This window comes from Helianthus annuus, chromosome 9, assembly GCF_002127325.2.
Source record: "Helianthus annuus cultivar XRQ/B chromosome 9, HanXRQr2.0-SUNRISE, whole genome shotgun sequence".
Taxonomy (NCBI): domain Eukaryota; kingdom Viridiplantae; phylum Streptophyta; class Magnoliopsida; order Asterales; family Asteraceae; genus Helianthus; species Helianthus annuus.
In genome coordinates, this window is record NC_035441.2 from 119,796,944 (window position 1) to 119,869,032 (window position 72,089).

A 72,089-nucleotide genomic window follows, 5' to 3' on the forward strand; every position below is an offset into this window, starting at 1 on the left:
GAACATTCAGCAGAATTGAGAATGAAGACTCTACTTCAACAATCTATCAGAGAGGATATTTTTTCACTGCTTCAGTATGGTGAAACATCTAAGTCAATTTGGGAAGCGTTAAAATTGAAAGCTGAAGGAGGGAAAGATATCAAGAAAAACAAAATATCTTTGTTGAAAAAGGAGTTTGATATGTTTAGCGGCATGAAGAATGAAACAGTTCGTCAAATGATAGAACGTTTTTGTCATCTGAAGATTGAGTTGGAAAGATTTGACATTAGGAAAGAGAGAGAAGAAATGGTGGATAAACTTGTTGAAGCCTTACCACATGAAGATGATTGGAAAACATATGTGATTGTGTTGAAAAATGATGCTAACTTTGATAGTATGACATTAGATCAATTGATTGAAAAAATAGAGGGACATGATCTGTTGATTCAAAAACAAAACAAGATGTCAAACTCTAACTATCAACAAAATGTTGGTTTGTACTACCGAAGAGGGTTGATACAAAACAATGAATCTCCAAGGATCAAAACTGGTTTTACAGCAGAAAAGACAAATGAGTCACCAAAGAATACATCTTCAAGTTATGATCCAGGTTATCATGCATCGTCTGCAACTGAATCGTCAAATTTAAACTCCAACCTTGATTGGAAGAATTCTCCATTGCTGAATAATGAATTTGCTCAACAGCACATGAGCTTTCTAGCTTCCATTCTGGTATCTTACGAAGGTCTAATTGCAGGAAAGATCGGAAATCCTAACTTGACAAAAGAGGATTACGATCAGGTGGATCCAGAAGAAATGGAACTAATGGATATTCGTTGGTGCATGGCGAGTGTCATTCGAAGAGCTCAACGATTCATGGAGATCACTGGCAGAAAATGTTTGGATGGGCCTGGAACGAAGATGGGTTTTGACAAAAATAAAGTTACTTGTTTCAAGTGTAAGGAAAACGGTCACTTCAGGATGGAATGTCCAAACAATAGAATTGATGATAGTGTAAATCCGTTTCGTGATGATTACTACAAAAAAGCTATCTATCACAAGAGCAATGAACAGCCAACCAGAAAGCAAATTGATGGAGGATCATCCAAAGAAAAGAAAGCTGCTTTGTCTTCCTGTAGTCAAACTGTGGCTAGTATAGAAAATGATTATGAATCTATGGTTCAAAATTTGGATTTGAAAGATGCAGAAGCACCAGGTTCCATAATCTATGAGGATGAGGGTTATGATTGGAGTCAACATGATGATGAGGTTATCAAAGTGGGGGCTAAAGCAATGGTGGCTGAAGTAACACTGACTCGAGAAGAAAGACATGCTCGTATGAGATTAGATGATGTGTATAATGCTTACAGAGAAGCAACATGGGCAGGTAGGTGGAGCAAAGATAAAGGATGCTATGTTGATCCTCAAGGAAACCCAACTGTTGATCCAAAGACAGTTGACCTTGATGCACTAGTTGCTGCTATTCCTACTGTGGATGTTTGGTGCAAAGGCATTAGGGAGAATCCAAGGTACAAACAGCAGGTTGAAGAAGGCATTCAGAAAGTAATTTTTGCTAGTCTGGAGAAGAAAAAGAAGAAGACAGTCGAAGAGATTATGACTGAAAGTGAGAAGATGGTGAATGAAGTGAAGAAGGTTGAAAAGAAAGCCGAGGAAGGTGTTGAAGACAAAGTGCAAGTCGATGAAGAAGATCAGATTCAGAAGACTGAGGAAACCAAAGTGCCAGTCATTGAGGTAATTATTCAAACTGATACTTCTGATAAAATTGATAATGAAGTTGAACAGCAATGCAAGAAATGCATGGAAACGTGCAGTGCTTGTATTGAGAAAGATGAAAAACTCAACAACAGAGACATTGAATTTACTAAAATAAATAAAATTTTCAAAGAAAAATGTCATGAGATGAGTGAAATTGAAAAGTTTTTGAAACAAGAAAATGAAAAATTGAAACAAAAAATGATGATCTTGAAATAGAAAACAAGGTTTTAAAAGAAAAGTGTTCAGCTGTTTGCAACGAATGTGTTCCAAAAGACATCAAAATTCAAGAGTTGCAAAAAGAATATGATGTAATGAAACTGTCATATGAAACTGTAAAAGAAGCGTATGAAACTTTAAAGAGTAAAGTCAAAAGTCTAGATGATAGATTGTGTGCTTGTCAAAGAAACACTAAATTTCTTGAAGCTAGATTTGAAGATAAACAAAGAGTGGTAAACCAATATATTGATGATGTTGCTAAGCTTAAACAAGAATTGGCAGACAAAGAAAAGTTGGTCAATAAATTGCAAAGCTATCATTCATCTTCATATATTCTGGAACGTATTTTCAATATCACACCCGATGAGAAAGAGTCTGAAAAGAACAAAAAGGGAATAGGGTCTGAATACCAACAAGTTCCACCACCGTTGGAGAATAATTATACATTCTATGATGACGAAAAAGTGGAAAAAGTAATCAACATGGTTGATCAGTTACCCGACAACATCGATGTGATTTATACCAAATCTGATGATATCAATGATTCAGGGGTGGTTGATAAAGTTGTTGAAAGTGTTTCCAAAGAAGAGTCAGTTGATGCAGGTAAAACTGAATCACAAGTTGAAAATGAAGGAAATTTTCATGATGAATATCTGAAAGATACAACATCCGAGAAAAATTTGAATGATGATTCAAAGGGATTGGTTTATACCATGATTGGATCAGACAAATTATTCTTAGACGTTGTTTTCCCGATTCAGAATGTGATTTTAGAGAAAATTGACAAAGTTTTCAAGATGGTTGAAATTCAGAAATCTGAAATGTCGAAGTTTGCTGGTAAAGGTTACAGAGGTTCTTATAACAAATCGGGTTCTAAAAAGAAAAACATGAAAGCTGGTTTGGGTTATAAAAAGGAACAAAACCGGAATAGAAGTAACAGGCAAAATTTCCAGACAAAAACGAATTTTGTTCAAGGAAAAAGTTTTACAGAAGAAGAAAAACTCAAAATTGGACAACAGTCTAATGCAGAGTTTGAGGCTATGAAAAGGAAACAACATCAGGCTAAGGATGTTTCAAAGACAGTTTGTTTTAAATGGGATCAAATTGGACATGTTGCACAAAAGTGTCCAAATCCACAGCCCGTTGATGTTGAAAAACAGAAATCTGAGAGTGTGAAACCCAGGTCAACCAGATTTGATTTGAAACAAACTTGGGGATATAACACCAACAAGTTTGCTCTGAATCAAAATTGGAAATCAAACTCAAACAAGTTCAATTCAAAACAGACCTGGAATTCTCACACACCCAGATTTCGAACAACACAGAGTTGGAAAACATCAGTTGATAAGACAAAGCCTCAAGAGTTTTGGAAACCACGTGTTGCTCAGAAACAAAAGATTGAAAAACAGACAAATTTTTACAAAAGAGGTACTCTGGAAGGTCAAGTATGGTCGGTTAAGAAACGTGTTGATTTGATAAAAGATGAGAAACAGAAACAAATTTGGAAACCAAAAACTGAAACAATAAGTTCAACTTCTGAGGTGAAAATGTCTGAGGATTCAGTTTTGATTGCCTATGATGCAAATTTTCCACCGCTCAAGGCTGAAAACTTTAAAATTCAGGTTGCTAGAATCAAGGTTACACCTAAGGCTGCTGAGGCCTGGGTGGACACCATGTTTGATTAAGCGTTTGGAATTGCCAGAGCTTCCTTTATCGCGAAGCATGAATCGGCATCTTTATTGATTGAAATTTTGTTTGTGTCAAATTGTTTGCGTATTTGATAAAGTTTGAATGTGCAGGTACTCAATGGTGCAGAAGATTGTCAGAATGCAAATACGAGTAGCCTAGCACTAGAGTAGGACAAAGATGAACTCTGGTATGGTCAGACAGGGAGTTTGTGTGTTGTTTAGTGAAAATTTGAACAATATGTGATGTTTGTTGTTTGTTTGTTTGTTGTTTGTTTGTTTGTTGTTTGTTCGTTTGGTTGGTGTTTGTGATGGTTGTGGTTAATTTTGTTAGTATAAGTGTTGATGGACTACGCCGAAACCCTCACGGCTGAACAATCATGATTACTGTCACAGATTGAAGCACGATTTTCTAACGGGCAAAATCAATGGGTTGTAAATCATGGGGGTACTTGATAATAGTTTTTCTGCAAATCAGAGCACTCTAAGCAGAAAATGGATGGCGAGACAAAGCTATCAGTATCGGTTTGTCAAATTTCTTTAATGGTTTTGCATTTTAGGGGGAGAAAAATTGTCAGAAAATACAAAAACATTAGAAATTTTGAAAAATACTAAAACATGATAAAATTCAAAAAAAAATTTAACAAATTGAGTTTTGTGTAAAAAGAGGAAATGATAGTACATCAGTAGACAGTTACGGTACGCTAAAGATTTGTACAGTATAAAGTATTAAACAGTTTTACTGATGATGTGTTGATAGATTGTTACACATTTAGTAGATTTATTCGGGATATAAACTTAAAATTTCAAATTTGCGAAATTCGTGGGGAACACTACTTGGATATATAGGTAACCCCTGAAATCTCGTTTGAAAGGTCTCATATTCTGATATACTAGATTTTTCTACTAGATGATGTCTGTGGTATTATTCCGGGACTTCTGCTGAACGGAAGTTCTGACCTAGTCCTTGGATAATGCTTTGCCTCAAATGCTTGAAACATAGCATTATAGCCCTCAGATTGATTAGACAATAAAATTGATAATCATCTGTTGTAGCAAAAAGATCCTCTAAAGGGGACATACCTAAAAGTCGAAACTGATATCTCTCTGCGCATACGGAAGTATCGACCTGAGATCCCTCAGTTTTCGCATATCCTAAATTATGTACAGACATCATTTTAGTACAATCACCTGTGTATCTTAATATTGAGATTCTGGATACGGGAGTATATTCAAGAGGTGGGACACATGAATGAGCTAAGTTCATAAATCATCTAATTCGTATCCTGAATAGTTTGAAAATTGTGTGAGAATTTAGAAACAGTCTATGTAAATTGTTTAATACTGAGTATGATTTAAAGCTTAATGGTACTTGTGACTTGTCAAAATCTGATATGATCCTCTGACGCATACTCATACAAAAATATTGTTTGTAAATATGTGTGTACATATTTCTTTACTGCTTTATATTTTCAGAAAATACAAAAAGATTTTGATTTCTGCTTTATTTTCGATAAACCGATGTCTGAGTTGCTGAGTTTCAAAATCTAAGTAAGCTGATTGTGTTTCTGAAAATAAAACAAGTTCATTAATTTGAAATTTGAAATTTCTAGAAAACTTCAAAATTTGTTTGAGAATTGCAGATGTTATACCAGACTATGATTCCGAGAGCAGAGTTTAAGGGGGAGTCTGAAGACTGAAGAGCTTGTAGCTGAAAAGCAAGGTGTTGATCCCTAAAAGCACGGAAGCTTGACGAGAGGGGGAGCCTACAGATGATAAAGATTGTTAAGATGATCAAAGAGAAAGATTGAAGGATACTTATATTGTTATAATCTGAACAAGTTTGCAAAGATGATCAAGACTGAAGAGGTGGCATAACAGAGAATGCTCACTGAAGACTTCGTCAATATCCGAGGGGGAGTCTGTTGGTGCACTACGTCTATTGACTTCGTCTTGTATCATGTAATAGATTAGGATAGGTTAGAATATTCTGTGCACGAGGTTCGAGAAACGAAATGTGGTGAATTAGCATTGAGGTCCGCTTATATGGACACTGTCCATATAAGCGAACCACACACATCACACAGGTCCGCTTTTAGGACAGACCATATAAGCGAACCAGATCTATTATAAATAGGTGCATGTCTGTTTCATTTGGCACGGATCTGATTCTGTAACGAAGTGCTGCCAAATTGCTTCCAGGTTGTAAACATTGTCAAAATCAATAAAGTGAAGCATTATATTTAGTTTGAGCGTCTAATTCACTGATTCCGCCTTTGAATTGGATAAACGACTTTTCTGACTCATTTAGGGTCAACGACGATCCAACACAATACAATGTACGACTCGATACAAGACGAAATCGACAGATGTAGTGCACCAACAGACTCCCCCTCAGATATTGACGAGTCGACTATCGAGTCACGACAAAGCTGTGTCTTCACATCTTCAGTCTTGATCTGTCTTTGGGCTATTCTTTCTTTTTCTAAGACTCGAACTAAGATGTAGTCGATAGACAACTGCACTAACAGAGAGTCTTCAACATGACAGCTCTTCAATCTTGATCGGTCTTCTTCAGGAACCTTTCCTGGAGTCATGTACCCGGATCTTTCTCTGGCTCTAACTTTCATCAGACTCCCCCTTGCACCAAGCTGGGATCGCTGTCTGGAATTTGTTGTTGCCTTTGAAATCAAATCCTGGCTTGTTCAGTTTAAGCTCTTCTCAGGTTCTGAATTGCATCCTGGCCTTCCGAAGCAACAGGATCAGAAACCTACACAACTCAAACACACAATTATAACAAATAATATGGTGATTCAACCTAATGAATCAACTAAACATTTGAGATTAACACTTTTCAAAATTTAAACAATTCAAATTCTGATTCAAATTAATGAATCATCTAAAACATTTCAATTCAATTAACCAACCCATCTGTTCATCATGTTTAGCCTTTGAGATTTTGAATGTCAGCTTTTCAACATCAGTTGTCGAAAATCTTTTTAAATTTTTATAATATGAAATATAAATGCAATAACAGAAATTAAATGCAGAAATATGTACAAACATATTTTTGTGAGTTTGTGAAAGAGGATCATATCAGTTCTTAGACACATCACAGGCACTATTAAGCTTTTAATCGTTTTAAGTTCTAAACGATTCACGTAGATTGACGATATTGTTGTCCTCTTAAACTTAATCTAAAAACTTTCGAAATGCTTACCGATACGTTAAGGTATATTAAATTTGCACTAAATTCTTATGGACCCTACGGTCTCAGCATATCTCCTCATCATGCAATACACTAACTCAAGTAATGCCTTTAAACTTTCATCAACTGTGATATGTGCGAAAATAAAGCAGAATGTTTAAACATTAACAATCAGGTCGATACTTCCGTATACGCAGAGAAAGTCCAATGTTTAAACAAAATAAGAAAATAAAACAAGTTGAAGTTGTTTAGGCTTTAACCACCAGGTCGATACTTCCGTATACGCAGAGGAGGTCCAAAGCTTAAACGAAACACCAAAGAAAATAAAGCAGAACGTTTAGGCAATAACATCCAGGTCGATACTCACGTATACGCAGAGGATGTCCAATGCTTAAACAAAATAAAGAAATAAAACAAGTTTAAATCTTTGCAAAATGAAATGCACAATCACAGCGACTTTTCAGTAAAATTGTGAAAGTTCACAAACTTAACCCGTTTTATGCTTTTTGGCATTCAGCGATTACTAAGTAGGCACACAGTCAAGAAGGACAAAACTAAGTACTACGCGTTCGACCATGTTTCCCACTAGAACTAGGCTTTTTCATTTATGTTTGTATCGTTATCACAAATCTACTAGTCTAGCTGAGCCTATCGTCACATCATTAGTAAGATCGTTTATTACATTTTACATTTCATTTCTTTAGCATGCTGTGATAGTCCACTGATTTACTATCATTTCCTCTTGTCTCAACAAAACTCATTTTTGATTTTCCAATGTTTTTGACTTTTTCAAATTTTCTAATTTTAAAAAAATTTTCTCCCCCTAAAATCAAAATATGTTTCAATTTTGATTTTCCGGGAAAATTTGAAAACAAACTGTACAAGGAAAGTGACAAACTGATATCAAATCGCTTCAATTCGCCATCCTCTTGGCTTAAACAATCAGAACTCCCCCTATCAACAAACTATTTTCCCATTGTGATCTCAAAACACTTAAGTTTGTTTTAATCAAAATGGTTTTTCTGGAAAAATTAGTTTGTTTACCCATTATTTGTAGGTACAGGGTCACTTCATCACCTTGTTTTCCACACACTCATGACAGATTTTACAATTTCAGTTTTAAATTTCAAACATGACTTGTAGAAAATCAAGTACAACTTAATGTCCCTGATTTACCACATGTAAGACGAAAAATCACCAGAGTGAAATTTCTCAAGAAATGTGCCGATTCATGTTCCACGCTTACCAACCTCGGAACTCCGGCAAGTCAGGTTTTTCAATGTTGTTTTGACTAAAAACATTTCTCCCATCTTCAAGAATTTTTATTTGATTTTGAAAATCTTTTTCAATTCTTGATTTATCAATTTCAAAACTTTTAATCTTTTCTTCCAAAACTTTTGCATTTACTTTCAACTTCTGATTTTCCAATGTCAAACTGTTAAAATTACTTAACAGTTTGTCATTTTCAACTTTCAGTCTATCACAATTTCCTTTCAAAATAAGAATTTGCTTATCATCAGCTTGCTTCTCATCGTTCAACTTCTTGATCTTCAATACCAAACTTTCCGCATCTTTCACAAGTTTGTCATTGTCAGACTTAAAGCTGTCACATTTAGAGCACACAGATTCAGAACTTGAGGATCCAAACTTTACAGATCCTTCAACTTTTGAAATTTCTTCTTTCTTTGCCTCTGTCTTGTATGTTCCTGCACAAACAATTTTAACAAAATCAAGAGGATTTAAATTTGCATCAATGTAACATCCCCTTTTAAAGTCATATTTGTAACAACTGCCACTAAAATCAATAATTAGGACAATAATTAGTCAATAAGAAAACCCTAATTGAGACACCCAAGTAATTCTGCACTAGTCCTAAAATTTTCAGAACAATCAGAATCAGGATCAGGGCCCCTAAAACTCGAGGGGGGCAAACCCTAGTCTAATATTTATCTAAAATGAACGTTGCATAATTCTGATTTGTTGAAAAGTTGAGTCACCCAAGCTACAACCGAGTCTAGGCAGCCTATGAATTAGACTGCTTAGCTTACGGACCGTAAAGGTTCGGGCTTACGGTCCGTAAGGGAGCCTCAAAACTTGCTATAAATAGCCGACATTGGCACTCACCTGTAGAAGTTAAAACGACGTAAATTTGCTGTCTGTACGTCGAATTATAGCCATTATACCACAATAAACACACACACGATCACGAGGTGCTGCCGCAATCAGGGTAATAACTCGATCGCTATTACGATTCAACGTCCGATCGATTATAACTATCCAACGATTGTCCGAGTGCTGCTCAAATTGAGCTTGTACTTTGTTATTCATTGTGATTTCAACTTGAATGTTTGAGTGCTGTTCGAATTCGGACTATGCTCTGTCATTCGTTGTGAATTCATTGAATTGTTAAGTATCGCACTTGATAATAGTTGTGAGGGTTTAATCTCGTGAATTGACGTAACTGCTGAATTAGTTACTAATCCCGTTTGTGTGTGCATTGTTATTTAAATTAGGTTAACAGGCTAATCAGTAAAGCTTATACTCTGCTCGTAAATCTGCAAAGTGAGTCATTCTCTTTTTATCAACTGTTTTACAAAACTCCAAATTATTTTTCCAAAGTTATAATTACAGGGATTAAGTCTATGTAATCACCAAATTACAGCCGGTATGTGGGGTTTTGTATACATTACTTATTTCCCGTCACACTTGGACAAACGGGTGGCCAAGGGGTGATCTGACCACAGTCACAGACACCATTGGACAAATGGGCTAGCCAATGGATGGTCGAGTGACAAGTACTGTGGGTAGTTGGTTTGATATCAGAAACATTGTAATTCCCCTTAATACTGTAGATTATAACAAATGTGTCGTTTTCAGTAAACTGAATGATTCACTCAGTATTTCCCCGCTGACAAAACCTTTTTCAAACATGTTTCAGGTGATCTGGTATGAGCAAAGAAAAGTTTTGTGGAGCACTCCCAGCTTAGAAAAGTGGCTCAATGTAAATAAATAAATGAACATGTTTTGAAAATAAAGATTTCCCTGAGAAATCACATTATTGTAAATTTCGGGAATTTATCCCTAAATTATGAAACGGGCAGTTTAAATTATTGAAAGATCCTGTTTTAAAAAGACTTCCGCTGTCGCCTAAATTAAATACCACGGGGTTCCTGTCCCGCGGCTCCTGAAACGGGTCAAACCGGGTCGGGGGCCGTGACAGGAAAAGGTGGTATCAGAGCCACTGTTTTAAGCTTACTGATTAAGCTCATTGTTTTACTTAATTTAAGTTTATTGAAAGTTTTATTTGTCATTCTGTGAATATATGCTTATTAACTGATTAATTGTTAAAATTACAGTATGGGTAAACAAAAGATTTCTGCTATCTATCGCAAATTAGATAGTACACCTAAAGAACAGGGAACCTCTTCCTCCAAATCTCCCACCAATTTAGAAGAGGGAATCTTTGTTCGTAAGGCCAAATATGAAAACCCACTTACACCGGAGAAAAGGAATTCAATCCTTAGAAAAGGTCAAGAGAAAAAGAAACCCCGAACCAAGAGAGTGAGGTTTAACCCAGAAATTCAGGAAATTAATAATAATCCACCAGGGGAAAATAACTTAGATGAAAAATGGGCAAATCTGTATCTGCTCGCTACTGTAGCAGAAAGTGCAAACCTTTAAGCTTTAAACCTAGAAATATTTACTTCCCAGTAAATAAATAAATAGATCTGAGTGTGTTCTGTTTGCTGTTATGTTGTACAAACTGGTGTGCAATAAAAATGTTTATTTGTTAAGCTTTGTTCCAAAGTTTTAACTTAGCATTTTTGTGTATTTTGCATATATGCCGTACAGCATGAATGAGATGTCGGAAGCATTTCAGAACCTCAACCTCTATCCTGTGCCAATTGAAGTCTCCCACAACTTCACTGGTTACATTGCTGACATAGAGGAACCGCTAGAATTCCAAGCTCCACCGCTGGAAAAAGCAAAACCTAAAAAGAAGAGAAGATATGTAGGGTGGCGAAAGGTGCGCCGAAGGAAACCTAGGAGAATCCCTAAAATAGAAAACCCTGTGAGTGTGAGCAAGAGAAAAGAAATAGAAATTGGAGAAAGTTCCAAGCCAGCAGAAATAGGGATAGACCTAAAGCAAAAGGGAATAGAGATCGGAGAAAGCTCTAAACAGTCTGAGGAAATCACATTCCAGGACGAAATAGACCGCCTACTGGATAATTGTGATATTTTAGAGCCTATCAACGATAATCTCTTCTCTTATCCTGCTACAGCCCAATTCCCAATAAACCTAGGACCAGCTATTCCAGACCCACTAGTTCACACCCGACCATTAGGCCAAATGGAGGAATGGTGGACCAATGACTGGCAATTCCAAAATATAGTTAATAGTCCCTATAGTTTTCTCCCACAGTTTGATCCAGAACCTATCCCTAATCCGCCAATGAGCTATGAAAATTTAGCTGAACTACGTCAGTTTGGTGAAGAACTGATAGGCACCGGGAATAGGATCCGGGAAATGGGGGAGCAAATCTCTTGGAAGTACGACGAGAGGGAGCGTCGTTACTGAAACTACCAGTGAACCAAAAGATAGGAGAGGTTTGGAGAAGTTGTTTGTATTATAACTAATATAGTAAAACTGATTCTGTAAAATGGGCAATAAAACACTATAAGATAAAAATCGTGTATTGAAGCAGGTATAATATATGAAACAAAACAGAAGTCGAGGCATCGACAATTTTGGCTATGCTTGCATGTTATGCTGATCTATGTGTTTATCTGTGTATTTATCTGTGATTTTGGTATTAATAATTAGACACTAATAATTTTTATTAATACTAATTAGCAGATGGAAAACGCTAATAGTGAACCAGTTAATGAAGTAAATCAGTCTGAGCAAAATCAGGAAGATCAATATATAACTAGACAAGATATTGAACACTTTATTGCTCAAGGGATAGCTAATGCTATTCCAGAAATTGTGGCTGCTGTTCAGAAACCTGCCAACCCACAATTAATTCCTAGTAAACGTATTCCGGAAGATAACGGCAGTAACAGCTGATGTGTGTCGGTGTGTATATATTTTAGATATATATTTTAAGCCCCTTTTTACACTTTAAACCAAGTTTTAAATTTATAAAACACGATATTCACTAACACTAAACACACATATGGGCAAGTGCACCCATCGTGGACGTAGTATAGTGTTGGTAAGATACCGAGGTCGTCCAAGGACACAAGAGCTTTTAGTACCGGTTTATCCTCAACGTCTAATCAAATCAAAAAGTGAGTAAAATGTTTTAAACTAAGAAAAATAAAAACTAACTAAATGCTGAAAAATAAAAATAAAATAAAAACAGATAGACAAGATGAATCACTTGGATCCGACATGTGTATTAGTATAACCTTTGATTATTTTCGCACTTTTGCACTTGTTTAAGAGATTATCTTAGTTATTGTAGTAGGCCCCTCTTTTGAAGGCGACGTTACCCTCAACCCAGTAGTTTGAGTCAGCAAGGATACAATCCTAAAGGGTCGGATTATTGAAAGATAATGAATTAAGTTATTAATGCAAATTATGGTAGGCCCCGCTTTTGGCGGTGACGTTACCCTCGGCTAAGTAGTCTGAGTCAGCAGGGATACAGTCCTAAATAGCCGGGTTATAGTATTAATAGTAGTTAACTTATGAGGGGGTCAAAGAGTTTGGATCCCCGCCATCCAATACCTATGGGCATTGAAGGAGATCCTACTAAATTTGACCCAGGTCCCAAGCAGGACCTCTAAACGCTGAACAAGGGCAAGACCCTTACCAAACCGTTCCCTTAACCCCCGACCAGGTAGCCAACATACCTCCATATAGACCGTGAAGATATGAATGGTGAAAATCTTTTATTTTATATAGACAGTAAAATAATGCCAAGACACCACGGACAAACGATAAGGAAAGATCACCTTCAACATAAGTAACTAGTTATTAAAGTCATTAATACAAAACCAAATAAAAAGTGCAAAAGATTAAAAATAAAAAGTATTATACTAAACACTTGTCTTCACCAAGTGATGTAAGAGACTTAGGCAAACATGGCCTTGATTGTCAAGAACTCTTACGATCAATCTTGGATCCCGAGATGACTCACACACTCTACGATGGACAATGGATGATGGTGGTGGATGATGGTGTTATGGTGGTGGTGGGTGGTGGATGGAGTGTGAGAGAGGTGGTGTGCCAAGGGATGAGAGAGAATGAAACCAAGCTCCTCTATTTATAGGCTGAACAGAAGGCTGGACACGGCCCCGTGTCCGCTGGACACGGCCCCGTGCCCGTCTGACATTCTCTCTCTTCATTAATTGTAATTCGCAATTACAAATTAATGCGCCTGCTGTACTTTCACCACGCCCCCGTGCCCGCTGGACACGGCCCCGTGGTGGGCAATGGAAGCTTCTACTGGTTTGTCTTTTCTGCTGCTTCCTGGGCACGCCCCCGTGTTCACTGGACACGGGGCGTGTTCAGACTCTGTTTCTTCTCCTTTGCCTTGGGAGGTGCCGTTGAGGGTCCGGGAAGTCTACTTTTGTTCCTTTTCTTGTATTTATGGTAGAATTAGTTGTCTTTTTGCTTCTTTTGTGATTTTGAGCTCATTTCATCCTGAAAATATAAAAGGAAGACAAAAACACTCTTTTTCCAACATTAGTACTTAAAAAGGGTTAGTTTTATGCCTTAATTGATGTGATTTATATGTTGCATTTTACACACATCAACAGCATAAATGGAGGCGGCAATCATGACGATCATGATCCGCAACAGGCCCCACTCCCTAAGAGAATGAAAGCTGCAACGCCTGGTTGCACTTACAAAGAATTTCTTGCCTGTAAACCCGTAGAATTTGCAGGTAATGAAGGGGCAACTGCAACACTGCGTTGGTTAGAGAAAACCGAGGCAGTAATTGCAATAAATAAATGTGCTGAAGAAGATCAAGTGATGTATGCATCAAACTTGTTCAAAGAAGGGGCGCTAGAATGGTGGAACACGGTGCTACAAGCAAAAGGAAGAAGGGTGGCCTATGCAATGAATTGGGAAGAATTTAAGAGTCTTGTAGAAAGAAAATTCTGTCCCGAATACGAGAAGGAACAAATGGCAAACAAGTTCCTGAGTCATCGTATGTTAGGTGTAGACTGTCGAGGATATACTTCGACATTCTTCGAATATGCGAGAGTGGTACCTTCCCTGGCTTCGCCAGAACCGGTACTTATTTCCCGTTATATTTGGGGATTAATTGGAGAAATCCGTAACATCGTTAAAGCTGCGAGACCACGCACGATTGACGATGCTGTGGAATTAGCTAATACCTTAACCGATGAACTAGTCCGCACCAGAGAAGAAGATCGCAAGGTCCGCACCAGAGAAGAAGATCGCAAGAAGGAATTGGCTCAGAAGATTACCCAAGGATTTCGCGTGGGTAATAATAGCAATAAGTTCAAAAAGAGGGGAACAGGGCAATCCTCGTCACCTCCTTTCTGCAGAAATTGCAAAAAGAAACACTATGGACAGTGCAATATATTTTGCAACTTCTGCAAGGCGAAAGGACATCGGGAAGAAGACTGCAGAAGGAAAACAAAAGTTTGTTATAACTGCAGAGAAACAGGACACTTCCAGTCTGAATGTCCTAAGTTAGCTAAACCAGCAGACAGTAGAGCTAAAACGACAGAAGGAACTACTAAGAAAAATGCTCGCGCATTCCAACTGACCACTCAAGAAGCCGAACTCATTCCAGACGCGATAGCGGGTACATTCTTAGTGCCTAACGTCTATGCAAAAGTATTATTTGATTCTGGTGCAAACCAAAGTTTCATTAATACTGTATTCTGTCAAGCTCTTAACTTACCTCTAAATACCCTTAGGCAGATCTTTACTGGTGAAACGGCAGATGAAAATTCTGTCAACATAGACAAGGTTTTACAAGAAGTAAAGATAGAATTGTTAGGTCATAAGTTTTCTGCAAACCTGTTACCTATGAATTTAGCTGGATTCGATGTAGTGTTAGCAATGGATTGGTTAATAGCCAACCATGCTCGAATCCTGTGTGATAAGAATTCCGTAGAAATCCGTACTCCCACAGGAGAAGTAATTCTAATTACAGGAGATAGACCTCGGAAGCCACTGAAATTCATTTCAGTAATGAAATTAGCTAGTTATTCAAGGAAACAAGAAATGGTGTATATGATTTCTGTAATCATTAACACTAAAAGTAAGGAACTCCAGGACATCCCTATAGTTTCAGAATACCCAGATGTTTTTCCGGAAGAATTACCTGGTTTACCACCTGATAGGGAAGTAGAGTTTAGAATTCATTTGATTCCAGGTACTATACCAATAGCTAAGACACCTTATCGATTAGCACCTACTGAAATGCTAGAATTGAAACAACAATTAGATGAATTACTAAGCAAAGGATTCATACAACCTAGTTCATCCCCTTGGGGTGCACCAGTGTTGTTTGTGAAAAAGAAAGATGGATCAATGAGGATGTGTATCGATTATAGGGAATTGAATAAAGTTACAATTAAGAATCGATACCCATTACCTAGGATTGATGATCTTTTTGATCAATTGCAAGGAGCTAGGTATTTCTCTAAGATAGATTTAAGATCTGGGTATCACCAATTGAAAGTACAAGAGGAGGACATACCTAAAACTGCTTTCAGAACTAGGTATGGTCATTATGAGTTTACAGTCATGCCCTTTGGATTAACAAATGCTCCAGCTGCATTTATGGACATGATGAATAGAATCTGTAAACCATACTTGGATAAACTTGTAATTGTGTTCATTGACGATATACTCATTTATTCCAAAAGTCAGGAGGAACATTGTGAGCACTTGCATGCACTCTTAACCTTGTTAAGAAAGGAAAAGCTTTATGCCAAATTCTCGAAGTGTGAATTCTGGCTACAAGAAGTGCAATTTTTAGGTCATATGGTGAATCACGAAGGAATTCACGTAGATCCTGCTAAAATAGAAGCAATCACGAATTGGAAAGCTCCACGAACGGCTATGGAAGTTAGAAGTTTTCTAGGATTAGCTGGATATTATAGACAATTTATTAAAGATTTCTCTAGGATAGCTGTACCTTTAACTAAGCTAACCTGTAAAGCCGTTAAGTTTGAATGGGGATCTAGACAAGAGGAAGCTTTTAGGATTCTAAAGCACAAATTGACAAATGCTCCAATTTTAGCCTTACCCGAAGGAACTGAGGATTTTGAAGTATACTGTGATGCTTCAAAATTAGGATATGGAAGTGTGTTGATGCAACGCAAAAAGGTAATTGCGTATTCCTCTAGGCAATTGAAAAAGCACGAAGAAAATTATACAACTCATGATCTAGAGTTAGGAGCCATAATTTTCGCCCTTAAGATTTGGAGACATTATCTGTATGGAAGTAAGTTTACTATCTATACGGACCATAAGAGCTTAAGGTATATATTTGGGCAAAAAGAGTTAAATATGAGGCAAAGAAGGTGGATGGAAATCTTAAGTGATTACGACTGTGATATTCAGTATCACGAAGGAAAGGCAAACGTAGTCGCAGACGCCTTAAGTCGTAAATATCATGAAAAGCAAAAGCGAGTCCGTGCTCTTAGGTTAAATCTACAATTAGATTTAATGGAACAAATAAAGGAAGTTCAAGAAACGGCAATCAAGGACGATGCCGAAGGAATGAAAGGTTACCTAAAGGAATTAGAACAAGGAAAAGATGGAATTTGGAGATTCCACAAGAAACGAATTTGGGTACCTAAGCAAGGAAAATTAAGAAATAAGATTTTAGAAGAATCTCATAAATCTAGGTATACTGTACATCCAGGAAATAATAAGATGTACCAGGATTTAAGAAATAATTTTTGGTGGATAGGAATGAAAAAGGATATAGCCGAATACGTATCTAAGTGTTTAACCTGTTCACAAGTTAAAGCCGAACATCAGAAACCTTCAGGACTACTACAACACTTAGAAATGCCTGTATGGAAATGGGAACTCATAACAATGGATTTTGTTACTAAGTTACCCAAAACCAGAAAAGGTAATGATGCTATTTGGGTAATTGTGGATCGATTAACCAAATCAGCTCATTTTCTACCAATGAAGGAAACCTTTAGCATGGAAAGGTTAGCCAAGTTGTATGTAGATGAAGTAGTATCCTTACATGGAGTCCCACTCTCCATTGTATCGGATAGAGATAGTCGTTTTACTTCCCGTTTCTGGACAAGTTTCCAAGAAGCAATGGGAACTCGACTTAATTTAAGTACCGCATATCATCCTCAAACGGACGGACAAAGTGAAAGGACGATACAAACCCTGGAAGACATGCTCCGAGCATGTGTAATTGACTTTGGTGGTAATTGGGATAGCCATTTACCATTAATTGAATTCTCCTATAACAATAGTTATCATTCGAGCATCGAAGCTGCTCTATTCGAAGCACTGTATGGACGCAAGTGCAGAACTCCCGTATGTTGGGCAGAAATAGGAGAAAGTCAATTATCGGGTCCAGAGATTGTGCAAGAAACTACTGACAAGATATCGCAAATCAAGGAAAGACTGAAGACTGCTAGAGATCGTCAGAAGAGCTATGCAGACAATCGCCGCAAGCCGTTAGAATTCCAAGTCGGAGACAAAGTACTATTGAAAGTTTCTCCTTGGAAAGGAGTAGTACGATTCGGTAAGAAAGGAAAACTGAGTCCCAGATATGTTGGACCATTCCCAGTGATCCAACGAATAGGACCAGTAGCCTATCGTTTACAACTACCAGAAGAGTTAGCTTGGTCAAAGTCAAATGGGAATCCAAGAGAGGACTAGAATATACTTGGGAACTGGAATCAGAGATGAAGCGAAAGTACCCTCATCTATTTCAGTAAATCTCGAGGATGAGATTTTTCTCAAGGTGGGGAGGATGTAACAACTGCCACTAAAATCAATAATTAGGACAATAATTAGTCAATAAGAAAACCCTAATTGAGACACCCAAGTAATTCTGCACTAGTCCTAAAATTTTCAGAACAATCAGAATCAGGATCAGGGCCCCTAAAACTCGAGGGGGGCAAACCCTAGTCTAATATTTATCTAAAATGAACGTTGCATAATTCTGATTTGTTGAAAAGTTGAGTCACCCAAGCTACAACCGAGTCTAGGCAGCCTATGAATTAGACTGCTTAGCTTACGGACCGTAAAGGTTCGGGCTTACGGTCCGTAAGGGAGCCTCAAAACTTGCTATAAATAGCCGACATTGGCACTCACCTGTAGAAGTTAAAACGACGTAAATTTGCTGTCTGTACGTCGAATTATAGCCATTATACCACAATAAACACACACACGATCACGAGGTGCTGCCGCAATCAGGGTAATAACTCGATCGCTATTACGATTCAACGTCCGATCGATTATAACTATCCAACGATTGTCCGAGTGCTGCTCAAATTGAGCTTGTACTTTGTTATTCATTGTGATTTCAACTTGAATGTTTGAGTGCTGTTCGAATTCGGACTATGCTCTGTCATTCGTTGTGAATTCATTGATTGTTAAGTATCGCACTTGATAATAGTTGTGAGGGTTTAATCTCGTGAATTGACGTAACTGCTGAATTAGTTACTAATCCCGTTTGTGTGTGCATTGTTATTTAAATTAGGTTAACAGGCTAATCAGTAAAGCTTATACTCTGCTCGTAAATCTGCAAAGTGAGTCATTCTCTTTTTATCAACTGTTTTACAAAACTCCAAATTATTTTTCCAAAGTTATAATTACAGGGATTAAGTCTATGTAATCACCAAATTACAGCCGGTATGTGGGGTTTTGTATACATTACTTATTTCCCGTCACACTTGGACAAACGGGTGGCCAAGGGGTGATCTGACCACAGTCACAGACACCATTGGACAAATGGGCTAGCCAATGGATGGTCGAGTGACAAGTACTGTGGGTAGTTGGTTTGATATCAGAAACATTGTAATTCCCCTTAATACTGTAGATTATAACAAATGTGTCGTTTTCAGTAAACTGAATGATTCACTCAGTATTTCCCCGCTGACAAAACCTTTTTCAAACATGTTTCAGGTGATCTGGTATGAGCAAAGAAAAGTGCCGTGGAGCACTCCCAGCTTAGAAAAGTGGCTCAATGTAAATAAATAAATGAACATGTTTTGAAAATAAAGATTTCCCTGAGAAATCACATTATTGTAAATTTCGGGAATTTATCCCTAAATTATGAAACGGGCAGTTTAAATTATTGAAAGATCCTGTTTTAAAAAGACTTCTGCTGTCGCCTAAATTAAATACCACGGGGTTCCTGTCCCGCGGCTCCTGAAACGGGTCAAACCGGGTCGGGGGCCGTGACAATATTTCATGTTATGTTTTGCAGCGAAACACATACATATTCTTCTATCAATTTCAGTAATTACATCCAAATTGATTTTATCTAGATTTCCTAAATTCAAATCATCTAGATTTCCTTTAATTTTATTCATCAATATTTTCTTCTTATCAAAATTTTCATAACTATGCTTTTGAAGTTTACTGATGAAATCAGATGGATGTAATTTTGAAAATTTTGGTTCTTGTTTTAATTTCTTTAAAACATCATCCCATTCGGCAGGTAAAGCGTCTGCAAACTTTGATATTTTTTCAGTATCTGTCAATTTTATTCCAAACGATTTTAACTTGTCCATCAAGTAATCAAATCTCCTTTCCATCTCTTTCACGGTCTCATCCTTTTGACATGCAAACCTTTCAAGTCTAAGACTCCAAATCTTCTTATCATCTTGTTCATATATTCTCGTTTGATACCAACCATATCTATTTAACCTTTCAACAAACTCTTTCTCCTGTTCATCAAACATTTCTGCCATATTTCAAATAATCCCGACAAATATTCAAAACTGTCACAAAAGCGAAATCTCCTGATTGTCACAAAAAGCGGAATCCTAGGATGACACAAAAGTGAAACACTAAGTGCCACTGGAGCGAAACCACTAATTGTCTCTTGGAGCGAAACCAGATGTGACAATATAAGCGAAACCACTATCTTGACTAAAAAGCGAAACCACTTGATTTGTCACAAGAGCGGAACCTTCTGTCCAAATAAGCAAAACCTTAAGACTGTTCAAATAAGCGAAACCTCGTGAACCTTATGAGCGAAACCTACTGTAGTTCACAAGAGCGGAACCACTAGTTGTTTCTTGAAGCGAAACCTCAATTGAACAGATAAGCGAAACTAAGTTTGACCGGATAAGCGAAACCCAATTTGGAGCGAAACCTCTCACCTTTTTGACACAAAAGTGAAACCAGATGTCCAAATGAGCGAAACTATCATACAATTTGGAGCGAAACCTCTTTAATTTGTGACAGAAAAGCGAAACCAGGTGTCCATACAAGCGAAACTATCATATGTCTAAATAAGCGGAACCAAGTTCGAAGGTAATTTCACCCATATTTAGTCCAAATTTCAGTGTCAAACTTTCAAGGGTTTGTCTATGTCCAATTGTCTACAGTCTGTGATATTTTGAGCGGATTCCGACCGTAAAATCTCTCTGAAATTATGAAAGAAGGTGTAGAAATCAGAATTTTTGAGCGAAAACGAGCCAAACAGTAAGAACTCTTCCTTCTGAGCTCTGATACCACTTGTAGGAACGTTATGCGACCTGACGAGTCGATCAGAAGAGTGCTCAGACTGAATCAGAGGCGGAATTCATTGATTCAGTCTTTGTTTAGCTTGATTTCACTATTAACTACTGATTGTATTGATTTCACAGCAATTACAACTCAGTCTTCACACCGGCAGCACCTCGGCGTGGAATTCGGAAAGGTTACAAATGATTTCGCTTTAAGGGTATTTATAGTGAAGAGGTTTCACTTATACGTACACGTCCACAAAAGCGGAACCTCAAGTGTACATAAAAGCGGAACCTTAATGACCAAATAAGCGAAACCTCCCTTAAAGACCCTATAAGCGAAACCTCTACCTAAAACACATACATTCTCCTATTTTCTCGTATATCGTGCCCTAATCTATACAATACAATGTACGACTCGATACAAGACGAAGTCGACAGATGTAGTGCACCAACATCACCTGTATGTACCATCAGGCTGCTTTAAGGCTGCATTCAGGAAATATGAAGCAGCAAGGCATCTGCGGAGCGGAAGCATGTCATCTCCACATGAAGATATCTTAAGTCCCATTCGTTCTACATTTTCCAGTTGACTACAAGAAACCAACAAATAATCATTATGCATCCTGACCAACTTGTAAAAGTATAAGCATATCAGAACTTGGATACTGACATATTTACCCACCTATAAGTTATAATATCATATATACTCATTATGACATGTATACAATATACCCTTGGCTAAACTATATGAGTCATATTATAAATTTAACTAATGAAATGGGCAAATATGAAATTTTAAGTACCTTGAACGTGTATATTTGATATTGATTTATTTTGTTGGGTGAATAAGATATTAGGCAAGTTTATGAAACTGCCCCCTTTTTTCATTCATCATAAAATTCCAAATGGTATTATACATTAGTTAATTGTGTTTCTTAATTAGAGAATATAGATATACGAGAATTAATGAACTTGTAAATGTCACGAGCATGCTTTAATGAACGATTATTAATGAAGTTATCCTTGCACCATTTCCTCAAGTTCTTTTCAGCCTTCTCGTTACCATTCTCTGTCTTGTTCTTCTCCAAAAACTCAATAGAAGCACGATACACGTTAACTAACGTCAAATCGTCTCCCTCTGGGCTTGAGAAAGATTTAATGATAGTCCGTGACTGCCAAAAAATATCAGTTAATATCTTCAGCTTACTAAAAATCCATCATAACTGAAAGTGGTGCATACCTCTTCTAACTTGTCACGAGGAACATAAAAGATGGACTCCACTGGTAGCATCGAGACAACAATCAACATTTCTTCCAAACAATCAAACTGGCTGGCTAAAATTAGTGCCTTTGAATCATTTGGTTCCAATGGAAGATGCGCCATTTGATGTCCAATTGGATCTGACAATTTCTTTTCATCTGTCAATGCTCCTAACAAGTACAATAATTCCAGTGATCTGATAACATCCATCCTGTATTTGTAAAAATATTTAGTTTTTTTCCCTCGTCCACAAAATATGCAGAAAAAGAAGTAAAACTTTACCTGTCAGGTTTCTCCATGAAGTCAAAGCCGATTATATCATCAACGCCAAGAGCACTAAGTTTCAAAATAACATTTGAAAGATTGCATCGTTTGATCTCTGGCACTGTGGAATCATCAAGTCCCTCAAATCTGCTTTCTGGATAAAGACGATAGCACTTCCCAGGTCCTTCACGCCCTGCACGTCCACTGCAACATTACACAAAAAATTAAAACTCAAATCACATTCCCATCATTTACACACAACATAGTTTAATGCGCCTGGTTTACCTTCTTTGAAGAGCTTGAGCTTTCGAAGTTTTAACAACAATCAAAGATTCGATCCCACTGTCAGGAGAGTAACTGCGCACTTTTACCAATCCAGGATCAATAACATACTTGACTCCTGGTATTGTTACTGATGTTTCAGCAATGTTTGTTGCCAGTATAACCTACCAATAACAACACCCAAAAATCAACTCCATGATCAGACGACCAAGTACAAATATGTTTGATCGTATAAAACATCACAAGTGTTTTCCTTTCTGAACCCAACTAGAGCAGGTGTGAAAACTTTCATTTGCTTCTCCGATGGAAGAGAAGAGAACAATGGATAAATTAAGAGTTTCTGATTGGCTTCCGGCAATTTCTTGAGATTTTCCCGCACAAGACCCTCAATGGATTCAATCTCTTCTTGACCAGATAAAAAAAAACAAGTATATCACCAGGCCCTTCCTCCATATGTATCTAAAAAGACGGAAAATGGTCAAGAACTAGAATTTGTGAGCTATTCAAGATCGGCTCGCAAAAAGCTCAAACCAAGCCGAGCTTGCACTTGAGCCTAAATTGGAAAAAAAAATGAAAGAAGTCGAGCAAAAACCTGAAATATGGTAACTAAAGCAGCATCCAAACAGTCTGTCTCAGGTTGCGCGGTATAAAGGATATCCACAGGAAATTGCCACCCCATTACATGAACAGCTTTTGCACCACCAAAATACTCAGAGAACCCACGCGCATCCAAACTAGCAGACATGATAATTAACTTCAACGGATTTAACTTGCGAACCTCGTTAGATTTTTCTTTCGCATTGTTGTCCTTCTTCAAGTGATCATAATTACCCGATGCCCCGTTAGAATTTTGAGATCTCTTCTTTTGTACATCTTTAAGCAACCTAGCAACACGTCCGTTTGAACTGTCCTTTCATGAGCTTCATCAACGACTATAACCGAGTACCTTGAAAGCTTAGGGTCCAAAAGTGCCTCCCTGTGAGCATACGAATGAAGTGTAAATTATTTGAATAATAATAATAATAACAATAATAATAATAAGAACAACAACAATAATAATAATAATAATAATAATAATAATAATAATAATAATAATAATAATAATAATAATAATAATAATAATAATATGTTATATGTTAACCTCAATAGCAGTCCATCTGTCATGTACTTAATCCTGGTTGAAGTGGAGGTCACATCCTCAAACCTAATGGAGTAGCCAACTTGCTGGCCCAATTCAACACAACGTTCTTCAGCTACACGTTTTGCAACAGTTACCACAGCAACACGTCTTGGTTGAGTGATTCCAATTATTCCTCCATTCTGACAAAATCCCCCGTTATACAAATATTGGGACAATTCTGTCACAACAATATGGAACGTTTAGCCATAACTTCAATTTTCAACGAAATCTATTATGGTTTGCACTCTTATGTTCCTTTCATTCTTTCTTATATTAAATGAACTTTAATAACCCCTTAACATGTCAAACTGAATCTGCCAGGTGTTTTTCCTATCTCTTTGGCATTCTTATCATGGGAAACATACTATGAACATATGCATTGCAAGACTGCATCCAGTGAAACACGCAAACATATGTACAATAAATAAAGCCAAATCAGAAACCTAAAAGCAAGGATGGTGAAAACTTACGTGTTGTCTTCCCACTTCCCGTTTCACCGACAATTATCAAGGTATCATTTTTCCAAACCTCTTCTACAAGCCTTTTCTCAACTATGCAGATTAAAAAAATTATCAATAAGCAAAGCTTAACATTGTACACAGAGAAAACGTATAGCATACACCAAAGTTAGGGGTCAAGTGTCAATTCTAATCAGCTTACAGCAGCAATGAAAACTTTTCATAAACATTTAGAAGACGAGAAACGTTAAACTTCAAACCAAAAAAGATTAACAAAATACAAACAAGACAAAAATATCCAGCTGATCTCAAAAAAAAAAAAAACCCTTTAAATATGATTTTTTGAATGTCAATCTAAGCTTCCAATAACAAAATGAAGCGTTGTAACATCAAAAAGCAATTGCTATCTATCAATATGCGTTAAAAAGTTAAGCAATATCTACATACCTGAAGCGATGGGCAAAGATCTTCTCTGTTGCTCAATCTTCCGCCGCCTGAGAGAATATTAGTTGAGCAATTAGAGTGTGAATGATACGGATGTGTTTGTAAAATAAACCGGGCAAAGAAGTCAGACTTCTGATCGGCATTGATTAAGCGTTGAGGCTGATTGGTGGCGTTGTTGTTTGAATTAAAGTTTCTTTTGTCTCCTGTTGGCATCCCTCCCTGAGCAAATGGTGGTTTGGGGAACTAGCAAAACGGAAGCAGGGCAACAGGGTCATTTTGGTTCGGGGCGTTTATAAACACAATTACATCCCAAGTTGGGTGGAGGAAGTAAACAACAAATTTGTAGATTCCTCAACTGGGTTATGTAAATCTTTGTTAAAAACTTAAAACTACGACATCGAAATCGGTATGAGTACTTCAAAACGAAGAGATGTAAACAAATTTAGACATATTCAATTTTCAATATATGAAGACAGACAGTAAGGTATAATATTCAAGAAATTGGATTAGCCGGATAGGTAAGTTGTACCTGGTGTGCGAGAAGAGAGGTTGAAACCAAAAACCAGAAAGAAATCGTTGCCGGCTACTAGAGGGGTTTTGGGGGCAGGGTTTATAAACACTTACATGAAATAGACCCGACACGTTCTTTTAATTCAAAAATAAATACATGTGTTTAGACGGTGAATAAAAAACATCCGGAAAATGTTTTTTTTTTCATGTTCTGTATGACTAATGTAATATTATACGAGCCACACATTAATTTTGGGTGTGCTTTTATAAATAAGAAAGCTTTATACCGTATATCTATATGACCTGTATATTTACATTTTTTTCATTAGTTTAATAAATTCTAAACAAAAACTTATAACGAGTTTATGTCCAAAAATTTTTGAAAATACATATACGAGTTATGTATACTTTTGATATCTTTAATATTTAATCTATCTATATATCTAACTATATATAAAAGGAGAAGTAGAGCTGATGTAACTTTACATACGTGTCAACTAACTAGACATGCCACGTAGGTTTTGCTGATGTCATAAATAACAACTTAAAATGTTAATATATTCTATATATTTTTTTTCTAATCCAATGTAAATATATATAATATATGTGTGTGTTTTAGAGATAATTGATATTGGGGGGAAATTTGAACTGCATGGGGAAGTGGTTTTTGCATTTAATGTTTCTGAACACCATCATCATAAGCTCCCCAACTTCCTCTCAACTCTTCTTATCATATATCACTCTCGAAGTCATTCTGTCACACACACAAACGCACTCTCTTCTTCTTCTTTAGGCACTTTTTTTCTTCAGATTTTAGGGCTGCATCTAGACGGAGACGTCAAAATCAGTTATGTTTGAAGGCGGAGGATCGTCCCTTTCTCTAAGTTTCATTGATGATTTCAATCCTTTGAAAGATATGTGGAATCTAAAGGCTCGAATCATCAGAAAATGCACACATGTGTTTCGGATGGATCTGATCTTGCTAGATGAGAAGGTATTTACTTTTTTAACTTTCTTTTTCATGAGTATTGTTTATAGTTTTGTGTAGTGGTACGAGTTACGGTTTGGATACATTAGCACTTTATTTCCGTAATTTTATATTTCACGTCTATTGTTTGTTGTTTGGATTATGATATTAGGGTTTTTAACTTTGTAATGTATTCTGATATTAGGGTTTTTTTCGTACATTTCAGGGTTGTAAGATTCAGGCTGGTATCAAGGGCCCTTTGATACCTTATTTTGACCCCCCAACTTCAGGAAGATTTGGTTGTTGTTTTGTCCAGGTTTGGTGTTGGTGAAAACCTGGACCCATACAAAGTTGTGAATCATGCTTATAACATTAACTTTTATCTTGTACAATTGTTAGACCTCCTTTTGGTTGGGAAGGTGTTGAATACGGTTTTAAGTTGATCTCACATTCACTTATTGACAAAGGAGAATGCAAAGGCCTTTTGCCTGTTGGTATGTATTTTGTTTAGTTGCAGTTCTTATAACGGTTCCTTATTATTTTTGAGCTTGTAAATCATATGCAAGTGAATGTCCTTATTTTATTGCAGATGTTGCAGGTACTGTCGCTTGGTGTGGTGATATGGACATGTATGGAAAACCTCCTAAAGAAAGAAAAAGGATGAACTTTGAACTCGAAGATGTGGAGTAAGTATTTTTTTTGTTTTATATATTTATTATGTGTTATATTTGTGTGAAAACATAGTTGTTTTTCAAGAAATCCAGTTCCTTTCTTAACTTTGTTGACCATGAATATTGTTTAGACTTTTATGCTTTGTATGCCTTATTGTTTGTATACATTTTGCAAGGTGATTTGCATTTTTAATTTCATGGGTATTATTTATCTACATGTCGGTTCATCCATCCGAAATTATTTGTGTTATTTGAATTTAAATGATTTGCATTTATTAAAAATGATTTGTATTTATTTGTCTTCTTTGCAATTAATACAACAATTAGAAAATGATTTGTATTTATTATAAGCAATCATCCGGTTGTGATTGTATTTTTGAGATTTGTAAGAGAATTGGTATTTATTTGTAACAGGATTGGTGTCAATTCTAATCAGCTTACAGCACCAATGAAAACTTTTCATAAACATTTAGAAGACGAGAAACATTGAACTTCAAACCAAAAAAGATTAACAAAACACAAACATGACAAAAAAAATCCAGCTGGTCTAAAAAAAAACCCTTGAATATGATTTTTTGAATGTCAATCTAAGCTTCCAATAACAAATAAGTGTTGTAACATCTAAAGGCAATTTCTATCTATCAATATGCGTTAAAAAGTTGAGCAATATCTACATACCTGAAGCGATGGGCAAAGATCTTCTCTGTTGCTCAATCATCCGCCGCCTAAGAGAATATTAGTTGAGCAATTAGAGTGTGAATGATACGTATGTGTTTGTAAAAAAAACCTGGCAAAGAAGTCAGACTTCTGATCGGCATTGATAAAGCATTGAGGCTGATTGGTGGTGGTGTTGTTTGAATTAAAGTTTCTTTTGTCTCCTGTCGGCATCCCTCCCTGAGCAAATGGTGGTTTGGGGGCCTTGCAAAATGGAGGCAGAGCAACAGGGTCATTTTGGTTGGGGGGGTTTATATACACAATTACATCCCAAATTAGGTGGAGGAAGTAAACAAAAAATTTGTAGATTCCTCAACTGGGTTATGTAAATCTTTGTTAAAAACTTTAAACTACGACATCAAAATCGGTGTGAGTACTTCAAAACGAAGAGATGTAAACAAATTTAGACATATTCAATTTTCAATATATGAAGAGAGACAATAAGGTATAATATTCAAGAAATTGGATTAGCCGAATAGGTAAGTTGTACCTGGTGTGCGAGAAAAGAGGTTGAAACCAAAAACCAGAAAGAAATCTTTGCCGGCTACTAGAGGGGTTTTGGGGGCAGGGTTTATAAACACTTACTTGAAACAGACCCGACACGTTCTTTTAATTCGAAAATAAATACATGTGTTTAGACGGTGAATAAAAAACATCCGGAAAATGTTTTTTTTTTCATGTTCTGTATGACTCATGTAATGTTATACGAGCCACACATTAATTTTGGGTGTGCTTTTATAAATAAGAAAGGTTTATACCGTATATCTATACGACCTGTATATTTACATTTTTTTCATTAGTTTAATAAATTCTAAACAAAAACTTATAAGGAGTTTATGTCCAAAAATTTTTGAAAATACATATACGAGTTATGTATACTTTTGATATCTTTAATATTTAATCTATCTATATATCTAACTATATATAAAAGGAGAAGTAGAGCTGATGTAACTTTACATACGTCTCAACTAACTAGACATGCCACGTAGGTTTTGCTGATGTCATAAATAACAACTTAAAATGTTAATATATTCTATCTATTTTTTTTCTAATCCAATGTAAATATATATATATATATATATATATATATCTGTATAATATATGTGTGTGTTTTAGAGATAATTGATATTGGGGGGAAATTTGAACTGCATGGGGAAGTGGTTTTTGCATTTAATGTTTCTGAACACCATCATCATAAGCTCCCCAACTTCCTCTCAACTCTTCTTATCATATATCACTCTCGAAGTCATTCACTCACACACACAAACGCACTCTCTTCTTCTTCTTTAGGTGCTTTTTTTCTTCAGTTTTTAGGGCTGCATCTAGACGGAGATGTCAAAATCAGTTATGTTTGAAGGCGGAGGATCGTCCCTTTCTCTAAGTTTCATCGATGATTTCAATCCTACGAAAGATATGTGGAATCTAAAGGCTCGAATCATCAGAAAATGGACGCATGTGTTTCAGATGGATCTGATCTTGCTGGATGAGAAGGTATTTACCTTTTTAACTTTCTTTTTCATGAGTATTGTTTATAGTTTTGTGTAGTGGTACGAGTTAGGGTTTGGATACATTAGCACTTTATTTCCGTAATTTTATATTTCACGTCTATTGTTTGCTGTTTGGATTATGATATTAGGGTTTTTAACTTTGTAATGTATTATGATATTAGGGTTTTTTTTCATACATTTCAGGGTTGTAATATTCAGGCTGGTATCAAGGGCCCTTTGATACCTTATTTTGACTCCTAACTTCAGGAAGATTCGGTTGTTGTTTTGTCCAGGTTTGGTGTTGGTGAAAACCTGGACCCACACAAAGTTGTGAATCATGCTTATAAGATTAACTTTTATCTTGTACAATTGTTAGACTTGCTTTTGGTTGGGAAGGTGTTGAATACGGTTTTAAGTTGACCTCACATTCACTTATTGACAAAGGAGAATGCAAAGGCCTTTTGACTGTTGGTATGTATTTTGTTTAGTTGCAGTTCTTATAACGTTTCCTTATTATTTTTGAGCTTGTAAATCATATGCAAGTGATCGTCCTTATTTTATTGCAGATGTTGCAGGTATAGTCGTTTGGTGTGGTGATATGGACATATATGGAAAACCTCCTGAAGAAAGAAAAAGGATGAACTTTGAACTCGAAGATATGGAGTAAGTATTTTTCTTTGTTTTATCTATTTATTATGTGTTATATTTATGTGAAAGTGTATTTGTTTTTCAAGAAATTCAGTTCCTTTCTTAACTTTGTTGACCATGAATATTGTTTAGACTTTTGTGCTTTGTATGCCTTATTGTTTGTATACATTTTGCAAGGTGATTTGCATTTTTAATTTCATGTGTATTATTTATCTACATGTAGGTTCATCCATCAGAAATTATTTGTGTTATTTGGATTTAAATGAATTGCATTTATTAAAAATGATTTGTATTTATTTGTCTTCTTTGCAATTAATACAACAATTAGAAAATGATTTGTATTTATTACAAGCAATCATCCAGTTATGAATGTATTTTTGAGATTTGTATTTATTAGAAAATGATTTGTATTTATTAAAAATGATTTGTATTTATTAGAAAATGATTTGCATTTATTAAAAATGATTTGTATTTATTAGAAAATGATTTGTATTTATTAATACAACATTGAACTTCAAACCAAAAAAGATTAACAAAACACAAACAAGACAAAAAAAATCCAGCTATGATTTTTTGAATGTCAATCTAAGCTTCCAATAACAAATAAGTGTTGTAACATCTAAAGGAAATTGCTATCTATCAATATGGTTAAAAAGTTGAGCAATATCTACATACCTGAAGCGCCTGAGAGAATATTAGTTGAGCAATTAGAGTGTGAATGATACGTATGTGTTTGTAAAAAAAACTTAGCAAAGAAGTCAGACTTCTGATCGGCATTGATTAAGCGTTGAGGCTGATTGGTGGTGGTGTTGTTTGAATTAAAGTTTCTTTTGTCTCCTGTCGGCATCCCTCCCTAAGCAAATGGTGGTTTGAGGGCCTAGCAAAACGGAGGCAGGGAAACAGGGTCATTTTGGTTCGGGGGGTTTATAAACACAATTACATCCCAAATTAGGTGGAGGAAGTAAACAACAAATTTGGAGATTCCTCAACTGGGTTATGTAAATCTTTGTTAAAAACTTAAAACTACGACATCGAAATCGATGTGAGTACTTCAAAACGAAGAGATGTAAACAAATTTAGACATATTCAATTTTCAATATATGAAGACAGACAGTAAGGTATATTATTCAAGAAATTGGATTAGCCGAATATGTAAGTTGTACCTGGTGTGCGAGAAGAGAGGTTGAAACCAAAAACCAGAAAGAAATCGTTGCCGGCTACTAGAGGGGTTTTGGGGGCAGGGTTTATAAACACTTACATGAAACAGACCCTACACGTTCTTTTAATTCGAAAATAAATACATGTGTTTAGACGGTGAATAAAAAACATCCGAAAAATGTTTTTTTTTTCATGTTCTGTATGACTCGTGTAATGTTATACGAGCCACACATTAATTTTGGGTGTGCTTTTATAAATAAGAAAGCTTTATACCGTATATCTATACGACCTGTTGTTAGGATCTGTGGCTCTAATGGTTGTGCTTGTTTGTATGATTGAACAGACAAAATAGAAATTTACAGAGTTTAAGTGCAGCGGAAATGAATAACAAACTTTGTAAGCACAATCAAAGGAGAATATGGTTTGATAAACAATTGCCTTTTCATAGAGTCGGAAGATTGCAATCAAAGCAAAAGATTACAATGCAAGCTTACAAACTAAACTCCCTCTCAGCCTGATACCCCAGGGTTGGTTGCATAAGATGAATGGATTGAATTGAGGAGAAGAACTCACTCAAAACGATCAAGTATAACAGTACAGAGTACTGTTATATTCATAGGCAAACCAAACCACTGATGTACCTCAGCTGACGTCACCATGAAAGTGACATCTAACAGCCTAACAACCTGTAAACACTGTTCTATACAAACTACTGATGTCTAACAACTGGTTGATAATAAAATACAAAACATGAGTAAACTACTGATTCACTTTCCACTGTTGTAACCTAAGCACTGATGTTGATAATCAGTGCTTTCTTCAAAGGTGCCTTGAATGGGCAGTGCTTGTGTCTTCAGCAGTACTTAAGAGACAGCAGTAGATAGAGCGTTAGTGTTTGCCTTTTAGCAGTCTTTAGTGTTTCATCAGTGTTTTGGTTCATCAGTTGTTCTTCTGAGCAGGACTTAGAGTGTATCAGCTGATAGATAACCACTGTCAAGGGGAAAGCTTAATGTAAACGTCTGCTTATTGAGAATCCACTGTTGTGAACCGGTTTTGGCTTTCATTATCTGTTCCTCTGGTAGGGTTCAATCCCAACAATCTCCCCCTGGAACAGATAATGCCAAAACTTTTCATTATTCTGGATCTTTATTTCTCATCAGAAGTTCCCTTGCTTTTCTTTTAAAATCTTCTTCAAAATCTTTGGAACTTGTGTCATCCTCATCCCTGCACAGTGTAAGTTCAAGTAGATCCTGCAGATCTTCAACACTAAGGCCAAGTGCTTCTTTCCTTGATATGTACTTCACTTCACCATTGGTTCTGAACAAAGTCAATACGTGGGTCTTTTGATTAGAGAGCCACTTTAGTATTTTTAAACCAAATGGGTTTCTTGGGAGAGATTTATTTTCTGATGAGCTTGAAGTTTTTGGGCTTAAGAAAAAGTGTAAAGCAGTATCATGAGCTTCAGATACTCGTGTGCACGCCTTTTCTATAATTTCATTAGCTGCAGCTATGTCTGCTTCAACTTCTTTGTCAATCAGCTCTTGTCACTGTTGTTGATCAAGTTCACTATTTGTGATATCTGCTGATGATGATTGGCTCATAACCTTTTTGGCAAGGTCTTGTAGCTTTGCTAATTTTTCTTTATCTGAAGCCATTTTCTTGATGGCTTCTTCAAACTGATCAGTTTCCTTTTCTTGTTCTTCTCCAGCAGTCAGTCTTTCCCTCTTTTCTTTTCTCAACTTTGTGACAGAGGCTTCTGCTGCGTTGATCAGTGTTTCAAAAGTCTTGATCTGCTCCTTTAGCTTTTTGTAGTCAGACTTTTTAGGAGTGTCAGAGACTTTCATCCTCCTTTTCTCAAGCCTTTTATAAGCTTCATCTGTTTGTTGCTTAGTCCATTTTGCTATGGCTTCTGCAGTATCCACCTTTGCATCCACCAACTCCTGCTTCTTTCTTCTATACTCAGAAGTAAGATCAGCTATGAATTTCTTGTATTTGTTCCAATTTGGAGCTGTCTTCTTCTTTCTTGGATCAATTTTAATCCTTTCGATTCTGTTAGCCTCATGCTTTAATGCAACTATTGGCCATTCTTTGAATTGTGTTTCTTCAGCAGGATAGAACTTTTCTTTCATTATGTATGCAAGGTATTCTTTTCTCAATTCTTTTCATTGACCTGCTTCAGGAGATAAGCTTGACATTTCCCTGTTCAGATCACTTGCATATTCTTCCATTTGTTTGACTTTGGTGAGCAGAAATTCCATTCTTTCCAAAATAGCTTCATCACCTTGATCCTTGCCTTCAACTTTGGCTCTTATCTTAGCCTGTCTTGCTTTGAGCTCAAGATATTCATCCATATTGTCTGGGACTATGAAGCCTATGAGAGAAGGAAATCTCCTTTTTGAAGGATCATCTTCGGTGTAAAATTGTTTCATCTCATTTTTCACAGCTTCTGGTTCCAGTGGATATTATGCAGCAATGGGATCGCATTTGTCCTCTGTTGACTGAGTGGTTTTTCTTTTTCGAGTGTAGAGTTTTTCTGGTGGAGGGATGCTTTTAGATGGTTTATTGATTGGAGCAAATATGGCTTGAGAGATAGTGAGGGTATTTGGACCAACAGTAGTTGTAACAACTGGTGTTTCAACTACTGTTGTCCTTACAACAGATGTTGTAACATCTGTTGTCTTCTGCTTTTTCGCAGGAGGTGATGATGGTGATGTAATATTGATGAGAGCAGTGGTGTATGACTGACTAACAGCTGTTGAAACAACTGGTGTTCCAACCTCTGTTGTCATTACAACTACGGATGTATCAGCAGATGTCTTCTGCTTTTGAGCACATGGTTGCAAAAGTCGCTAGGCGCTCCCTAGTCGGATTCGGGAGTACTCGGCTTAGGCGGAGATTACTCGGGGAGTAATTGGCCTGGGAAACCAGTACTCGTCCCTCGCCAGCCTACCTTGTAGCGAGTACTCGGGGAGTACTCGGAGCCTAGACGGGACTTTTACAACCATGGCAGGGGTTGGTTGAGGTGCTGATGATGTTTTGAGTGGGGCAGTTGTCACACCCCCAAAATCCACACGCGGAGTACCACCGCTTGGAGGCGTGACATGACCAGGATCAAGCCAGCAATCATATTGAACATGTATGTAAATAGTAAATGTCATTCATCAATACGAAAGGTGTTTTCAAAACCAAACATAAACAAGTGTGTAGCGGAAGCGATAATGTAAGAATCCAACATAAGTATTAAGTTCTCAAAATGGTAAATGTTTAACATGGAACTCAGCAGTCCATGTGCCCACAACGATCGCGCCTCCCGTGCAAGCTCCATGAGTACCTCTGGTCCTGCAAGGCATGTAACAGAAAGTCAACAACTAGTTGAGCGAGTTCACAGTAAGTAAGTTCGTAATGGTAAGTTCGTTGCATCACCATGCGTTATTAACTAAGTCAATTGTATGTTCATTAGGTGGGGGCTTCCCATGTGCGTATGTACTAGACTAGTGGTAACCATAAGTGTTCTTCTTATCTTGAGAACAGGAGTACGTACGAGGTTTACGTAGGTTTTACGTAAGTGTCCTTCTTAACCCGAGGACAGTGGTACGCGTGTGGTTTACGTAGGTTTTACGTAAGTGCCCTTCACAACCCAAGGTAGTAGTAAGTATAAGTTTACGTAGGTTTTACGTAAGCGTCCTTCGCAACCTGAGGACGGTGGTAGGTACATGTTTACGTAGGTTTTACGTAAGTATCCTTCGCTATCCGAGGACGATGGTAAATAGTCTAGTGGTTGCGAACGTACAAGTCTATCATATCATTCAATACCATTCCATCAATACCATTCCCAACCCACTGGGAATCCCATGCCTTGGAAGTGTGAACTCACCTTGGTTTGCTCGGCAGATACACGAAAGGTCACTTGAGTCACTTGTGGTCAACCACGTCCTAACATGGTTACCATCAGTCAGGTCTAGGTTTAAGTAATGCACGTATGGTTTTCTACACGTATACTAACAAGTTGAATGATCATGGCATACACGAGTAATCATGGCAGTTCAACAGTAGAAATCACGTAAACAAACAAAGCCCAACAATGCGGCCCAATTACTTAGGCCCGTAACAGTGTGCAAGTCCAACAGTATATACGGTTATATGGTCTCGAGTCGAGACTAGGGATCTCGAGTAGGAGTCTTGGTGTTCTCGAGTCGCAACTAAGAAGGTCTCGAGTCATATGATCATCACTCGAGACTAGGCGGTCTCGAGTCATGTCTCGAGTCGCAACAAAACTCGCAACCATGATCTCGAGTCATGCTTGTTTGTGCCGGTGTGGTGTGGTCTCGAGTCGAGACAGTGGGTTCTCGACTCGCAACCTGTGTCGAGACTAGGTGTGCAACAGATTTCCTTAATTGCAGCTCAATAATATCCGTAACATGTGCTAACAGTTTTTGGCAGTTTCAAATCAGATTAACAACATTGAATTCAAGATCATACCCTAATCATCATCCAATCAAGAACAATCAATTTAATCCGTATGAACCCTAAGTCCAGCCATGAACAATAATCAAACACTCAACCTGGATTGTCAATATGTAAATCCTATGCAAACACTTCGATTATGGAATTATAATAGCCGATTTTTATCTATCAACCAGATCGCATGCAAACCCTTAAATCGACATGAATCATGAACTACTAAAACTCCCGATCAATCAGTTACATTCACATGTAAATCGATTTGCATAAACACCATCTTATTAACATCATATCACATATTAATATTACAGTCAAGCACATGTTCTGAATCTTCTAGCATGCACCCAAGTTTGTCACATGGTATCAAAACATCAAAGATTATATAACCAAGCAATAGCAAAATACTAACCGAAAGTGTGAAGTGATTAACTAGATCAAGATGGAAGCCGCGGTCCGTAGACTTCGATGGGGAGGAGACTGCCGTCGGGTTTCCAAGAGGAGAGGGAGAGCTTAGGGTTTTTGTGTGTGTTCTAGTTCTGCAAGATATGAGAAAACTAAACCTCCCTAAGGGTTTCATGTATGCGTAATGGGTGAGTGGGCCGAACCCATCTTTGGGTTGCCTTTTGGTCTCGAGTCAAGCATAGTGATAGTGGGCCGAGAAGCATGTGAGAGAAAAGGAATAAAGTGTGGCCCAATGGCTTGTGCGACCGGGCAAGTGTTATGCAACCCAACTTATAACATTCACATATCATCACGTAGCACATAATACATAATATTACATTACAATCAAACACGTCCACTAGTCACGTATAGCTCAAACAAGTTACATCGAAGCACATAAAGAGTTCTAAATTACGAGTTGTCACATTATCCCCAAGTTGAAAGAAATTTCGTCCCGAAATTTGGTACGTACTCACTGAGGAAGCTAGTTGTGTTGTATTATTTACTGGTTTTCTGGGGTGTCACATCCTCCCCCCGTTGGTTTGGAATTTCGTCTCGAAATTTCGCAGTAGCTTCAGCCTCAGCACTGGTTGTACTGTTCGCGAACAATTGGGGTTACTTGAGTTTCATTTGGTCTTCTCGTTCCCAGGTGAACTCTGGGCCACGACGGGAGTTCCAACGAACTCGAACAAGAGGTATCCTAGTGTGCTTGAGGACCTTGACATCTCGGCCCGTGATTTCAACTGGTTCCTCGACGAATCGCAACTGTTCGTCGATAGTGAGTTCCTTCAAAGGAACTATGAGGGTCTCATCTGACAGACACTTCTTCAGATTCGACACGTGGAAAACGTTGTGAACTGCACCGAGTTCTGCTGGTAAGTTCAGTCTGTAGGCCACTTTGCCTATTCTTTCTATGATTTCGAACGGTCTGACATACCGCGGATTAAGTTTGCCTCGTTTGCCAAAACGAACCACACCCTTCCAGGGTGAGACTTTAAGTAGCACTCGATCCCCAACCTGGAACTCGAGTGGTTTCCTGCGCTTATCAGCGTAACTTTTCTGACGGTCACGAGCCGCCGCCATGCGTTGCCGTATCTGTGCAATCCGTTCAGTAGCATCAACTACCAATTCTGGTCCTGTGATCTGACTATCGCCCACCTCGGCCCAACAGAGAGGTGACCGGCATTTGCGTCCGTATAATGCCTCAAATGGAGTGGCTTGAATGCTGGTGTGGTAACTGTTATTGTATAAAAACTCCACTAAAGGGAGATGTTTTTCCCAGCTGTTGCCGAAATCGATAACACATGCCCGAAGCATGTCTTCTAGGGTTTGAATCGTGCGCTCAGACTGCCCATCCGTCTGAGGGTGATAAGCTGTGCTCATGTCTAATCGTGAGCCAAAAGCTTTGTGCATTGCTTGCCATAGTTCTGAAGTGAATCGTGCATCCCGATCCGAAATAATAGATGTTGGCACTCCGTGCCTCAAAACAACTTCTTTCAAGTAAATATCTGCTAGTGTGGAGAACTTATCCATTTCCTTGATAGCCAAGAAGTGAGCAGACTTTGTGAGTCGATCCACGATCACCCATATAGTATCGTTCCCACGCTGGGACCTAGGTAGGCCAGTAACAAAATCCATGGAAATTTCCTCCCATTTCCACTGTGGTATCCTCGGTTGCTGAAGTAGGCCTAATGGTTTCTGATACTCTGTCTTGACCCTCGCACAGGTCAAACACTTGCCAACATAAGTCGCTATGTGGGCCTTCATGCTAGGCCACCAATACGTGGTTCTGAGATCGTGGTACATTTTATCCGAACCTGGATGTACCGAGTAGCGGGACTTATGAGCTTCGTCCATTACTAGCTCGCGTAAGTTGCCATAAAGTGGGACCCAAATACGCCCCGTTACATAATAGGCGCCGTCTTCCTTCTGTTCTGATCGTTGCCTTGAGCCGCGTAGGGCTTCAGCCCTGACGTTTTCTGGTTTCAATGCTTCCACCTGAGCATCTCGTATCTGTGTCGGAAGACTAGACTGGATGGTAAGTTGTAATGCTCGTACGCGTCTAGGCGTAGTGTCTTTTCGACTGAGAGCGCCAGCCACAACATTGGCTTTGCCTGGATGGTACTTGATGGCACATTCGTAATCATTCAGTAGTTCGACCCATCGTCGTTGACGCATGTTCAATTCCTTCTGCTTGAAGATATGCTCGAGACTCCTGTGATCGGTGTAGATAGTGCACTTGGTACCGTACAGGTAATGTCGCCATATCTTAAGCGCGAAAACAACAGCTCCCAGCTCTAAATCGTGCGTCGCGTAGTTCCGCTCATGAACTTTAAGTTGGCGCGAAGCATAGGCAATTACTTTATCCCTTTGCATCAATACACAACCAAGACCCTGAATCGATGCGTCGCAGTAAACCACAAAGTCGTTCGTGCCCTCTGGCAATGAAAGAATAGGTGCACTGCAGAGCCTATCCTTTAAGTGCTGAAAAGCGGTCTCCTGTGTATTACCCCAACGATAAGTAACACCTTTTTGTGTCAGTAGTGTAAGTGGTTGTGCGATCTTGGAGAAGTCTTTAATAAACCTTCTGTAATAACCCGCCAAACCCAAGAATTGGCGTATCTCCGTTGGTGTACGCGGTGCAGGCCAGTTCCTGATCGAGTCTACCTTGGATGGATCAACATGAATCCCATCCTTATTTACCACGTGGCCTAGAAAGTGGACTTCACGAAGCTAGAAGTCGCATTTTGCAAACTTGGCGTACAGTTGTTCTGTTCGAAGGAGTTCTAAAATAAGACGCAGATGTTGCTCGTGTTCCTCCTGACTCTTAGAATAGATCAGGATGTCGTCGATGAAAACAATCACAAACTTGTCTAGGTAGGGCTTGCACACTCTGTTCATTAGATCCATGAAGACTGCAGGTGCGTTTGTTAACCCGAATGGCATGACAAGAAACTCGTAGTGGCCGTAACGAGTTCTGAATGCTGTCTTGGAGACGTCCTCATCCCGGACTCTTAGCTGATGGTAACCTAACCTCAGATCAATCTTGGAGTAGTAGCTCGACCCTTGCAACTGGTCGAATAAGTCATCGATACGTGGAAGAGGATAACGATTCTTCACCGTCACCTTGTTGAGTTCACGGTAATCTATGCACATCCTGAAGGTACCGTCTTTCTTTTTCACAAATAGTACTGGAGCTCCCCAAGGCGAAGAGCTAGGACGAATAAAGCCCTTATCCAAGAGCTCTTGTAGTTGCTTGGACAGTTCTTCCAGCTCAGTTGGAGCTAAGCGATATGGTGCACGAGCTATGGGTGCTGCTCCTGGAGCTAGTTCAATCTGGAATTCGACCTGGCGATGAGGCGGTAGCCCAGGTAAATCTTCATGAAACACCTGAGCAAAATCGCGTACAACTGAGATATCCTCTAATCTTTTCTCTTTCGTTGATGCATCAGTAACAAGTGCCAAAATGGCAGTGTGACCCTTTCGCAAACATTTCTGGGCCTTCAGGAAGGAGATGATGCCGACCACGGCACCACTCTTGTCGCCTTGAACTTCGAGAGGTTCTTTACCAGAACGAGGAATACGAACTATCTTCTCCTTGCATAAGATCTCTGCTTGCTGTTGGGATAACCAATCCATCCCAATAACGATGTCGAAACTACCCAAAACTATAGGGATAAGATCAATAGAGAAAGTCTGACCAACAAGGATAAGATTACAACCCTGAACTATGTGTGTGGCCTCTAGACTTTTACCATTCGCTAACTCTACGACATGCTTAGTGTTCAAAAGTGTGGGTGTGCGCTTGAGCATTTGACTAACTTTTAGAGACACATAACTGGTATCCGCACCCGAATTAAACAATACAGTAACATAAAAGTCGTCGAGAAGAAACTTACCCATAACCACGTTGGGATCATTCCTGGCATCACCCTGCCCCAGCACGAACACACGACCCCTAGCATCGTTGCCATTATTGTTGTTTCCCCCATTGTTGTTCCCGTTGCCTTGGTTATTGTTGTTGTTGTTATTCTGATTTCGGTTTAACTAGGGGCAGTGTCTCTTGAAGTGACCTTCAGCGCCACAATGAAAACATCCCTTGTTACCCTGTTGCTGATTCGGTTGTGCTTGCTGTTGCTGCTGATTCTGAGTTACAGGCCGTGGGCTCCTACAATCCTTGGCCTCATGACCCATCTTGAGACACCTCTGACAACGACCCTTGTTACACTGGCCACTGTGGTGTCTGTTATAGTTGTTGCACCTGGGGTGATTTCCTCGATATACTCTCTGCCCGCGACTACCAGAAGACTGCTGACTGGGACTCTGGTAGTGGTCAGTCTTTTGCTGCTGAACCTGAGACTGAACTGTAGCTGAACCCTTGCTGGAATCCCCCTCCCATTTTCTCTTGTTGTCACTGGGAGTAGCAGGAGTAACAGAAGTGGTAGCGGTAGTAGTAGCACTGATACGCTTAGGCAGCCTGTTCTGTTCCACTGCCTGATCCGTGAGGCGATGAGCAAGACGCTGAATATCCTGGATATTATCAAGGTTAGCCGATGTCACATGGCTCTGAATTTCTGGTGCTAGCCCCTTGAGATACAACTCAATGCGCTTGATTGGAGGGTCCACCATAGTTGGACACAAGATGGCCAGCTCGTTTGACGGTTTCGTATAAGCTTCAATCTCCGACCCTGTCATTTTCAGATGAAAGAGCTCCACTTCCAACTTGTGGACTCATCACGTGTGCAGTATTCCCGTTTAATGAGTTCCTTAAAATCATTCCAAGGGGTGGCGTTAGCAGCTGCCAACCCTAATATCTGAACTTGCGCATTCCACCAAGTCAGCGCAATACCTTCGAGAGTACCAGTGGCGTACTTCACCCTGCGAGCCTCAGGGCATTCACACATCTCGAATACGGACTCGAGCTTTTCAAACCAATGGAGGAGTCCAACTGCTCCTTCAGTGCCACTGAACGTGCTAGGACGACAATCCATGAAATTCTTGAAAGTGCAAACAGGTTGCTGAACGTATTGATCTCCGGCTTGTGCAGCTGCAAGTGCCACAGCTACTTGTTCGTTAATGAGAGCCGTCAACTGGGCTTGTGTCATGTTAATACGTCCAGCCATGATCTTCATAGCAAAGGTAACATAAGTAAGAGAGGTTCGCGAACAGTGCGATGACAGAAGAGAGTGAGCACACAAGTATTCTCAAGCAATAGTTGCTACGTTTAATACATAAACCATATTACCTAGGAGGTTGAGTCTTGCACGTGGAGCGAGGCGTCGTTGTGGATCGTCGAGCACTGTACTGGTTATAGTCTGGTTTTAATAAAAACGTTTTCCCCATATTAAAACCGAGCTCTCTATAACCAATGGATCTGATACCAATCTGTCACACCCCCAAAATCCACACGCGGAGTACCACCGCTTGGAGGCGTGACATGACCAGGATCAAGCCAGCAATCATATTGAACATGTATGTAAATACTAAATGTCATTCATCAATACGAAAGGTGTTTTCAAAACCAAACATAAACAAGTGTGTAGCGGAAGCGATAATGTAAGAATCCAACATAAGTATTAAGTTCTCAAAATGGTAAATGTTTAACATGGAACTCAGCAGTCCATGTGCCCACAACGATTGCGCCTCCCGTGCAAGCTCCATGAGTACCTATGGTCCTGCAAGGCATATAATAGAAAGTCAACAACTAGTTGAGCGAGTTCTCAGTAAGTAAGTTCGTAATGGTAAGTTCGTTGCATCACCATGCGTTATTAACTAAGTCAATTGTATGTTCATTAGGTGGGGGCTTCCCATGTGCGTATGTACTAGACTAGTGGTAACCATAAGTGTTCTTCTTATCTTGAGAACAGGAGTACGTACGAGGTTTACGTAGGTTTTACGTAAGTGTCCTTCTTAACCCAAGGACAGTGGTACGCGTGTGGTTTACGTAGGTTTTACGTAAGTGCCCTTCACAACCCGAGGCAGTAGTAAGTATAGGTTTACGTAGGTTTTACGTAAGCGTCCTTCGCAACCTGAGGACGGTGGTAGGTACATGTTTACGTAGGTTTTACGTAAGTATCCTTCGCTATCCGAGGACGATGGTAAATAGTCTAGTGGTGGCGAATGTACAAGTCTATCATATCATTCAATACCATTCCATCAATACCATTCCCAACCCACCGGGAATCCCATGCCTTGGAAATATGAACACCTTGGTTTGCTCGGCAGATACACGAAAGGTCACTTGAGTCACTTGTGGTCAACCATGTCCTAACATGGTTACCATACAGTCAGGTCTAGGTTTAAGTAATGCACGTATGGTTTTCTACACGTATACTAACAAGTTGAATGATCATGGCATACACGAGTAATCATGGCAGTTCAACAGTAGAAATCACGTAAACAAACAAAGCCCAACAACGCGACCCAATTACTTAGGCCCGTAACAGTGTGCAAGTCCAACAGTATATACGGTTATATGGTCTCGAGTCGAGACTAGGGATCTCGAGTAGGAGTCTTGGTGTTCTCGAGTCGCAACTAAGAAGGTCTCGAGTCATATGATCATCACTTGAGACTAGGCGGTCTCGAGTCATGTCTCGAGTCGCAACAAAACTCGCAACCATGATCTCGAGTCATGCTTGTTTGTGCCGGTGTGGTGTGGTCTCGAGTCGAGACAGCGGGTTCTCGACTCGCAACCTGTGTCGAGACTAGGTGTGCAACAGATTTCCTTAATTGCAGCTCAATAATATCCGTAACATGTGCTAACAGTTTTTAGCAGTTTCAAATCAGATTAACAACATTGAATTCAAGATTATACCCTAATCATCATCCAATCAAGAACAATCAATTTAATCCGTATGAACCCTAAGTCCAGCCATGAACAATAATCAAACACTCAACCTGGATTGTCAATATGTAAATCCTATGCAAAGACTTCGATTATGGAATTATAATAGCCGCTTTTTATCTATCAACTAGATCGCATGCAAACCCTTAAATCGACATGAATCATGAACTACTAAAACTCTTGATCAATCAGTTATATTCACATGTAAATCGATTTGCATAAACACCATCTTATTAACATCATATCACATATTAATATTACAGTCAAGCACATGTTCTGAATCTTCTAGCATGCACCCAAGTTTGTCACATGGTATCAAAACATCAAAGATCATATAACCAAGCAATAGCAAAATACTAACCGAAAGTGTGAAGTGATTAACTTGATCAAGATGGAAGCCGCGATCCATAGACTTCGATGGGGAGGAGACTGCCGTCGGGTTTCCAAGAGGAGAGGGAGAGCTTAGGGTTTTTGTGTGTGTTCTAGTTTTGCAAGATATGAGAAAACTAAACCTCCCTAAGGGTTTCATGTATGCGTAATGGGTGAGTGGGCCGAACCCATCTTTGGGTTGCCTTTTGGTCTCGAGTCAAGCATAGTGATAGTGGGCCGAGAAGCGTGTGAGAGAAAAGGAATAAAGTGCGGCCTAATGGCTTGTGCGACTGGGCAAGTGTTATGCAACCCAACTTATAACATTCACATATCATCACGTAGCACATAATACATAATATTACATTACAATCAAACACGTCCACTAGTCACGTATAGCTCAAACAAGTTACATCGAAGCACACAAAGAGTTCTAAATTACGAGTTGTCACAGCAGTGGTTGTAGTGGTGTGTGTCTTGGGTGGAGCAGTGGTTGTAGTTGTGTGTGTCTTGGGTGGAGCAGTGGTTGTAGTTGTGTGTGTTGTAGTGGTGTGTGTTGAAGAGATGGCAACTGTTTGACTAGCAGTTTTTGAAACCTGCCTTTCTTTTTCAGTTTTTGGATCCTGCTTTTCTTTTTCTTTTTCTGGTTCAACATATAGACCATGTTCTATCCCCTTCATTTTCATCTGTCTCAGCTGCTTGATTTTCTTCCCCTTTTTGGCATTATCTGAAAGGGGGTTATCAAGAAATAATAGGGTAGAAGGAGCTTTGCCAGTGGTGCTTTGAATGCTGGCCTTTATAGCTTTGATATCTGCTTGAGTGTCTTTGAACCTTGATTCCACCATGTTTGTCAGCATTTGTACATGTATAGCATGCTGCTGATCAGCCATTTGTTTCTGTTTTTCAAGCATTGGTTGGAAAATATTCCACAGCTCATTTGCAGCAAGTGCATGTTGTGCAGGTGCTTGAGCAGGAATAGCAGTGGATGGTGCTTTCTGAGCTTTTAACAGCTACTGCACCATGTCCTTTATTTCAGCAACTGAGTCTTCAAGTTTTTCAACTTTGTCCGTCAATTCCTGATATTTTAAATCATCACCCACGTTAGTAGGATCATCTGATTCCCCACCAGCAGTGGTTGTACCAATGTATGTTTTAGGAACTGAATCCCAAAAGTCATTCATTGATGCCCCTTGTTCTTGGTTCTGGGGTCTTCTTTCTTCAGCACTCGATAAATCTTTGATGTTACCAGTGGACAAGATAGCCTCACAGGTGATTATCGATGGTGTCATTGAAGAAATTTCCTTCAAAGGAGTCTTACTGATGAAGCAACTGTCCAAATGTAGATCTGTTGATCCAACATTTGTAGTTGCTGCTCCACTTGAACTACTGATAGGAGTTACTTGTAACTCCTGTAGTGTAGCCTCCTCAACTGTTGCTGGGATAGCAGAGGTATAAGCATCAGACCTAGTCACTTGTGGGGGTATGCTCTCAGTGATAGGTGATAGAGAGGAACTGGTTTGTGTCTGTGCAATATCAACTGCATGCAACAGGGGTATTATTGATTGTGGTAGTATGATGGGTGAAGGTAAGGGTGTTGAAAGAGACATGTCCTTGGGATTAGGACTGTGGAAGATGGATCCGAGTGAATCCAGAGCTTCATAATTTGGTGTCCCTGTGATTACAACCTGATCCTGTTGTGAGGATGCAAGAGGAGTTTAAGGCAATGGTGGAGATCTTTCTACCAACTGCTGTGAGGAAGTAGCAGCAGTGGTTTGTGGTGACATTTGTGTTGTCACAGGCATTTGCTCTGGGATCTCATCTTCCAGAGTTGCCTTTTTCTTGGGTTTGGTGGGCTTTTTGTAAGATTTTCTTTTGGTCTTTTTGGTGATGTCAGGTGTGGGTTTCAAAGCAGTGGTTGTACTGCTATGATCACCTGGAGCAGTGGGCTCAGCAGTGGATGCCTGAGGAGCAGTGGTAGTTGCCAAATTCTGCTCAGGCACCCCTGCTTTTATTTTTATAGGTGCCATCATTCTTGAAAAAGTTTCATTTGTTAGACCTTTTATTTGAAAATGCACACCTTGTTTGAGCAAATTTTCATCCTCTTTTTCAAATTTTTGTTTAAAATAATAGCTTAGAAATCTTGGAAAAAGTAGGAATGCTTTGCTATCAACATTTTTCACTAAATCATCAAAGATCTCCTGGGAATAATTAAAATTTTCATTGTTCAAAATAGCATAACCCAGGCATTGTATCTTTGAAGATATTTCATTGAAGGTAGTTGTTTTATTTGAAACACACATTAAAAGCGTGTGAAATAAAAACCTAGGTGCAGAAGGAAAGAAACCTTTTTGTAAAGTGTCCTTCTTTGGTTGTTCTGCATATCCCCTTTTCAGAAAATCATCTTTTATCACATCTTTATCAAATGACGTTTTACCGTTCTGGTCATCAAGTTTAAAGACTTCTGAGATTGATTTTGGGGTTATTTGAATTGCTTTACCCTGTATCGAGGAGTTAATGGCTATCACGGTTTCTCCTTGTTTTTCAAGGGTTGCGTTCTTCCAAAACTCTCTTTGGGTTTGTAGATAAATTGGATTGTCTGCAGTCAACAAAGTTTTGTACTTTGATTTAGACAACGTATCAATGATGGAGTCGAAGGTGTGGTTAGCGTTGAGTTTTGTGAGCAAACCCAGATAATTATGAGGAGATTTGTATGGTATCTCGATGGATTCTTCGGCCGTTTGAGCGACCTTTTTGGAAGATGATGATGGTTTTGATTTTGATTGTGCTTTTGACTTAGGTTTCGTCATTTTTGCGGAGAAGAACGAAGGATGATTTTGAGAAGAAAGGTTGAAAAGTGCTTTGAGAAGAGAATTTTTGGAATTCAATTCGACAGTGTAAAACCCTGTTTGGGGTTTTGATCAGGGTTTATTAAGGAAAAAAGTGATCGCTGATGTGGCAGCGGTTATTTTGATCTGAGGGCTAAAAACTGACCACGTGCCAACCTCTGATGAGAAGATGAATAATGGAGGACAGTTGTTTTGGAAACCACTGATGAAGCGAGTATCAGTGGTTACAATGGTCAGAATGAGGACAGTGGATGATTTTTACTATCAGTGGATAGCATATCAGTGGTTGTAACACAGATTTTGAATTATCAGTGTTTACAATGAGGATGGAAGAACAATGGTTGACTTTCAGCAGTGGACAGTAGTTAGAGAGCAGATGTTTGAAAGAAGCAGTGTTTAGGGTGAGATAATGATAACGATTTGAAAGCCCATTACGTCAGCAACTTTTAAGGAAATTTTCATTCAAGGTTTTGCCACATGTCATTATCATATTTCAAAGCTTCTATTAATCCCTGACAGTGGTTTGGTACCCCAGATGATGAGAACTTTTTACTAAGGCAACTCATTTTCGTTTAATATACAGATTAAAACATGAATGCCCCGGTAGTTTACGCACTGTTTAGCAATCAACCTTTGATCAGTGTTTAAAAACAAACCTGAGTATGATATGACTTTTACATATGTACCATTTCCTTTTGACCTATTTATGAGGACGAAAATACCAACGAAAATAAGGTACTTTATCCTGACAGGAAATTGAAACTTTTACTAACAAAAACAAGCAAAGGTTCAACATATATTATTATTAAAAAAAACGAATAATATATCCCAGTTATTTGAGAAAATCTTTTGAAAAAAATGGTTAAAGGCTTTTTTGAGAACAGCATCAAAAAGGTCTGGTATATAATTAATAAAGCATGTAATCATATCATTCTCAAATTTATGAAAATGGTCAGTGATTTGATAGCAGTGGTAGGAAAATTTGTTTTGACCACTGTTTAGTACCATTTTCTTGTCGGTTGATTGCAAACATGAGGATACAAGGACACATGAGTTTTGAAGATCCAGTTATAGATCTGGTTACCATGTGATGATTATGAAGATTTGCCTATTCCTCTTGAAGTTCATTCATCGGAATTTCCATTATTACCTGAACCTTTTCCTGAATAGATAAGTACAAACAGTTGCTTAAATGACCATTATTTCCCTAAAACTTTGACTCTTAAGTATTTTATTTTTATACTCTTTTCTTTTGAATTCAAAAGTTTTGAGATAAACACACTTTTGAGTTTTTGTAAATTTTCTTCTTCCCTTTTTACTCTTCCCATTTATAAGTAATGAATTACTTACTGGGAGATCTTTGTTGAGAGAAACCTTAATCCAATATCATTTTGCAGTAATGTTTTGAGAGAATTGGTCATGTTTGCACAAGTTTTTCTACCAATCTCACACTATATATGATATGAACTATGTTGATCCCAGATTTTCTGAATGTATTTTAACAAAGTTGATTTTGTCCTTTTGAGGATCCTCAACCTGTTTTTCAATACTCCAGATCTAATAACTAAAATTTTAATTTCCCTCTTTCTGCATTACTAAAAACACTAATGTCTTTAATAACATAGGTTTTGTTAATCCGAGGTTCATGCTTTAGTATAAAACATGATGAAACAACACAAATTTGACAACAACAGTTAAAATCAATTTTGAAATGAAGCGTTCACACCATAATAACCGGACATATTTTCAGAACTGAAAACTATGGGTGATTTGTGCATGACATCACTTTTTTTGTGTGAAATTTGTGTGTCTTATGACATCTTGGTTGTTTTACAGAGTATTTGAATAGCAACTTTAAGTACGATTACTCGTTACTCTGTTTTTCAACTAGATACAACCAACCTCAGTATCAATGAATTTTGAGCTGAACTGTTATGTCAAATTGATTGTTAGATCGAATTTGACTGTCCGGGCTCTGATACCAATTGTTAGATCTGATTTTGGTTTTGATTGTATTTTTTTTGTTTGAAATTAAGATGGAAATGGATGAGTGTGCAGCGGAATTAAGATGAAAACAAACTTTGCATATAATCAAACGAGAGTATTGCTTTGATCAAACATTTTATCACAAGGAATCGGAAGATTGAATTTATTTCAATTACGATTACAATGCAAATGATTGACTACAAACTCCCCCTTAGCCAGAGCTCAGTGTTTGTTCGTGCAGAGAAGACGGTGTTGCAAAGAGCTAATAGAACAATACAGAGTACTGTTCTATTTATAGGCACTAGCAAACCACTGAGCATCTAAGCTGACGTCACCATGAAAGTGACATCTAACCTCCTAACAAACTCTAACCTCTGACCTATACAACCTCTGCTATACAAACTACTGTTATTACATTTCAATACATGAAGACAACTAAACTACTGCTGCATCCTTCCACTGCTGTGAACCCAACAGTACTTGTCCAGATCAGCAGTGCTTGACTCAGGGCAGTAGATTAATCAGCAGAGCTTTGGTCTTCCATCAGTCGTTAACTTTGGGCAGTAGTTGTAAGGCAGCAGTTTGCATGATTAGTAGATAGGAGGTCAACAGATGTTGAAAACCACTTTCAAGGGGAGAGACTTGTTCATATCATCTGCTTATTCTGGATCCACTACGCTGATCCAGTTTTGGCTTTCATTATCTGTTCCTCTAATAGGGTTCAATCCCAACAATCTCCCCCTGGAACAAACATGGGTCTGTTTGTCAGTTTCCCACTTTAGTACTTTTGAGCCTGGTGGGTTTCTTGGGAGATTTTTATTAGTTGGGGTGTTTGGTGATGCTGCCCTATTCATGACTGGCTGAGCAGTTCTTGCAGGTTGATCTAATCCAAGAGTTTCTGCAATTATTTTCTTAATGCCCTCTTTTACAAGGTCATCACCTTCCATTAGCTCTTGGATTGATTCAGCTCTCAATGGTTTTTGTGGCCTTCTTTTGAAGATGGCTGAACCTGCTGGAGTAGTGGATCTCATGATCTGCAGTTTTGATGGTCTTTTAGAAACCTCTGCTTCAGGATAGTCAGGCTTTTGAGGAACATTAGGACCTTTCTTTCTTAGCTCCTCCAACCTTTTGTAGGTAGCCCTGACCACATCTTCTTTCCATCTTGCAATTTGTCTCTTGTTTCCATAATCAGCAGCAACCAATTCCTCTTTCATTCTCTTCAGCTCTACCTTTTTATCATGTATATTCTTTTTAAACTTTACCCAGTCAGGAGGAGTGTGAGTGACTTTCCTTTTTATCATATCTTGAATCCTGGCTGCTTCATTTTCAAGCTCAGGAACGGTCCACTCTTTGTACATGTGTCTCTCTCCTTTGTATTTCTTGTGAGCCATGATGCTTTCAATGTAGCCTTTCTTCAAAGTTTCAACTGCTCTCTCTGAAATTTGTTGACTGACATTTTTTGCAAATTGTTCTAGGGATCTGACCTGTGTGAGCAAATATTGATAGTTCCGTGAAATTTCTTTGTCAGATTTCCCTTGTGTGTTTCTTTTTGAGATATCCTCTGCTTGCTTAGCCTTGATTTCCAAATATTCATCAACATTTTTAGTCCTGGGATATCCTTTAATTGATGGCAAACTCCTTTTGGCAGGGTCATCCTCATAATAAAAAGATTTTATTTCATCTCTGACAGCTACTAGTTCACGAGGAAATTGAACACCAGCAGGAGGTAAGGGCTTGTGAATTTGGACTGAGGAGAGAGGAACATGTTTTGGTATTGTGACAAGTGCTAAAGATTTTGAAGATGTTTGTGCTGGTGAAGTGTCATCATCTTTTAAGATTTAGCCTTCTCCTTTTTGTTTTAGGAGGGACTGATGATGTTTTGGATGGAACAGTGGTGGTAGATGTAGTGGCAGTGGTTTGTGATTGACTAGCAGCTGTTGAAATAACTGGTGTTTCAACCACTGTTGTCATTACAACAGATGTTGTAACATCTGCTGTCTTCTGCTTTTTGGCAGGAGGTGATGTTGTTGTTGGTGGTGATGGTGGTAAAACAGTGGATGTGGTGTGTGTTGAAGTGGGAGCAGATGTTGAAACCACTGAAGTACCAACAGTAGTTGATACAACAGGAGTTACAACAGCTGTTTTAGGTGGTGGTTTTGGAGCAGACTTTGAACGTCTGGTTGGAATGGATTTGGGTTGCCTTACTTTTCTAGTAGGCTTCTTCTTTTTATCAACAGGATTTTCATCATCCTTTGACCCTGAAGTACCCTGATCCGGATAATCCACCCTAGCTTTCTTCTTGGCTTCTCTATCCTTTTTGACACTTGCAACTGCTTCTGCCAGTGCATTTGTGGTCACATCAATTTTCTTGCTACCATCTGGCAGAGGGATATTTTTGGTCATGTTTTCACTTTCTGGTTCAAGATAGAGACCATCATCTATTCCCTTCTTCTTCCACTCCTGAATTTTCTCCCCCTTTTTGGCATTATCTGGAGGGAGTTGAACAATAAAGAGGACTGTTGGAGGAGCAGTGCCAGTGGTATGCAGGATCTGAGTTTTTAGAGCCTTTAGATCAGCCTGGGTGTTCTTGAACCTAGACTCCATTGTATTTCTCAGCTGTAGGACATGTTTTTCATGTTGCTGATCTGCCATTTGTGCTTGTTGATGGAGAAAAGGTTGAAATAGATCCCAGAGCTCATTTGTAGCAGGTGCTTGTGGTGGAGCAAGTGCTTGAGGTGGAACAGCAGTGGATTGCACCTTTTGTACTTGTAACAACTGTTGTAGCATATCTTTGAGTTCTGCAACAGAGTTATCAAGCTTTTCAACACGATCCGTCAATTTCTGGTACTTTAAACCATCACCCAATGTAATGGGATCATCTGATTTCCCACTAACAGTGGTTTTATCAATGGTTGATGTAGGGAGTGTACTCCAAACCTTAACCACTGATGCCCTTTTTTCTTGGTACTGAGGTCTTCTCCCTTCAACACTTGATAGTCTTTTGATGTTGCCAGAGGACAAGAAAAGGCCACTGGTAGATGTCAGAGGTGCTATGGAAGGAATTACCTCCAAGGAAGTCTTATTAATGTAACCACTGTCCAATTGTAAACCTGTAGGTTCAACAGTTGTAGTGGCTGCTTCACTTGGATTACCACCAAGAGTTACTTGTAACTCAAGGGGTGTAACCTCCTCAGGTTGTGTTGGTGGGTTAGCAAAGAATGATACATCAGGCTCAGTCATTTGTTGAGGCATGTTCTCATTGATAGGTGATTGAGAAGGACTGGGTTGTGCCTGGTTCAAATCAATTGCATCCAACAAAAGTTTTATTTTTAGGGGAATTGTGGATGTGAGATTGGGTGTAGAAAGAGAATTTGCCCCGGGCATTGGGCTGTGGATGATGGAAACAAGTGTTTCCAGAGCATCATATTGTGGAGTCCCCCTATGAGTACAACCTGTTCTTTTTGAGAAGAAGCGGGAGGAGTTTCGGTTATGGTTTGAGATATTTTGACCAACTGTTGTGAGGAAGTAGCAGCAGCGGTTTCTTGTGACTTTTGTTTTGTCACTGGCAGTTGCTCTGGTATCTCATCCTCCAGAGTTGCCGTTTTGATGGGTTTGGGGGGTTTTTGATTTTTCTTTTTGTATGGCTTTTTGGGAATTGTAGGTGTGGGTTTCAAAACAGTTGTTCTGCTGCTTTGATCACCTTGAGCAGTGGGCTCAGCAACAGAGACCTGAGGAGCAGTGGTAGCCGCTAAATTCTGCTTAGGCACCTCTGCTTGTGTTTTGCAAGGTGTTAACATTCTTGTAAAAGTTTCAGTAGTTAAACTGTTTATTTGAAAATATTCACCTTGGTTTATTACAGCCAAATCATCCTTACTGAATTTCTTTTCAAAATAATAACTTAAAACCTCGAAAACAGTAAGAATGATTTTGTTTCAACATTGTTAACCAAATCTTTAAAGATTTCCCGAGAATAATTAAAATTTTCTTCTTGGAGAATAGCATATCCCAGATTTTGAATCTTTAAAGGTATTTCATTAAAAGAAGTGGTTTTGTTTGAAACACATAGTAGTAGGGTATGGAATAAAAACCTGGTTGCGGAAGGAAAGAAACCCTTTTGCAAGGTAGCTTTCTTCATCATTGTGGCTTCATACCCTCTCTCTCAATGAAGTCAATTTTTAACTCGTTTTTAGTGAAAGAAGTTTTACCTTCCTGATCATCGAGTTGAAAGACCTCTGATATGGATTGTGGTGTGATTTGGACAGCTTTACCCTTTAGAGAGGAGTGTATGGTAGTTGCAGTGTCTCCTTGTTTTCCAAGGGTTGCATTCTTCCAGAACTCTCTTTGGGTCGCCAAATAGATGGGTGCATCGGCTGTTAACAAAGTTTTATACTTTGATTTTGCCAGTGTGTCGATGATGGAGTCGAAAGCATTTGTGGTGCCGGGTTTTGTAAGAAGACCCAGAAGATTGTGAGATGGTTTGTGTGGAAGTTCAGTGGGATTGGCCTTTTGAGAGGCCGCTTTCGACGATGATTTGGATGTGGGTTTTGCAGATGGCTTCGATTTAGTCATTTTGAAGATGATGATCGAAGGAATTTTTGAAGAAACGAGATGGAAAAACTGCTTTGAGAAGAGAATTTTTAAGAATTCAATTCGACAGTAAAACCTTGTTTTGGTGGTGAGTGGGGGGTTTTATAGAGGAGAAAGTGAATGCTGACGTGGCAGCGGTTACAAAAGGTCTGACCACAATGTACTGCCCATGTGACAACCCCTGATGAAAATGAAGGACAGTACTTTTATGAAAGTTACTGATGAGAGCAGTGGGTATGGAAGCAGTGGATGATTTTCACTATCAGTGGATAAGACACTGCTTTTGAACAACAGAGTTTATCAAGGAAATGAGGGAACAAGGGTTGACTTTCAGCAGTGGACAAACTTTTGAAGTAGAGCAGACTTTTGAACAAGCAGTGGTTATGGCAGACTTTTAAGGATTTTAATGAAAATTTCATTTTTAGCTATTTTGAAGGATGGATTTTTGATTTTCTGAAAACATTTTAATGCTTTTATTCATAGAAAAACAAGATGTTGCTTGTTATTCCATGTTCAGCATCGCAATCCTAGAGACCAAGCTTTCAAAGGTGGCTGTATCAAGTGCTTTTGTGAGCACATCTGCCAACTGGTCTTTAGTTGGGACATGATGCAGAGAAATCAAACCTTTTTCATAGCAATCCCTCACAAAGTGATGTCTGATGTCGATGTGTTTGGTGGTTGAATGGGAAACTGGATTTTTGATGATATTTTCTGCTGCCTGGCTATCCAACATGAGTGGTGTCTTTAAGGCAGTGATACCAAAATCCAGTAACTGATTTTGAAGCCACAGGAGTTGGGCTGTACAGCTTGCAATAGCAATGTATTCAGCTTCAGCAGTGGATGTTGAAACAGCTGCTTGCTTTTTGCTTTGCCAAGAAACCAAGCAATCACCTAGAAACTGGCACCCTCCTGAAGTGGACTTCCTTGTGGTGTGACATCCAACAAAGTCACTGTCTGAAAAACCTGAAAGCTTGATGTTCCCATTAGCTGGATACCAGATACCAAGTGTGGGAGCACCTTTTATGTATCTGAAGATCCTTTTTACAGCAATGAGATTTGATTTTCTGGGAGCTGATTGACTTCTTGCACAGACACATGTTGCAAACATGATGTCTGGCCTAGATGCAGTAAGGTACAATAAAGACCCAATCATGCTTCTGTAAAGTGTTTGGTCAATCAGCTTATCCTTTTCAACAGACATGACCAGCTTATTTGTTGCCATGGGTGTGCTGCATGGTTTATAATCATTCATATCAAATTTATTCAAAAGTTCTTTAGCATATTTGCTTTGATGAATGAAAGTTCCATTTTGCATTTGCTGTACTTGGAGACCAAGAAAGCATTGCAGCTCACCCATTGCACTCATTTCAAACTCAGCTGTCATGAGTTCCCTAAATTCTTCACACATTTTGTTGCATGTGCTTCCAAAAATAATGTCATCCACATAAATTTGGACAATCATTAAATCCTTCCCTCTCCATTTAAGAAACAGTGTTTTATCAATGGTACCTCTTTTGAAACCATTTGAGAGTAGAAAGTTGGAAAGAGTTTCATACCAGGCTCTAGGTGCTTGTTTCAAGCCATACAAGGCTTTATTTAGCTTGTAGACATGATCTGGATAAAATGGATCCTCAAAACCTGGAGGTTGACACACATACACCTCTTCTTGAATTGTACCATAGAGGAAAGCACTTTTGATATCCATTTGAAACACCTTCATGTTGTGGTTGACAGCAAAGGCCAGGAACAGTCTAATAGCTTCCAATCTTGCTACAGGGGCAAATGTTTCATCATAGTCAATCCCCTCTTCCTGTCTGTAACCTTGAACCACAAGCCTGGCTTTATTCTTGACAACAATGCCCCTTTCATCAGTTTTGTTTTTGAAGACCCACTTTGTGTCGATGGGACTAACATCTTTTGGCAGTGGTACAAGCTCCCATACTTGTTGTCTTTTGAACTGTTGGAGCTCTTCTTGCATAGCTTCTACCCAGCTGTTGTCTTTCAGTGCCTCTTGGTACTTGACTGGCTGATGGAGTGATAGAAAACCAACAAAAAGACAAATGTTTTGGGTTTGGCTTCTTGTGAGCACCCCTTCATTGATGTTGCCAATTATTTGATCAGGTGGATGAGATCTCAAGAAGATTAAATCTCCTTGGTATGGAATGATGGCATTTGTTGGTGAAGGCTGCAGATGTGTGTCATCTGAGTTAACCACTGCTGGTGACTTTGATGACCCAGCAGTGGCTTCAAAAGGTGGTGGAATAGGAGGCAGAGGTGTGGACACATGCTGATTTTTATCCATTGTTTGGGGGCTTTTATCAACAGTGTTTGATGATGTGGAAGCAGTGGTTGTGCTTTGACAGTTGTTTTGTACATCTGTTGCTCTTCCCATTTTGACAGACTTTTGAGGGATGATGATTTCATACCCATAGTCTGGTGTTGTATCCTCTGATGGACCTGCACTGTTAGTCTTGACAGCAGTGTTTTCAAAAGTAAATTTATTAAGATCAAACAGATCAGCAGGATTTGCTGGAATTTTCATTGATGAAAGTTCATTGAAGTTCACATTCAAAGTCTCCTCCACTGCCTTGGTCCGTGTTGTAACAACCCTCGGTAAAACCAACACCCTCATAATAATTCCGACACCCTAGTATATGTTAAAATGTCCCAATATGTCTTATATTACATCCCGTATGTGAAAACCGAGGACGAAATAGATCATAACATATAAAATAAATTAAAAAAATAAATATTGAGCTGAGGCGGGCCGCGTAGACCCACCCCAAGCCTTTACGCGGGCGACCAGCACTTGACTCCGTTTGTTTTATTTAGTTCAGGCGGGCTGCGTAAGCTTAACACGTACGCGGGCCGCGAGAACCTTAGAATGTGGCGCAGCCCGGTGATGACACGTGTCAGCATCGTGTCAAGCCTAGATGGTGATCCGGACGAGCTACGTGTTGACCCGAGTTTGACGCGGGCCACGTAAGCCTTAGCTTACTTTTACGCGGGCCGCGTGGGGACCAGATTTCAGCCCTATATAAGAAGGCAACAGGCCTTCAGTTCCGATCGTTCATTTTCTTTCTTTCAATCTCCATTTCTGAATTAGAGGCATTATAGTCGGGTATTATACCCCCTAAATAGCGAGGTTCTGCTACAATGTAAGTATTATAACCCCTGGAGACGTATTAGATACGCTGCCCGATTGATCTAGGGTCTATAACGGCTGTCGTGGTTCTGCCCGACGTAGTCGTTGGAATGCCGTCTCGGGGAGGGTATTACTAATGTTAAAATGGGTTATTATACTAACACACGTGCATATGTGTAATTTATAGATTATTCCCAGGAAATCCTTATTGAAAACCTTAAAACAGCAATGTGAGTAATCTCCTTTTTGTAAACAGTTTTTACAAAACCTTAACTATTTTACAAGGCAATTTAGCAGTGATTGAGTCTTTGTAATTCTACGATTACTGCCGGTATGTTGGGGTTTTGTATACAAAATGTGAGTAACGTTACCATTGGACGAAGAGTTAGCCAATGTGTAATATGACCCACCAGTCAGGATTGACAGTACTGAATGAGTAATTAGGTAGATATAAACATTGTAATCGCCCTCAATACTGTTTAAATTAAATTAATGTTTCTTGATTAAACTGGGATTCACTCACCAGTATTTTCCACTGATAAAATGTTTTTAAAACGCGTTTCAGGTAACACAATGTGAAAGCCAATTAGAAGCCAGCTGGACAGCACTGAAGGCTTGGAGAAGTGGCTATAAAAGTTACATAAATAAAAGAAAGTGTTTATTTAAATAAAGTGGGATTTATCCCTGTAAATCAATTTGTAATGAAAACTTGGGTTTTACCCATGTGTTTAATATTATAAAATGTGGTGGTTTACTCTGATAACATATTTCCTAACTACGGTCCTGATGAAAATTTCCGCTGCCAAATTAATTAATAATGTGATACCACCAAAACTGGCTCGCGGCCGCCCGTTCCCGGGAATTAGGGACCGGGGGCTGTGACAGAATGTGGTATCAGAGCTATGCCATTGATTCAGCCACAGAAGTGTTCCGCTAACATCAAAATTCAAAGTGTTAGGAAATAAATTACGGAAATACGTGCATAATTGTATTTTCTTGTTATGTGTTATCTGACTATTTGTTAGTTTACAGTATGAGCGACCAAGGACCATCTGATGCGTATCGTCAATTGTCTGGTTCGCCTAGAAGCGAAGGCACCTCCTCTTCTCAGCCTGCCCTCTCAGGGTACTCTGCTGATACGGAAGAAGGAATCTTTGTGTTTAAGGCTCAATCTGAAGAGCCATTTCCTCAGAAAAAGAGGGGATGGTTCAGTAGGGGAGCACATGAACGTAGAAAGCGTATGAAAAAGTCGCGGGAACAGCGAGTGTTAGCCGCAGCTAAAAGAGAAACTGATGCCTATGCCCAGGATATGCTTAATAGGGGTATAGCTAATATCCACATTTTAGCAACCACTGCAGCTGACCCAAAGCTGGAGCAAATGCTAGCAACCCAACCACAACCACAAATTCCTGACCAACCCATGGAAATAGAAAACCCTGAAAACCAAACCGAAATGCCTGATTACAACCCAGAAGAGATACCTAGGGTACCTGCACCAAATCCCCTAGACCCAAACGATTACGACCCCTGGTGGAACGATGTTAAGGACTATGTGCAACAAAACCCAATACAGGAAAATGTGCCAATGCCCAACTTAGGAGCCTACCCAGGGTTAGATCCTCAAGATCCCTATAACATTAATGATGCATATATTAGGGAGATCTTAGAGAATCCCTACCCATACCAGGCCTCGTACCAGGAACCCGCACCCCAGATTTCGAACCCAGTCCTAGAACCTGCACCCCCAATGAGTGCAGAAAATGTATAAGAACTTAGGACCTTCGATGAGGAAATTTTAGAAAGCAGTGAGAGAATGCGACAGGTGGGAGAGCGTCTCATATGGAAATACGACGAACGCAATATGGATTTTTGGATGAATCCACATCAGTAAATGTGATGGTGGAGACGGTAGTAATAATAATAATAATAATAATAATAATATAATATATGTGTGTATGTGTTAAAAAAAACTACGGATGCATACTACTAGTATTGTAGCTTTATATTTCAGTCGGTATTGTAATTTTAATTCCAGTACCGGTGTGTAATAGATGCATAATATATGAATAGAGTAAAAGTCGCAATGCTCGACGCTTTTGACTAAAAGTGTGTGTCATGTGATTGGCTATATTCAAATATTATTTGTGATATTAATATTTGGTAAATGTTTAAAATTCAGATGGACAACAAAGTGAATCAATTAAACCAGAATGATAATATTCAGAACGACAACCACTCGAATAATGATAATCTGAATAATGAGAATCCAAACAACAATGGAAATCAAATGGATAATAGTGCCGTTCAACACATAGTGGCACAAGGAATTATAGATACAATGCCATTTATTATTCAAACAGTTCAAGAAGCGAATAATAAAAGTAAGCATAGCAGTAAGCGACCAAGTGAACCAGAACACAACGTGAACAATGGACCCATACTTCAAGCACCCATTCTCAAAAGAAGAAGAACCATGCCGTATGGTTGTTCTTACAAAGAATTCTGGTCCTGCAAACCAATAGAATTCTCGGGCAATGAAGGACCCATTGCAGCTTTACACTGGATAGAGAAAACTGAAGCTGTTCTGAAAATAAGCAAGTGTGCTGAAGAAGATAGAATAATGTTTGCTTCTAATTTATTTAAGAATGCAGCTCTAGAATGGTGGAACACTATCCTCCAGTCAAAAGGAAGTGATAGGATATATAACATGGAATGGGAGGAGTTCAAAAATATGGTAGAAAGGAAGTTCTGCCCTCCCAAAGAAAAAGAACAGATGGCAAATAAGTTTTTGAACCTTAGGATGACTGGGGTAGATAGTAAGGGATATACTACCACATTCTTTGAATATGCCAGGATAGTACCAACCCTTGCATCACCTGAACCGGTATTAATCTCCCGTTACATCTGGGGATTAATTGGAGAAATTAGACATGTAGTCAAGGCAGCTAGACCCCAAACCATAGAAGAAGCTGTAGAACTAGCCAATACCTTGACTGATGAACTGGTGCGTACTAGAGAGGAAGACCAGACGAGAAACCTATCCCGTAGAAATGTAGGTTCTACATCTGCAACTTATTGCAAGTATTGCAAAAGGAAGCATTCTGGAAAAATGCTCCATATATTGCAATTTTTGCAAAATATCAGGTCACAAGGAAGAAGACTGCAGGAGGAAAGCCAGCATTCAGATACGTTTCAACTGTGGAGAAAAAGGTCATATCAAGCCAAATTGTCCGAAATTAGCTCCAGCTGCAAACAACAAGAACCCTAAAAATGCTAGGGCATTTGTTCTAACTGCAGACGAAGCCAAAATGATTCCAGACGTCATAGCTGGTACGTTTTTAGTTAATGATATTTTTGCTAAAGTATTATTTGACTCTGGTGCAAACCAAAGTTTTATTAATACTTTGTTTTGCAAACTTCTAAATCAATCATTAACTAAACTACCACAAGAATGTCTAGTAGAGACAGCAAATGGAGAAACCGTTAGGATTTCTAAAATCTTGCAGGAAGCAAGAATAGAAATTTTTAATCAAAAATTTACTGCAAACCTTTACCCAATGAATCTGGCAGGATTTTATGTGGTATTAGAAATGGATTGGTTAATAGCCAATAAAGCCAGTATTTTATGTGATCAAAAATCAATTCAAGTAAAATCACCAAGAGGTGAAAAGATCACAATTAAAGGAAATAAGTCATCTAGATCCACTAAATTCATCTCTGTGATGAAAACTGCAAGTTATATAAGAAAAGGATCTATAGTGTATTTGATTTCTATAATCACTAACACCAAAGAAAAGAACTAAAGACATTCCAGTAGTGTCCCAGTTTTCAGATGTCTTTCCAGAGGAATTGCCAGGACTGCCGCCAGACAGGGAAGTTGAATTCAGAATCCACCTGTTACCAGGAACAGCACCAATTGCCAAAACACCTTACCGTTTGGCACCCGCTGAAATGCAAGAACTAAAGAAACAAGTGAATGAATTGTTGGAGAAAGGATTTATACAGCCAAGCTCATCGCCATGGGGAGCGCCGATATTGTTTGTTAAAAAGAAGGACGGATCAATGCGTATGTGCATTGACTACCGTGAATTGAACAAAGTCACGATTAAGAATTGGTATCCATTACCGAGGATCGATGATCTGTTCGATCAACTTCAAGGAGCTCGATTTTTCTCTAAAATTGATTTAAGATCAGGATATCATCAATTAAAGGTATAGGAAAATGATATTCCTAAAACCGCATTCAGAACAAGGTATGGTCATTATGAATTTACTGTCATGCCATTTGGTTTAACCAATGCCCCAGCTGCATTTATGGACATGATGAACCGAATATGTAAACCATATTTGGATAAATTCATAATTGTCTTCATAGATGATATTCTAATTTACTCTAAAAGTAAGGAAGAGCATGCAAAACACTTGCACTTACTTTTAAGTTTATTAAGAAAGGAAAAGCTTTGTGCTAAATTTTCAAAGTGTGAGTTTTGGTTAGAACAGGTACAATTTCTTGGACATTTAGTTAATCATGAAGGAATCCATGTGGATCCAGCAAAGATCGAGGCAATTACCCATTGGAAAACCCCTGAGTCACCAACTGAGGTTAGAAGTTTCTTAGGATTGGCTGGTTATTATAGAAGATTTATCCAAGATTTTTCTAGAATAGTCATTTCCTTAACTAAGTTAACCTGCAAATCTATTAAGTTTGAATGGGGACCAAAACAAGAAGAAGCCTTTAGAATCCTTAAGCAAAGATTAACCCATGCACCCATATTAGCGTTACCAGAAGGAACTGAAGACTTTGTAGTCTATTGTGACGCTTCTAAGTTTGGTTACGGATGTGTGTTGATGCAACGTCAAAAGGTTATAGCTTACGCATCTAGACAACTTAAGAATCATGAAGAAAATTATTCAACCCATGATTTGGAATTAGGAGCTATAATTTTTGCCCTTAAGATCTGGAGACATTATCTTTATGGTAGTAAGTTTACCATATTCACAAATCATAAGAGTTTAAGATATGTTTTCGGGCAAAAAGAATTGAATATGAGACAAAGACGCTGGATGGAAATGCTTAGTGATTATGATTGTGATATCCAGTATCATGCAGGGAAAGCAAATGTAGTGGCAGATGCTTTAAGTCGAAAATATCATGAAAAGCCAAAAAGGGTACGTTCTTTTAAATTAAATTTACAAGTAGATTTAAATGATCAGATTAGAAAAACACAAGAATCAGTAATCAAGGAAGATACTGAAAAATTAAAAGGAATGACTAAGGAATTAGAACAAGGAATAGATGGAATTTGGAGATTCCATAAAAAGAGAATGTGGATACCTAAATTAGGAAATTTACGTCACCATATATTAGAAGAAGCCCATTAGTCCAAATATACGATGCATCCAGGAAGTGATAAAATGTATCAGGATCTAAGGAAAATTTTTTGGTGGATAGGAATGAAAAAGGATATAGCAGCTTATGTTTCTAAGTGTTTAACTTGTTCACAAGTTAAAGCTGAACACCAGAAACCCTCAGGATTGTTACAACAGTTAGAAATGCCAGTGTGGAAATGGGAATTGATAACAATGGATTTTGTTACCAAATTACCCAAAACCAAGAAAGGAAATGATACAAACTGGGTGATTGTAGATAGGCTAACTAAGTCAGCTCATTTCCTACCGATGAAGGAAACTTTTAACATGGAACAATTAGCCAAATTGTATGTAAATGAAATTGTTTCATTAGATGGAATACCTTTATCAATTGTTTCTGATAGGGATAGCCGTTTTACCTCTCATTTTTGGACAAGTTTCCAAAAAGCAATGGGAACCAAGCTGAATCTAAGCACCGCTTATCATCCTCAAACGGACGGGAAAAGTGAAAGGACAATTCAGACAATGGAAGACATGCTTAGAACCTGTGTAATTGATTTTGGAAGTAATTGGGATGATCACTTACCTTTAATAGAATTTTCTTATAATAATAGTTATCACACAAGTATCAATGCTGCACCATTCGAAGCACTTTATGGACGAAAGTGCAGAACCCCAGGCTGTTGGGCAGAAATTGGGGAAAAGCAACTATCTGGACCTGAGATAGTGCAAGAAACAACCGATAAGATCATTCAAGTCAAGGAACGACTAAAAGCAGCACGTGATCGACAGAAAAGCTACGCTGATGACAGACGTAAGCCGTTAGAATTTCAAGTAGGTGACAAGGTATTATTAAAAGTCTCTCCTTGGAAAGGAGTGGTAAGGTTCATCAAACGGGGAAAGCTAAGTCCCAGGTATGTTGGACCTTTTGAAATTGTTAGAAAAATAGGACCTGTAGCCTATCAGCTACAACTACCAGAGGAAATGACAGGAATACATGATGTATTTCATGTATCTAATCTCAAAAAGTGTTTAGCTGATGAATCATTGATAGTATCTCTTAAGGATATAGAGGTAAATGAACAACTTACGTTTGTAGAAAGACCTCTGCAAATTGAAGACAGGAAAATTAAAAATCTTAAGCATAAAAGATTAGTTCTGGTCAAAGTGAAGTGGGACTCCAAAAGAGGACCTGAGTACACATGGGAACTTGAATCAGAAATGCAACGGAAATATCCACACTTGTTCCAGTAGAACTCGAGGACGAGCTCTAAAACAAGGTGGGGAGGATGTAACAACCCTCGGTAAAACCAACACCCTCATAATAATTCCGACACCCTAGTATATGTTAAAATGTCCCAATATGTCTTATATTACATCCCGTATGTGAAAACCGAGCTCGAAATAGATCATAACATATAAAATAAATTAAAAACAATAAATATTGAGCTGAGGCGGGCCGCGTAGACCCACCCCAAGCTTTTACGCGGGCGGTATAAGGACCAGCACTTGACTCCGTTTGTTTTATTTAGTTCAGGCGGGCCGCGTAAGCTTAAGCTTACACGTACGCGGGCCGCGAGAGCCCTAGAATGTGGCGCAGCCCGGTGATGACACGTGTCAGCATCGTGTCAAGTCTAGATGGTGATCCGGACGAGCTACGCGTTGACCCGAGTTTGACACGGGCCGCGTAAGCCTTAGCTTACTTTTACGCGGGCCGCGTGGGGACCAGATTTCAGCCCTATATAAGAAGGCAACGGGCCTTCAGTTCCGATCGTTCATTTTCTTTCTTTCAATCTCAATTTCTGAATTAGAGACATTATAGTCGGGTATTATACCCCCTAAATAGCGAGGTTCTGCTACAATGTAAGTATTATAACCCCTGGAGACGTATTAGATACGCTGCCCGATTGATCTAGGGTTCCGTAACGGCTGTCGTGGTTCTGCCCGACGTAGTCGTTGGAATGCCGTCTCGGGGAGGGTATTACTAATGTTAAAATGGGTTATTATACTAACACACGTGTATTTGTGTAATTTATAGATTATTCCCAGGAAATCCTTACTGAAAACCTTAAAACAACAATGTGAGTAATCTCCTTTTTGTAAACAGTTTTTACAAAACCTTAACTATTTTACAAGGCAATTTAGCAGTGATTGAGTCTTTGTAATTCTACGATTACTGCCGGTATGTTGGGGTTTTGTATACAAAATGTGAGTAACGTTACCATTGGACGAAGAGTTAGCCAATGTGTAATATGACCCACCAGTCAGGATTGACAGTATTGAATGAGTAATTGGGTAGATATAAACATTATAATCGCCCTCGATACTGTTTAAATTAAATTAATGTTTCTTGATTAAAATGGGATTCACTCACCAGTATTTTCCACTGACAAAATGTTTTTAAAACGCATTTCAGGTAACACAATGTGAAAGCCAATTAGAAGCCAGCTGGACAGCACTGAAGGCTTGGAGAAGTGGCTATAAAAGTTACCTAAATAAAAGAAAGTGTTTATTTAAATAAAGTGGGATTTATCCCTGTAAATCAGTTTGTAATGAAAACTTGGGTTTTACCCAGGTGTTTAATATTATAAAATGTGGTGGTTTACTCCGATAACATATTTCCTAACTACGGTCCTGATGAAAATTTCCGCTGCCAAATTAATTAATAACGTGAAACCACCAAAACTGGCTCGCGGCCGCCCGTTCTCGGGAATTAGGGACCAGGGGCTGTGACACGTGTATTGAACACTTTGTAGGCCTTGGCAGTGGTTGAGTATCCCAGATGATAACCACAGTCAATTTTGGCTGCAAATTTTGAAATGGAATCTTTTAAGTTCAGAATAAAGCATGGGCAGCCAAAAACCTTGAAGTATGAGATCAGTGGTTTGATTTTATACAGAATTTCATAGGCAGTCTTTTTGTGCCTGGGGTTTATTAAAACTATGTTTTGGACATAGCAAGCAGTGTTTACTGCCTCTGCCCAAAAAGTTAATGGCAAACCTGAATCTGCAAGCATGGTTCTGGCAGCCTCAATCAAAGTTCTGTTCTTTCTTTCAACTACCCCATTTTGCTCTGGTGTTCTAGGGATGCTGTACTGCCTTACAATCTCTTTCTTCACACATAAGGCATCTAACTCCCTATTCTTGAATTCTGTGCCATTGTCACTCCTGAAGACTTTTACTGGAAGGTCAAATTGCTTTTCATCCTGTATCACAAAGTCTTGCAAAATGCATGCAGTCTCATCTTCTGAGTGTAAAAAGAAAGTCCATGTAAACCTAGAAAAGTCATCAACAATAACTAAACAATATCTCTTCTTTTTAAGACTCATGACTTGAACTGGGCCAAACAAGTCCATGTGCAGCATTTGCAAGCACTGGGTTGTTTTGGACTCTTCAATGGACTTGAAAGAGCTTTTATGTTGCTTTCCTTTTAAACAGGAAACACAATGCTCAGAACATGAAAACAATTTTTGTGGCAGGCCTCTTACCAAACCATTTTTTGAAATTTCAGTGATTGTCTTAAGATTTGTGTGCCCCAGCCTTCTGTGCCAAAGTTCTGTCTCTTTGTTAGAGGCAGCTGAGAACAGACAGGCATCAACTCTGGGACACTCTTTTGACATGTCAACAACATAAACATTGCCACTTCTTTGAGCAACAAGTTTTGTTTGACCAGTTTTTATTATTGCTTCAATCTTTTTGACCATTTCTGGTCCAACAATCCTACAACACTCCTTTGTGAAGAATGACCCGTACCCCTTGTCACTCATTTGTGAAACACTCAGGAGGTTGAATTTCAGACTGTCTATCAGATTGACATTTTCAAATTTTACATTTCCAGACTGTACTGTACCAGACCCCAGAACTTTCCCTTTACTGTTATTCCCAAAGGATATATCACCCCCTCCATGAATTTTGAAATCTTTGAGTAGGGCTTTATATCCAGTCATGTGCCTGGAGCCTCCACTATCAACATACCAAAGGCTATCTAAACAGGCAGAAGCTCCCTGCACATGAAGTAAAAGGATTAGTTCATTAGGGTTTCCAAAGCCAATAAGGCTTTGGATGGGGACTCAACAGTGTATGGGATGGATGCAGATTGATGGAGAGTGGTTAGGTCAGGGGTTTGGACAGTTTTAGTACTGTTTCTTGCTAACCACTGTTGGGGGTCTTGACCAATCACCTGCTGATAACCAAAAGGACGCCTGTTCACTTTGGGTTTAGAGGGCCTTTTGTAGGTCTCATAAACGTGTGGAATTCTTTGGTAATTTGGTTGTTCCTTACCTCTTCTGTAGGGATTGGCAGGTGGTGCATCAGTAACCTGAACATCTCTTTTGACAGATGTTTGGTTCAGCTGTTTTGTGACAGCTGTTTGAACTGGCACAAACAGTGGTTGGTTTTTGGTGAATTTTACAGATGATGATGATGGACTCAAGGATGTTTTAGCAGTGTACTCATTCTTTTTCACATCAAAGTTTTTGAGATACACACATGCTTGAGTTTTGTGGTTTGTTTTACCACAGACAATGCAGCTTTCAGCTGGAACAATGACACTTGTTTTGTTTAGATCATATGCTTTTAAATGGAAACAATCTTTTGTTAGATAATTCCTTTTCTCACAAAATTCACAAAACAGGTTATTGATTTTTTCTTTCTTCTTTCTCTTTTCGAACTCCTTTGCAACATAGTTTTTAACCTCTGCTGGGATGTCCTTGAGTGGAATGACTTTAGCTTTTGGAGCTTTAACACCATCAGTGGTTGTAAAGTCCATAGGCTTGAAGTTCTCAAGAATGTCACACTCGTCAGACCATGTGGGTTTAAACTGATATTTCTCAATTTCCTCAAAAGTAGAGGATCCCATTGGTCTGTCAAGTGTGATTTTGTTACCAAGTTTGTCAGTGATTTTCACTTCCTGGCCATTCTTGTTTGTGGGAATGTACTCAGATGTTTCTTCAGTGGTTTGAACAGATTTTTCACAAGCAGTGTTTTCATCATCATGCTTTCTATAACCAACCCCAAATTTAACATTGCTTTTAATTTGTTTCTCAAGCATAACCTCATACCCTTTGCATGATTCAACCCATTTTTCACAGGTGATCTGGGTAGCCTCTAACTCCTTTTTGCAAACTTGGTATTTTTCTACCATAGTTTGGAGTTGAGTTTTGGTTATGCTCTGCTCTTCTTTAAGACAGCTGATCTCTTTATCTTTTTCAGTCAATTTGTTTTTAAGTTCTTTTACAGACCTTTCAAATTTGACTTCATCAGTTAAAATTTTATTCCGAAGGTTTTCATTTACCTCTTTGATGTTAGCAAAAGCAATTATGCAATTGTCAGAACACAGTTTTTCTAGAACTTGAGGTGATACCTTGGCAGCAGCCATCATTGCACAATCACATTGATGATTTTCATCACCATCAACTCTTTCTTCCTTTTCACCTGCTTTCTCTTCCTTTTCTTCTTCTTTGTCCTCTTCGGACCATGGGTCTGTCATTGGTTCAATCAGGGTACCTGAACTTTCTCCCAGCAGTAATTCACCAGCCACATCAGTAACCACTGCTTCAGTCACCTCATCCACTGTTTCAGCACTTAGCTGTTCACCTTCAGTTTCAACCCCCTCTGGTATTAACTCTAATGCCATCAAACAAAATTTATCATGAGAAGATTCATTAGAAGCATAGAGTGCAAAATTCTCATCGCCAAGCTCATCAGGCAAGCTGCTCCAGTCAACAAAGCCTTGAGTGAAGAAGCTTTGCTGATCTGGTTGTGCCACTGCTGGAGCAGCTGTTTGAGGTGCAACAGGTTGCACTTGTGCCTGAGGGACAGGGGTTTGAACATACTGAATTTGTGGAACAGTGGTTTGGACATAATGCACCGGCACAGGGGCAGCAGCACAGTGAGCAGTGTTAACATGAGCTGCAGGGGTATATTGGGGATAGTGCACAGTGTTTTGATTTTGTGGTCTAGGGTTTGAGCTGGGATGAGTAACTATTGGTCCAGTGTTTTGACTTCTGCATTCCCTAGCAAAGTACCCTAGCCTATTGCACTTGTAACACTTAATTTTCGATTTATCCAACCCAACCCTTAAATTCCCATGAAGTCCTGGGAATTTTCTCCCTGTTCTTTTATAGAATTTGCTAGTTCTAACACTGAGCAAAGCCAACTGGTGCAGAATGTCCATCTCTTCTAAGTCAGTGGGATCAAAATGTTGCAGATCATTGAGTTCAAAACATAAATTGTTTGACATCTGGTTTTCATTTGCAGTGAATGAATAACTTGCAGAGTGAGGATCAGGATTGTTAAAATTTGCACCAGTGGTTATATCAATGAAGTGATCATAACCCTGATCCTTACCACTGCTCCCAAATTCTTCTTGACCGAAAAGAGCAGTGCTACCGAATGAGTAATCATCAGCAACTTTTCCTGACTCTTGCAACCTCTTTTTCTGGTTCAACTCCCTTTCGTAGGTCAGGAGTCGACCGTGAAGTTGGGTCAAGGTCAGATCCTTGAACTCAGCAGAGTTTCTGGTGACAAAAGCTATGGTGTCCCATTTTTCTGGCAGTGACCTGAGGAACCTGCTATTTTGAGTTGAGTTTGGAAAAGTTACTTTAACAAGCCTCAGTTCACTGATGAGACAACTGAAACGCTCAAATTGTTGCGTCAGTGATTCACCTTTAACGTGACAAAATGTTTCATATTGCTGGTTTAGTATTTCCCTATTGTTCTCTATGACTTCTTCGGTTCCCCCAAACTGTTCCTTAAGCGCGTCCCATAACTCTTTGGCACTGTTACAGTGTAACAGTCCAGCATATATCTCATTGGGCAGCGCTGATGCTATGATGCTAATCGCTTTAGCATCGAGTTCGAACTTTAGTTGGCTCTGTTTTTCAACGAAACGAACAAACAATCAGTATCAACTGTTATGAGCTGAACTTTTTACGTCAAAATGATTGTTAAATCAAATTTGACTGTCCAAGCTCTGATACCAATTGTTAGGATCTGTGGCTCTAATGGTTGTGCTTGTTTGTATGATTGAACAGACAAAATAGAAATTTACAGAGTTTAAGTGCAGCGGAAATGAATAACAAACTTTGTAAGCACAATCAAAGGAGAATATAGTTTGATAAACAATTGCCTTTTCATAGAGTCGGAAGATTACAATCAAAGCAAAAGATTACAATGCAAGCTTACAAACTAAACTCCCCCTCAGTCTGATACCCCAGGATTGGTTGCATAAGATGAAAGGATTGAATTGAGGAGATGAACTCACTCAAAACGATCAAGTATAACAGTACAGAGTACTGTTATATTTATAGGCAAACCAAACCACTGATGTACCTCAGCTGACGTCACCATGAAAGTGACATCTAACAGCCTAACAACCTGTAAACACTGTTCAATACAAACTACTGATGTCTAACAACTGATTGATAATAAAATACAAAACATGAGTAAACTACTGATTCACTTTCCACTGTTGTAGCCTAAGCAGTGATGTGATAATCAGTGCTTTCTTCAAAGGTGATCAGTCCTTGAAAAGGCAGTGCTTGTGTCTTCAGCAGTACTTAAGAGACAGCAGTAGATAGAACGTCAGTGTTTGCCTTTTAGCAGCCTTTAGGGTTTAATCAGTGTTTGGTTCATCAGTTGTTATTCTGAGCAGGACTTAGAGTGTATCAGTTGATAGATAACCACTGTCAAGGGGAAAGCTTAATGTAAACGTCTGCTTATTGAGAATCCACTGTTGTGAACCGGTTTTGGCTTTCATTATCTGTTCCTCTGGTAGGGTTCAATCCCAACACCTGTATATTTACATTTTTAATTAGTTTAATAAATTCTAAACAAAAACTTATAACGAGTTTATGTCCAAAAATTTTTGAAAATACATATACGAGTTATGTATACTTTTGATATCTTTAATATTTAATCTATCTATATATCTAACTATATATAAAATGAGAAGTAGAGCTGATGTAACTTTACATACGTGTCAACTAACTAGACATGCCACGTAGGTTTTGCTAATGTCATAAATAACAACTTAAAATGTTAATATATTCTATCTATTTTTTTCTAATCCAATGTAAATATAAATATATATATGTATATATATATATGTATGTATGTATATATATATGTATATATATATATCTGTATAATATATATAATATATGTGTATGTTTTAGAGATAATTGATATTGGAGGGAAATTTGAACTGCATGGGGAAGTGGTTTTTGCATTTAATGTTTCTGAACACTATCATCATAAGCTCCCTAACTTCCTCTCAACTCTTCTTAGAGGGGACGGGGCGGTCCCGTGGAACTTTGTATAACGCGTGATCAAAGCTTTGCCACCCACCGCCACCATATAACATAACGAGTGATGGTTTGGGTTTGTGTATAACGCGTGGAAAAATTAACGTCGTGATGGTTTGGGTTTGTGCGTGGAATTGTTGGTTGGGGGGAAATTGTTGGGTGTGGTGATGAGTGATGACCACCCCCACTAAAAATGGTTGTGAGTGATGGAAAAATGGTCAATGACATGGCGAAACTTGATTGGTGCTTGTGAGTGATAAATTCTATCACTAGTGAACCACCCCTAGTCCCCTTATCATATATCACTCTCAAATTTACATTGTTTTCATTAGTTTAATAAATTCTAAACAAAAACTTATAACGAGTTTATGTCCAAAAATTTTTGAAAATACATATACGAGTTATGTATACTTTTGATATCTTTAATATTTAATCTATCTATATATCTAACTATATATAAAAGGAGAAGTAGAGCTGATGTAACTTTACATACGTGTCAACTAACTAGACATGCCATGTAGGTTTTGCTGATGAATAACAACTTAAAATGTTAATATATTCTATCTATTTTTTTCTAATCCAATGTGTGTATATATATATATATATATCTGTATAATATATATAATATATGTGTGTGTTTTAGAGATAATTGATATTGGGGGAAATTTGAACTGCATGGGGAAGTGGTTTTTGCATTTAATGTTTCTGAACACCATCATCATAAGCTCCCCAACTTCCTCTCAACTCTTCTTATCATATATCACTCTCGAAGTCATTCTCTCACACACACAAACACACTCTCTTCTTCTTCTTCTTTAGGCGCTTTTTTTCTTCAGATTTTAGGGCTGCATCTAGACGGAGATGTCAAAATCAGTTATGTTTGAAGGCGGAGGATCGTCCCTTTCTATAAGTTTCATCGATGATTCCAATCCTGCGAAAGATATGTGGAATCTAAAGCTCGAATCATTAGAAAATGGACGCATGTGTTTCAGATGTATCTGATCTTGCTGGATGAGAAGGTATTTACTTTTTTAACTTTCTTTTTCTTGAGTATTGTTTATAGTTTTGTGTAGTGGTACGAGTTAGGGTTTGGATACATTAGCACTTTATTTCCGTAATTTTATATTTCACGTCTATTGTTTGCTGTTTGGATTATGATATTAGGGTTTTTAACTTTGTAATGTATTCTGATATTAGGGTTTTTTTTCGTACATTTCAGGGTTGTAAGATTCAGGCTGGTATCAAGGGCCCTTTGATACCTTATTTTGACTCCCAACTTCAGGAAGATTTGGTTGTTGTTTTGTCCAGGTTTGGTGTTGGTGAAAACCTGGCACCATACAAAGTTGTGAATCATGCTTATAAGATTAACTTTTATCTTGTAAAATTGTTAGACCTGCTTTTGGTTGGGAAGGTGTTGAATACAGTTTTAAGTTGATCTCACATTCACTTATTGACAAAGGAGAATGCAAAGGCCTTTTGACTGTTGGTATGTATTTTGTTTAGTTGCAGTTCTTATAACGTTTCCTTGTTATTTTTGAGCTTGTAAATCATATGCAAGTGATCGTCCTTATTTTATTGCAGATGTTGCAGGTACTGTCGTTTGGTGTGGTGATATGGGCATATATGGAAAACCTCCTAAAGAAAGAAAAAGGATGAACTTTGAACTCGAAGATGTGGAGTAAGTATGTTTCTTTATTTTATCTATTTATTATGTGTTATGTTGGATCAGTTCTGTTTAAACATAATGGAAAACATGAATAATACCTGTTACAGCAGACAGGCCAGCAGAGAATCCAGTCAGAGATGCAGCCATTGAGTTCGACATGATTGTCAGGATGATCTGGTTCCTCCTTAGGGTGTAAGTTAATGATGGTGATGAAACTGAAATTAGGGAGGTTTCGGTTATGGGGAGAGAGAGACGAATTCTTGATGTTATGAGGGTTTTTGATTGTAATGTGTGTAACCCTTTAACTCTCTAATAAGCCCCTTATTTATACACCCAAGAGGAAACCCAATTAGTTAATAAGGGTAATATGGTCCATCAACAATTACCAACTAATTATTAATAGGTTATTAAATATATTTTGATCTAATATAATATAAATGATTATATAGGTACAAGATTAAATATTACATTTATATATTTAATCTCACATTCTCCCACTTAGCCAAGTAATCATTTATCATGAGTATTAGGTAAGCCTGGCCAGGGGTTAACACTCATTTTAGCTTTAAACCAAGAACTATAGCAGAGAAATACAGCCGTTGAATCATCATTCGACTCAGGACCCCCATTGGTCATACTATAGCCTCAATTTAAAACCTAATAGTTACGATCAAAATATGTATAAGCCCTTTAGCGTCTGATTTGTATTTATATTTGTCTATATGTCATTACACCGGCAGCACATATGTTAGAGACATACAAAATCAAACTGAGGAAATTTTATTAATCAAAACATAAGCTAGTACAATATGCCATTAAATAAGGTCTTTAGTAAGTCCCATATTCGATACATGTTCTTCGAAAACTTTAGGTGGGAGACCTTTAGTCATCGGATCCGCTTGTGACAACTCGAACTTTAGACTTACTGTGATGTAACGTTACGTGCTTATACGACACTTTGAGTTAACGAATGTTATGATGTTACGTACTATGTAAACTTGATTTTATAATTATGTGACTACGTGTGTTATTATGTGCTATATGATTTAATGAGAATGCATATGTTATGTGAATCAAATGTTAACCCAACCGCATACAAGCCCATTCGGGCCACACACCCAACTCGAGACCACAAGGCGGCCCAAGTGAGGTTCCGGCCCACTCCTCTTATGCGTATGCATACACAACTAGGGTTGCTAGTTTTCACAATTTCTCCTTGCAACCAAGAACACACACACGCACAAACTCTCTCTCTCAACTCGGAACCAAGAGCTGCCGAAGTGATACACGCATCGAAGCTTGTTGAATCCGGATCCCTTCTCTCCATCTCGGTTAGTTTGAGTTTATGATTTTCTGTTTTGTTGTGATGTCGTGTATGGTTTGATCAATCGGTCCAAGTATATGTTAAACCGATTAGAGTTGCATGATATTAAACTAGGGCCGGTTAGGTTGTTGGCCGATTAGATTATGTTGTTTATGCTTGGTCTTCGGATTGATGG

At 38.4% G+C, this 72,089-nt stretch overlaps 1 pseudogene; it reads right to left on the reverse strand.

The window, feature by feature from the left end:
- Positions 1–21,727: 21,727 nt before the first annotated feature.
- LOC110876217 lies at positions 21,728–24,658 on the reverse strand (annotated as a pseudogene).
- Between the last annotated feature and the right edge of the window lie 47,431 nt (positions 24,659–72,089).